At 45.9% G+C, this 72,089-nt stretch overlaps 1 protein-coding gene across 1 annotated transcript; it reads left to right on the top strand.

Moving 5' to 3' along the window:
* Positions 1–4,015: 4,015 nt before the first annotated feature.
* Positions 4,016–46,424, top strand: PLOD1 (procollagen-lysine,2-oxoglutarate 5-dioxygenase 1). The gene is made up of 19 exons (XM_069241258.1): positions 4,016–4,308; positions 6,968–7,059; positions 8,952–9,088; positions 9,528–9,691; positions 10,217–10,329; positions 12,466–12,529; positions 13,034–13,131; positions 13,650–13,751; positions 13,993–14,124; positions 17,202–17,323; positions 18,224–18,328; positions 22,359–22,484; positions 23,216–23,357; positions 24,770–24,883; positions 31,164–31,229; positions 34,493–34,597; positions 41,964–42,110; positions 43,702–43,827; positions 44,989–46,424. The coding sequence occupies exons 1-19, from the start codon at positions 4,236–4,238 to the stop codon at positions 45,142–45,144; spliced, it is 2,184 nt and encodes a 727-aa protein (XP_069097359.1). The 5' UTR covers positions 4,016–4,235; the 3' UTR covers positions 45,145–46,424.
* Positions 46,425–72,089: the final 25,665 nt, after the last annotated feature.

The raw sequence follows: 72,089 nt of genomic DNA on the forward strand, positions 1-72,089 counted from the left end.
AATGAGACAGGTGATGCAGTAAAAGCTGTACTTGTCCATGGATGTGGGAGAATCGGGAGCTGGGCCCCTGGTTTGAGTCATACTGTTTGGCAGTGCGGGTGCAGTGCTTAATTTGAGTGGGTGGTTTCCAGTGCTGGGCACCAGCACTTATGACATTCTGACAAATGGTGAGCCTGTTTGTCTAATTTTAAGAAGAGTACAACAATACTTGTTTAATAGTTTAATATACATTAAAAATAACTAATACCGTTTAGTTGTGAACACACTTGATCCAAGCACGATTACAGGTTACATTTCTAAACACTACACATACTTGTCCTAGAAGTAATTAGGGGGAAGCCACCTTCAGCCATATGATGTGGTCCTGGGTCATAATCAGACATTGGTGGACTGAGATCGCACAACAAATCACTGATTAGACTGGCAAGCCTAACAAAGTTAACCTTAAGGTGTGTCTGTTAGGGCTTATGCCACGACTGGGGGTGGACAAGTCCAACACTAATTTTATAGAACTGGCACTAATCCTTGTGAAGAGGTCGGGTGCAGTGAATTGGAGAAAGCCACTTCTGCCAAACCATAGCAGATGGTGACATGACTTGTGCAAACTTGCACACACCAAAACTAATGCCACAGTCATAAGACCGGAGACACGTTTTAGCAGTAAGAGATAGACTCTGCTAAATGGCTCGTAATTTGTGGTTGGATGTTAAGGCGTGTTACGTATTTTTAGTAATAACGATCTACCTGAGATAATGTGACTGGATTTGAAATGCGTATGACAAATAACAAAATGTCACAGAATGTATTTCAGATGTATGAATACGAAATGTTATTGTTGCTTTGTTATAACAGTGGCAGAACTTGAATTATGTCATTTGAAACTTCATAATGGTCAATTTGAAAATGAGTAACCTAGATATACCCTGCACTCTCAATTTGCTCTAAGTTCCGGTGTTACATTCATCTTGAATCTGGCTAAACCCTATATTTTGGTTCTTGTCACATGGGCGTGCGCTATGCAGCTAGCTCCATCACGTACGGATTTACTCTGTCACCTACCTCCAGGGTTCTGCGAGCCTCAGATCCGGGTTGTTCCTTCATTGTGTTTTATGCTTATTCACTCATACACATCCCATCATGAGTAAGCATCTCATTGCTGGTTTGTCTGCTGCTGCTCTCTTTGTACATCTCTCAAATATTAGGATTGTGTTGATGTTGTTTATGGTCATCATCCCTTTCATTCCCTTGCTTTACTCCTGCAGTCTACCCTCTCACTCCCAGCTCTCTCTTCTGTCTCCACATTTTTGGATTCTGGGCAAGTTCCTTTGAACCAACTTTTACCCTTTCCCCTCAAGGCTCCTCATTGGCTGCCTCGCCTATGTGAGTATCAAGGAACCCCAACTCCAGATCCTTCTTCTAGCTGTCCTTTCCTTACATGAAGAGGATGGTAACATACCATCTTATTTAGTAAATGGTTAATCTTGGTATGTGTTCTATTTACCCATGACTATAAGACATGTATTGTTTACATACCATGGTTCTCGCAAAACAACCCAACATTTAACTTGGCATGATAGGCAGGACATCTCTCACGAGGTTCCTAGCAACACCCTACTGTAGAGGTCAAGCTGTGTGGCTTGGCACCTTACCAGGGTGGGGGGTGGGCACAAGGATCTCAGTATAAATACCAATGTGCAGGATCTGCAGTTCTTGCTTTCTCAGCCGCTGCGTTAACGGTCGTGCCTCATGCTGTATACAAAGCAGAGCACATATTAGTGAAAGAGAGTAGGCCCCGCCTCTCCCACTCTTTAATTGCTGTCCATTAGTGTCTTGAGTGGGTGTCAGAAGTCGAAGACGGCAGAGCTGGACAGAGAGTCCTGGAAGCAAGACTCACCAAGCCAGCAGGGGAAACCAGGAACACTCTGCCTGGTGGCTTCAAAAGCTGGCCATGAGGCCTACATAGATAAGAAAATATTCCTTTCTTAAGGTCCAAAAACCAGAAAAAGGATTACAGAAAATGTGAAAAAGTGTGTGTAGTGATATGAAGAGAAAAAGCCAGAAGAAGGTAGCTTTGTTAAACAATATGTACACTCAATAATGTATTTTATCACGTATTGTACTGTATTGCGGTTGTATTTATATGGCGCTTCACCCTGACAAGGAGTTGAAGTGCTTTATGGTGGGTTACACACTACTCTGTAGCTCAAAGTTAGTGGTTAATCCAGTGCTTATTAGTGTTGGTTATGGGGTCAGCCTTGTCCTCTGAGAAAATTAGACAATTTCAACAATTTTCATGTAGTGAAGTATTAAATTAATGGAAGGAAGTTAGATGTCATTATTAGAATTAATTAATGTAAGCAGTAAAAGAGGGGCGAGGAAATAGGGTTGAGGTGGTTAAATATTGTGAAATAGCAAGGAGTGGTTAACCAGAATGAGACATTGTGATTTGTGGAAGCAAGAGGTGTAGGTAGGTTAGATGGGTTTTAGTGATGTAGGAAAGGTTACTCCAAAGGAAAGCTTATGCTTTCTAAGGAGGAATATGGTTATTTTACTGAGATTTAGTAGACAGTAACGCTGCAGGCATGTGCAAGGACAGGGTAACCTCGGAGGTACTAATGCATGGAGAGGATGGATTGTAACAAGAGTATTATTCAAATACGGAAGCAGAAGAAATAATAACCCCTAGCTATAACTAGGGTTATTTTCAAGCCCTTTTCTTGCACTTTGAGGTAGATGCTAACTGAGGAAGTAGAAAGAGTGGTTCCTGTATATAAAAAATTATAAAAAGGAAGACGGATGTGTAGGATAGGCATTAGAGTTTCGCCAAAGTAGGACAGGTACTTGTAGTTTTAGAATGTAGGCAGTAGTATGGGGGGATGGAGAGTCGGGTTCAGGCATATCCACCCTGAAGGGGGGCGGGTGGGGGCACTGCACAGGGTAAGGAAAGGCGACGTTTGAGGCCTTGGAGCAGGACAAGGATTTCACTTGGGGAGCTTGGTGGGGTGTGAGCAGTGCTTAATTTGTGCTTGTTGTTTCCGGTACTGAGCACCGGTACTTATTCTTGAGGGCCGGGGCTTATTCTTCTGCCTCAAGCATTTGCTGCGAGCAAAAGACACATATGGGAAAGACGGAAGAAGTAAAAACGAAAAAGCGTCATAAAGGGAGAAAGTTGCAGGATGAGCTGAAGGGGCAGGGGTGGGCGTAAAAGGATTGAAGAAGCCCGAGATGGCTTCAGGATTACGCTGCCTCAGTATTCAGTTCTGGCAGATTTAATTACAACAGCCTCGTGTTTAAGAGAAGGGCTTTGATCGCCGGCATCTCTTTATTTACAAATTATGCACTGGGTGTGAGAGAATGGGGAATGCAAGGGAAGGTCTGTGAATGGAAGACGAAGGAATGATGTTTTGGGCCATGGGGAGTTGGTTGGGGTAACGGTTTTTACACTTTGGGGGAGTTGTTTAAGGGAGGGATTTTTCAGGAATTTAGCGAGGTTGATGTTATGTTGTATTAGTATTTTAATGTATTTGTCCTAATACTAACCTGTTCTAATAAACTGCCCTTTACGAACTGGTTAGTTGTATAGTGATTACTGCGCAATCTCATTCACGTGGTTACATTTTCTCAGTAGCTGAGTCTGTCCCTGCTGCTGGGGGTGTTCTTGTGTGAGGAGTTCCTCCCGCAGGAGATGTTTACTCCTTCTGTAAAGGTCTTGCTTGGGGCGATTGGGTGGGGCGCTTATTTGGGGGCGGGGGAGAAGTTAAGTCGTGTGTACTGCTGTTACAGGGATATACCTATCCCCCGGAGTGGGTCACTGGGGGTCTTCCTCATCAGTGAGAGTTCTCAGTTTTATGGGCAGTGGGTTTGGTATGAGCGGTCTCTGCCGGTGTAGTGTTACTCTGCTGCAGATGCTGCGCTGCACATCAGTCACGCACCGCACGTCCATACCCACATCTGGAGCAAGAGAGAAGTGGGGGGGGGGAATCAAGTTGCTCTCGCGAGAGCGAACGGAAGGGGCGGGGCTTGTGCGTGGCAGAGTGAAGAGGAAGACCCTCAACCTCAGTGGCAATCCTGAAGGGAACTAGAACAGCCACAGAAGGACTGGACTCGGAACTCCACACTGTCCGGTGCTGCCTCCTTTCTGCTGCAGCCCGAGGAGTCACAACGAGGAGACACCTTACTACAACTTGTATTTATAGCAGACGTCCTCGAGACGCAGCCGTAGCACCCCCGGTCTCATGGCGCTACTGCCGCTGCTGGTCCCGGTCCTGGTGTTGCTGCAGCAGGTGGCCTGCGGGACCGCCAGTTCGAGTAAGAGGGAGTGGGTCGGGATCGGGGTGAGATTACGCGGTGCAGGGTGGGTCTGCTTGGCCGCAGCTCTTGTGTGCAATGACTGAAGCGCTTTTATTGCGCGGCCCCACGGAGTGGATAACTTGAACTTCAATGCGCTTCTTGAATGGCAGTTCGAGTGTGTGGTGGTTCAGAAAAGTTGCGCTGAAGGTAGTTGCCTTTTAATGCGAGGTTGTCTTTGGCTTGGATGCTCAACGAGGACGAGTTCCATAGCCGAGGTCTTGGCCTTCAAAGCGCCTGCGACGTTGAAATTCTGGTTCAGCGCGCACATTCCACTGGACGTGATTGGTACAGTGAGGGGTCTCTGCAGGAAACATATGTGTCATTCATGTGAAGGCTACATTACCGCTGTGCTCAGGGATGAGAGACATGAAGGGCTGCAAGAGTTAGCGATGCCAGCACTACGGGTATGGGTGGGGTGGGGGGGGGGGGGTCACATGTTTATTTTGAATTTCAGAGTTGGCTGAAGGTATGTGACCTAGGGCTGGTGAGTATTCAGGAGAGACGGGGCAGTGGTGCAGAACACCCGAGTCTGCATTGAAGGTGGGCAAATGGTCACCAGTGGAGAGTAAGCAGGGCTGGGAGGGCATGCGAGGCCGGAGGTACAACGCACAGGGGCATGCTTGCAGCAGGGCACTTTGGTGCTCGGGATCTGATGGATTCATGGAAAAGACAGATTTGTCCATTGAGTAGTGAGCTACAAGGAACATGCTGCGAGGCAGTGATGTCCTTTAGAGAGAATGGGTACTCTCGAGGGAGGTTTGGGATGTTGCAGTGATGGGTGAGGATAGTTACAGATGCCGTTGTAAACAGTAGACAACAGATATCAGAGATTAAGAGGAAGTGATGGTGTTTAGTTTTTTTCTTCCAGTTTACCTCTATAGGCGAACACTGTAACCTCTTCCCAACTATTGAAGGTCTCGTGAAGTCAGAAGACAATGCGCCTTTGGTTAAAACCGTGAGTCAGGGCCGCAGTGGGGGGTGGCAGACAGGTGAGGTGGGATTGCCTGGACCCTGATCATTCCATCCTAAGCTATAACCAACTTGCAAATCTGCAGAATTTGGGACACAATACTAAAGCTTCATCTACAACAGGAGCATTGAAGTTTATCAATCAAAAGATTGGCATTCCGACTTTAGTAGAACAGATACATTTTTAAAAATGTTGTGGACTTTAGTGGAAATGCAGTCCGTGGCACAGATCATATAATTCATTTCTATGTAGTTGGATGTTTGGAGTGATTGCTCAAATTTGCTTCAGGGCATAGGGTTAGTTCTCCTCCATTACATGGCACCCCATTCTTGTGAAAGGGTCAAAACACCTTAAAGTTGAAGTAGGCCTTGATTTGAGCCCATTGTAGTATTTGTACTAGTGGTGATCGGTTCCTATTGGTTACTCCACAGCCAGTCTTCCTGTAAAGTTTTGTGTTCTTTGTACTAGTAGAGCAAATTAGAGGGGAGATTAACCCACAGTGAGCTACCAAGAATTTGATGACTGTGCTACTGATCTGACAAACAGCTTCCAGTGTATATGTGGAATGAAAGGTGGTATGGTGTTGAGGAGTCTAATCTGGAATTTACGTGTTCGTGGCATGGCTCCTAACTTTGGGTTCACTCACTTTTGGACCCCTAATGTTTGATTATGATGATTTATTTTTTTGCACATCTTCACTTTTTGAGTCTCTGCTTTGCCACCATGTTGTGTAGATTTCTGTTTTGTTAACATACTCTTTCTTACTCTCATTACTCCACTTACTTAGAGCACTGAGATGGGGAGAAATGCAGTTTTAACACTTCCACGTGAAATAACATCACTAAACTAATGTACAAAGCCCAGAGAGTGGGTGATTTCACTCCTGATTACAGAAGTTCTGTCTAGGCCCCACTCCATTCCAACTTTATCCCATGCAAGTATGGAGATCCCAGAAGCATTCATTTGTCAGTAGGGTGATATCTTCACTGTGATTGTTTAGTCCCAGCCTTCAAACTCACGAATCATTGGTTGTTGGTGGTAGTCCAATTAATGCAATAGAAGTAAACTAAGACCACAACATGTAGAAGGTTTTAGGTTGCCACATTAAAGCACAGGCCTGGAAATGGTGTCCGGTGTGACATGGAGTGAGATGGCTGGCCTCTCTGAGACGGGCTTTCATTATGTGCTATTTTCTAGAATAAATGAATGGTGTTGGGTGGATCTGTAGAGTGGCCCTGAGATGTGGGTGTTATGCTAGTGCAGATGTGATGGGCACTGCTGGGGATGGCTGGAGCCTTGCGGTGCTCTTACAGGTGATGGTGAGCAGAAGAGGGGCATTGCATCGGCTTTGCCCTTTACTGTTTGATTTGTCTGGATAAATTCAGCATTACAGAATGTCCCGAGGACCACAGTCTAACAGGTCAGCCAGAGTAACAGTCGAAGCAGGATGGTGCGGTCTACATTTACAAATCTGAGGTCTTGATTCTTGTCTGCATCAGGACTGGTTGTCGCACCCTCTGATGGCACTGGTTCAGCACCAGCCTCACACCTCTCGGACAGAACTAATTGCTTTCCTTGTTAGCGTGAGTTTTCACAGGAAGAGATGAGGGTAAAGTGTGATGGTTTCCAATTTTCTTTTTGCTGCAGAGAATTTGCTGGTTCTTACAGTTGCCACGAAGGAGACAGAAGGATTCAAACGGTTTCAGAGGTCAGCGAAGGTCTTCAACTATGATGTCCAGGTAATGGGGCACATCTGTCTGACTGCTCCCAGCCCGTTCTGTGAGGGGAAACTCCTCAGGAGTCTGTCTTTAGTACTTGCTGCTGTAGTGCCGAGGGGAGTTTCTCAAACACAGCTCCTGCGGGATCTAAGAGGCTCGTTGTGTCTCGTGGCCACATTACTGTGCTGTAACAGTACTCTCAGCTTGAGATAGTAGCTCAGTGCTTAATTTGTAAATAACAACGTGCCGGTGCCCAAAGCTCTCATCTGAAACACGCGGCTGCTGCAAATACATGTATGAGCACAGACTACTGAGGCAGAGTAATCCTGAAGCCATTTCGGGCTTTAATCCATTTGTCACTTCCTGCCCCTTCAGCTCACTGTTGTAGCTTTCTGCTTTCTCCCTTCCTGACGCTTTTTCGTTTTTCTCTTCCTCCGTCTTTCCCATATGTGTCCTTTGCTCGCACTAAATGCGTGCCCCGCACCGGAAACTACTGGCTCAAATTAAGCACAAGAGTAGCTGCAGGTACATTTCATTCGAAGGGTCATTTTCAGTTGCGGTTTCTTTATCTGTGTCAGTGCGGGAGCTCTATTGGTGATATTCGTGTATGCCTTTCTCACATGGGTATCCATTCCCTACAATTCTAAGGATACTCAATAGATCTGTGAATAGCCATCAGTGATTAGAACATTACATCTCCTTAGTATTCCACTGTATAAATCAACGATGCTCTGCTCCTTGGGCCAGCTGCCAGTGCACTCACTAGGCAGTCATCGATATGAACCCCTAAATGGCCAGTCACAGAATGGGAGAGGCACTCAGTTGCTGCTGTGCCCTTCAATTCTTTGATAACCAACATGTTAAAATGTATTCCCAGTCACTGTAAAGCCCATTCTGAACAGGTACTTCATAAATCAGACTTTATGTGAAACAAATGTGAATCAAAGGTTGCAAATTTGCCACTCTTCGCGTGTGAGGACGACGTCCTACTGTCTTTGGGCAAATTGGAGCCTTGTGGACATTCTTTTGGAAACCCAGCCAACTGAATGCAGCTCGTGTTTAATGCATGGCAGATTAGACACAAACCTACTTGATTGTAATGTGTATTCAATATAAGGTTGGTTTACTTCCGGGAAATCTATTGAGGATATTCATGTATGTAAACGGTATAAGCATAACTAAATGCTTTGACTCGTTGTATATAATGTTTGACTACCAAGACCAGTACATGTGGTTACTCCTAGTCGCTGACACATAATTTGTTCCTATGAATCCCCTTATGGAAGGTCAATTGGCACTAAGGTAGGTGTGCTTATGTTAATGTCTCAATGTTCCAGTGAGCTTGTCCTTTTCTTCCCGTACCATGTGTCTGTATCTCAAGCTAAGCATGCTTTGTTCAGGATCCTCCTTTCCTTGCTTTAGTATAAGATGCTCTTTTCCTGGGCTTTGTGCAAGATGCATGCTTCCTGATCTCGGGTAGGGGGCTCGCTTCCTGATCCCAGGTCTCAGTATCGGATGCTCGCTTCCTGGTCTCAGTGTAGGATGCTCTCTGTCTGGTCTCGACGCCAGATGCATACTTCCTGGCCATGGTGTAGGATACTATCTTCCTGGTCTTAATGTAGGATGCTCACTTCCTGGTCTCGGTGTGAGATGCTCGATTCCTGGTCTTGATTAGGATTCCTGTTTCCTGGTCCCAGTATGAGATGCTCACTTTGTGGTCTCAGTGTGAGATGCACACTTCGGGGTATCAATGTGTGAAGCATGCCTCATGGTCTCAGTGCAGGATGCCCTCACCCCGATCTCAATTTAGGAGGATCTCTTCATCTCTTTGTAGGGTGTTTTTTTTTTTTTTCTGGTCTCAGCATAGGCTGCTTTTTTCGTCGGCTAATTTTTCTCTCTTTCTTCACCTGCAGGTCCTGGGTCTGGGAGAAGAATGGAACGGAGGAGATGAGTCGACAGCAGCAGGAGGAGGGCAGAAAGTCCGCCTGCTGAAGTCTGCTCTGGAGCTCATGCCAGAAAAGGAGAATTTAATTGTTCTTTTTACGGAGAGGTAACTGCCAGATTCCTGCAGATTGTGCTCTATATGACTAGTTTGCAGTGGATAGGGAAGGCTTGTCCATCTATTATTCATATAGCAAAACATGGCTCTTGGCCATCACATCCTCCTTAAAGTTTTCCTTTTTCTAGTTCTTCTTTCTATTTTTCCCCACAGTGTTCATTAATCCCTATTTTGTCTGTCAATGCATGGTATTTCTCTCCGTTTCCTGAGTGTCTGCTTTCCTTCTCATTCTTTCTCACCTCCCATGATACTGTTTCTTGCTGTATGTTCTTGAGTGCATGTCCTTTTTGCTCACTCTTGCCCTCTCCTTTTCGCTCTACCTGCCGTCCCTAGGGAGGTTGTACTTCCTGTCTGTTCTCTTTTCCATGTGGAGCCTTTTCTCGCGTTCTCTGTCGATCCCATAAGCCTTTTCCATCTCATCTTCTTGTAGCTATGATGTCATATTTGCTTCTGGCCCAGCAGAACTACTCAAGAAATTCAAGCAGGCCAAGTGTCGAGTGATGTTCTCAGCAGAGACATTAATCTATCCTGACCGCAAACTGGACGTCAAATACCCGCAAGTAGTGACTGGCAAGCGATATCTGGGATCTGGAGGTGAGGCTGGCGGCTTTGAGTCACATTTGAAGGTTACATACACCTCTTTCTGTCTGCTTGTCTTTCTCTACTCTCCCTTTGTTGTCTCTCTGTCCTTTGTAAATGTATATAATTTTGCCCTGCCCCGCCATTCTGCTTCCTCCTGACTCACCCACAACCTGCTGGGTCCACAGTTTCAGTTTCCATAGCATACAATGTTCCCTCTGCCTCTTCTGCATGCCTCCCTCACTGCTGTTCCTTTCTTTGATGAGCCCCTTAAGACTTGTGCTGCCCCTGTCTGCCCCTCACTTCTCCTTTTCCTGCACATGTATATCTCTCTCCAGCAACTGTCATTCTTGCCTGTTCTTTCCATCACAACCACCATGCTTGACTGACCCCTGCCTCATTTATCGCCTGCTCCATCTTCTCTCTCTTCATGTCTTTCTCTCCTCACCTTTCTTTCTCCTCTAGTCTGCCAGATACCTATCTTCTTGTCCTGGAATGGCGCCCTGCGCTGCTGTCAGTAATCCCTTTTTGCATCCCCAGGATTTATGGGATATGCAGACAACCTTTGGAAGCTTGTGGCTGATTGGGATGGACGTGACAACGACAGCGATCAGCTGTTTTATACCAAGGCCTTCCTCGATCCAGAAAAGCGGGTATGACAGCCAGAGGTGCCTATTCACACAGAAGAGTTTATAAGGATGTTGCTCCCAGAAAGCGAAAAAATGCCAGTGCTCAGTACAGCATGAAAGGACAGTGCCTGCAAGGGAGGGGCTTCTGGATATTAAAAAGATGTATGTAGATGGAGTGGAGAGCACTGCAATATGTTTATCTCAGAAGGGCTAGGAAAGGCCTGCCTGGATGCTTATTGGTGTGATTTATGGGACAGGGAGTGCAGTACAGGATGTAGAGAGAAGCAGGGTAGCAGTAATGAATGCTTGCAGTGGTAGAAATCTGCGCATCTCATTTTCCATATTTACACAGATCCTGAAAACGTTGATAGAGCAGACAAAGCAGCGCTGCGCCTGCAAGCGCTCTCTGTGGGTTTACAGCTGCTGGGTGTGCTGCTCTCTGTGTGGGTTTACAGCTGCTGGGTGTGCTGCTCTCTCTGGGTTTACAGCTGCTGGGTGGGCTGCTCTCTGTGTGGGTTTACAGCTGCTGGGTGTGCTGCACTCTCTGTGTGGGTAATCAGCTGCTGGGTGTGCTGCTCTCTGTTTGGGTAATCAGCTGCTGGGTGTGCTTCTCTGTGTGGGTTTACAGCTGTTGGGTGTGCTGCTCTCTGTGGGTTTACAGCTGCTGGGTGTGCTGCGCTCTCTGTGTGGGTAATCAGCTGCTGGGTGTGCTGCTCTCTGTGTGTGTAATCAGCTGCTGGGTGTGCTGCTCTGTGTGGGTTTACAGCTGCTGGGTGTGCTGCTCTCTGTTTGGGTAATCAGCTGCTGGGTGTGCTTCTCTGTGTGGGTTTACAGCTGTTGGGTGTGCTGCTCTCTGTGGGTTTACAGCTGCTGGGTGTGCTGCGCTCTCTGTGTGGGTAATCAGCTGCTGGGTGTGCTGCTCTCTGTGTGTGTAATCAGCTGCTGGGTGTGCTGCTCTGTGTGGGTTTACAGCTGCTGGGTGTGCTGCTCTCTGTGTGGGTTTACAGCTGCTGGGTGTGCTGCTCTCTGTGTGGGTTTACAGCTGCTGGGTGTGCTGCTCTCTGTGTGGGTTTATAGCTGCTGGGTGTGCTGCTCTCTGTGTGGGTTTATAGCTGCTGGGTGTGCTGCTCTCTGTGTGGGTTTACAGCTGTTGGGTGTGCTGCTCTCTGTGGGTTTACAGCTGTTGGGTGTGCTGCTCTCTGTGGGTTTACAGCTGCTGGGTGTGCTGCTCTCTGTTTGGGTAATCAGCTGCTGGGCGTGCTAAAGAGAATAGAATGTAATAGGAAAGAGGGTAGCACTAGCCCTGGGCAGACATGTTTAAGGAAAAACTCAAGTGATCATATATGGCCACAAAAGCTGCCAGGTGCTTTTTCTGGTGCTGAGCAAATGCGTCAACTTTAGATGGGTTGCTGGGAATCATGCAGGAACCAGTTGCACAGAAAAAGCCGACAGTAGTCTAAGAGGTGGTGTTAAGGGCCGCAAAGTTCAAGTGCCTGAAAGAGCATGGACTCTTCCTTCAGAAACAGAGCATCCAAAACGAGCTTGAAAGTTCATTAAAGCAGGGAACTGACCTGCAAAGCTCAATTAAATCAGATCCCTGGAAGAGCTAAAGCAGTTGCTGGCGCATGAGAGGTGCAGGGTGGGTGGGTTCAGGGAGATGGTTTTAGGGCTGCAATTGGTCATTCGGATTATATCCTAGGTCCCCCAAGTAGTGACTTCGAGGGGCTAACTACAATGATAACTGAACACCCAGCTGTGGGTGTGAACTGAGTAAGGATCTGAGTGCAGCAGATGAAGATTCATAGCTGTAGAGGGAAGAAAACCAGAAACTGAGGAATCCTCGACTTTACAAAAAGGAGGATGGCACAAGCTTATCAGAGAAAAAGATGCCTCAAAATAGAGAATACATACAATTATTCATAGGATAAGTGCTTGTAGTACACCTTCCTTCTAGTAATTCCACTGCTGCGATAGTGCAGAATGGGAAGAAATGCGTCTTCTTTCGAGGGTTGTGATAGTTCAGAGGTTGATGTTCTTTGTATGCATAGTAGTAATCGCTGCATGCGTGCGTGGGGCACTTGAGCCTGAATTTCAGCGACAGTTCATCTGAATATACTTTATAACTGTGTGAAAAAATCTTGGCTTTTTGTTTTATTAAAGGAGAAACTCAACATTACTTTAGACCACAGAAGTCGTGTGTTCCAGAATCTGTATGGCGGCGTAGGTGAGTTGGGGCATGCTGGGAGTGTTTGTGATTGTTTTAATATGTGCCTAATGAACAGAAAAACGTGGAATCATCCTAGTAATGTTATGAGGACGTGTGTTCTTTCCAAGTTGATGTTGTGGATCTTTATGGTGCTGACGCAGCCTTTCATCCTTCCACTATAAATAAATGAGTCCCATTTTACAGGGTGCTTACCATGATTGCAGTAACAGAGTTCAGCCTGTTGAGCGCAACCGTTTAACATTTACCATAAAATAAGAAGTCTGTGGTAGTGTCACAGAAAACGTTTCTGTGCAGAAGATGAACGATGTATTTGCTGTGCTGCTTCCAGTGACTTGTGTGGTACGTTGGTCACTATTGCAAATGATATATTGCAAGTGGCAAGTTCCATGATGATCTTGAATCTGTGACATACTTGAATCTCCAGCAGTCCAGAGCATTCGTGATTTATATAGGCACCTATACTTGTGCTGACATCTAACTATGCTCTCATGATGTTTCTAGATGACATAGTTCTGAAGTTCGAAAATGGGAAAGTGAGAGCCAGGAATGTCGTTCATGACACACTTCCCGTGGTAATTCATGGAAATGGACCAACAAAGGTAAGCCGGGTCTCTGTCAAGATCCTTTTCAAACGTTGTGATGCATTCAGCACATTCCCATTAGCAAGCGCAAAAGTTAAAAACACAGGTGAAGTTTAAAAGGGAAGGGGGGAACTGAATAAGGGAAATGGGGAAAAGATTGCCAGATAAAACAAATGGTCAGCTAGGAAAAGGTCACAGCCACACCCATCAGTACCAACAGGTTGCTGACAAGTGATTTCGTGGTGATTCTGAAAATCAAGAACTGTCCCTGGATTGAGACAGCATGATGTTAGTAAAGGAGATCACAGCGGTTCATCCGAGATGGTCCAGAGCAGGCTGAACTGAGGGTGGAGGGCATCCATCCTGTTGTCCTTCTATGGAAACTCTTGCTGGACTGCGTAGATCGCCAATTCTTCCTAAGTTGAAGTGCCCCCTTTGTTTCCTGTGACCTCCCACCCTTTAGTTGTTGGAACTGTACATGTATCCTTTGAACATAATGTTTATCTCAAACTGAGGACTTAGAGATTTTATTACAGTTGCAGCTGAACTACCTTGGAAACTACGTTCCACGTGTATGGACCTTTGAGACAGGCTGCACTGTGTGTGACGAGGGGCTGCGGAAACTCTCCGGACTGAAGGTAGGAAACCGTGAGTTTACTATCCCGTCATTGTGCCTCATCTACTAGGAAGATCTGCCCTCGAGGTAGGATTCCCTGCATTTAAATGCCTTCCCTGATCCTGTGTAGTTGTCTGCTGATCATCAGTTTATAGGCTGCTCCATGACCTGTGATGAATATTTATTGTTTTTCAATGGCATCTCTACCTCTTCTCTTTTTTGGTCCTTACCAGTTTCATTTTTCTCACTTTTGTGAATTTCAGGATGATGCCTTTCACCTGGTTCTGATTGGCATTTTCATTGAACAGCCAACTCCCTTCATCCCTCAATTCTTTAACCGGTTGCTGAACCTGCAATATCCAAAGGAACGAATCCAGTTGTTTATCCACAACCATGTAAGTCAACGTCTATGATGAGTTTGTGACACTCATGGGTTGCTTGTGAGGAGAGGCATGTACCTAAGCTTTGGGCACAGGCTTTCAGGAAGGTATTCAGAGTTGGAGGAAGCCAGATCGAACTATAGTAAAGTTCTACATCCTTCGCTGCTACCTGACTTTTGGTTAGACGTTTTAAACTCAAGCTCCCCTGTTCCGTGCAGTCAGTCAGCCAGTAGTCATGCATCATAGAACTAGTATGTGGTTCTATTGAGGAAGGAAGTGATGCTGTAAAAGTAGATGTTTGGTCTAATCTGAATCCAGGCAGTTAATTGCATGTAAGCAAACTGCTGTAGTTCTTTCATTGTTTTATACTGAACTGACTGTTCTGCACCCACATTAATCTAAATGTGGTACAGCTTCAAAAAGACCAGAAATACCTTTATTTTCATGACGGAGTATCACTTTCTTAGAATACATTTGCATCTCGCTTGCGAGACTCTGCTGTGTTCAGTACAGGGCTTGCAGCCTGCCTGCTGCTCACCTTGCGTGGCGTTCTTCTTTACATCCTCGTAATTAATCACTGCACGCCTTGCATCACTTCTGTTTTTCTGTGTGAAGCAGGGATCAAGCACTAATTAACGCAGCTTAATTAGTGCCCGCCCGCTGCTCCTGACGTGATCGAGGTACTATTTTTTGGTTTTAACTTCAAGTGCCCCGCAAACAGAATGGTTGTTACTGCCAAACATGCCAGAAGGCACAAAATTGCAAAGTTTTATATTTTAAAGCTAACTTCTATTTTATTTTGCCAAGTCCTTTTTTTCTGAGTTTCTTCTAATGTTTTAGCTCGTAGGCGCTATTGTCAAAAGATGACAATTAACTTGTTCGAAATATGCGAGACCTATTGCATTTTAAATGCTTGTTTATTTCAACAAGCTATTCCTCACTTAAAGACGGTGGTTTAATCAAAGCCTGCAGACAAAAGCAGGCTGGATGCTTAGTTCTGATTGCTTGTGTTCTACTAAATATATAGTAAGCCTTTCATGTGAAGAATCCACATGCGATATTTAAAAATGATTAATGCTACTTTTGTAGGTATATTGGATTATATTGTAGCATTTGTATAGCTCTTTTTTACCCCTCGCAAGGCTTAAAAGCACCTTCTAGGTATTAATTTACAACATGTTGTGCTGGAACCATGCATGCCTGAACAACGCGGTCGGAATAACGGCCACGTTGTTACCACTAATGCCTTTACCACGAATGCCGTAACAACGATTTCTCGTTGTGAAGGCATCCCCGGCAAAGGCATGAGTGGAACGGCATGCGTGGTTCCAGCATGCGAAGCCCCCCTGACCTCCCACCCATGCCCCTAAAACTACAGTGACCTCCCCGCCCCTAAAACCGAAAATTACCCCAACCCGCCCCTAAAACTACTGCAACCTCCCACCCTGCCCCCAAAACCTAAACTACCCCGAACCCTGCCCCTACAACTATTTTAGGCTTTAGGGGTGGGGTGGAGGGTCACCGTAGTTTTAGGGACGGGGGGTTGGGATCAAGGGGTCGCATGCTGGAACCACGCATGCTGTTCCACGCATGCCGTTCCAATGAAAAATCATTGTTAAGGCATTCGTGGTAAAGGTATTAGTGGTAACAATGCAGTTGTTGTTCCGACCGCGTTGTTCAGGCATGCGTGGTTCCAGCATGCATTGTTCTGACATATATTTGTTATATGAGCTATGCCAAGAGCAGCATTTGACATGGTGGTGCTATCACAGTCAAAAGATCCAAAACAAAAAATGGGTCTCTATGTTATGGCTCATTGGTGATCAGACAAAACAATGTTTTTAAAAGAGTAACTTGTGACCATATTCATAATTGTTAAATTTCAGTAACATAAGGACCCGCCTTGTCCTCAAACAGATCTATAAGAGATGAAAATGTTACCACTAAATCTTCATGGTGAGGCTTGCGGGACAGACTAGGTCATTATTTTACCCTGAGGGGAGGGGTGCTTTTTATGAGGCACCAGCTATTGTGGTTTAGTTTGATACCCAAGAACACAAGATTCATCCGTGTGAAAACACCATGGTAAGGTTCGGGTGACGAAGATCATTGTTGCTGTACTTTAGGAGGAAAAATTAGCTTAGAATGTCCTGAATGCTAAAGAATATTTTGATACGAAGAGCTCGAGACTCAACCATGTACTGTCCTGTATCCTACACCTATTGGCATTCCACATGCCGGCACCATTTTGATTTGTTTTTATAACCCCAGTCACATATTCGTATTGGTATATACATGTGGACACCATATTGTAACTACCATATTATCCAATGATTTAGTGACGGGGTTCCTCAGTATGAGGAAAGATAACCATAATTGTTTTAAAATACATTCTCTTGAACAATATACTTATATATTTAATAATGTGGAAGAGTAAACCCAATGACAACATTTTTGTCATTTTTGCACTTTCTAGGCAGTCGAGTAAGTATCTACTCAGTTTGTTGAGCATGGTTGTTAGAGTATATGTTTTATAGAATGGTTTATTGTGGAAGTATTTTGACATTGTGTTTCAGATTCGAAGGTGTGCTGCAATCCTCATGTGATGAAATTGTGTGCTGTGGCGGAGCGATGTAGAACAGACAGTCCAGTTTGTATTGAATTACCAGTGGGTTAATAGTGAGGGGAGAAGGGGCCTGCACACTATGAACTTTTTGGACTTGTCTGTGACATTCCTTTATACTTTGAAATTGACTACCATTAACCCCTAATTTGTTCAGTGTCTCATGCTTCTGCTCTTTGTAAGGGATTGTGATTCTGTCTTCCATTGACACCAGTTTGTCCAGTGTCTCTGGGCTCTGCTCCGTTTGTGGGAATGGGGTTCCGTCTTCCTCTTTATCCAGGGTATTACGGCTCGGCCGTGTACACAGGCTTCGGGTTTTAACGTCCATTGACACATTGATGTCGAATATTTTTAGGCTTTTCATGATTTGGACACTCAGGGGTCCTCCCTTCCTGTTGTTTCAGGGACCCCTTCCTGCCATTACCAGTTTCATCTGTGTTTGGTCATGACACATTCTGGTTTGTTTCAGGAGTCCCTTCACCAGTCAAAGGTAGATGCTTTCCTGACTGAGCACGGCAGCAAGTATAACACAGTCAAAGTGCTGGGACCAGAAGAAAATGCAGAGAACGCAGAAGCTCGCAACATAGCGGTGTAAGTGTGGAAGTGAAACCACTGGAGTATAAGGGAGGGCCTTCAAGCCCAAGGATCTGAGGGATGAAGTGGTGGGCTATTGTGGCGAAGAGGGGCTTAAAAGAAACTGGGTGTTCAAGTACCAAAGGCAGGGGCTGTATATGCACTTGTCAAAGGTATAGTCTGTGCATTTAGCAATATAAGGAAGAAAGTAGTATGCATCTTGGAATAATGGTAGGACCTGAGCGCACTGTGGGTTACAGGAACGTTTTGGGAATTTTTAAATCGAATGGAGATTTTGGGATGAAGGTATATCATTGTAGGAGAGGTGCAGAGATAATCTATCCTGCCGGCAGAGAAAGAGTGATCTTGTCGTGTTGAAGTTCAGACTGTGCATACAAAAGTCTATTGTGGGGTCTTTGTATGCTGCGGGTCAAGAGAGGGCGCTTGACCTAATCGTAGGGTCACACAGGGGTCAAGAGTCAGGTTTATGCAGATTAGGGTTTAAATGAGAGGTATGGCCCCTCTGTTCAGGAGCGGGCCCAGGCACATCAGTGGCAATGGCAGAATCTGGACAGACTGGTGTCCAGTGCAATATCTGGGCATGCTTTGTTCATTTTGTTTAATTGGTAATTTAGTAATTGCATTCTGTGAGTGAAAGACGCCTGATGCCCTTTCTCTTCTCCCATGGTCTGTTTTTCCCCGCCTGCTCCTTTTCTGCCCAAGATTCCTCTTTTCAGTTTCCATAGTCTTCTCTCCCTATCACCTATTTTTGCCCCCCTCCTCTCCTGTCTCACCCCGTTCTTCCCTAGAGCACCCCCTGCTTCGTTTGATTCTTGCTGTTATTTCGATTCACATTCCTTGTCATTGTTTCTTCTCCTCACTCATTCTCACCTTGTCCAACGTATTCCTTTCCCACAGAGACATGTGCCGGCAGTCTCCAGACTGTGAGTACTACTTCAGTCTTGACGCATCTGTGGTGCTGAAGAACCCGAACACTCTCAAGAGCCTTGTGGAACAAAATAAGTGAGTTCTTTGAAACCACCCCGTCCCGCTCAGGTTGTTCCTACTTTTAAGTTGTGAGATCACTTACCTCATGGAAATGCCACTGAAAAAAGTCAGTGGAAAACAAAGTGAAGATGCTCGGAGGACGAAATAGTTTGACCACTGTATCATCACGATGATGCAATTGGACTGCTTTATGATCCTCCCATGAACAACTGGGGTCAGTATATATATGTTCTGGAAACATTTTGAAATATACTGTACAGAGATTTGGGAGACCATAAACCAGGTGATTTTCTCCTCTTTTACTGACCCATTCCTCCCCTCTTCGTGGATCCCCTTCCATCAGCCTGTCAGGTAAATCTCAAACCATAAGATATTGTTTACTTACTGGAGGTCATGTCAAAGGGGCCGTGGTTAGAGCGTCTTCACAATGTGCACCTAATAAACAGAATCATCAGTTTGCTGACCTCTATCCACACCAAATCAAATTGATCCTTGCAGTAGTGACCAATAGAATGCACTGTTGCAATGCTATTTACACCAGGCTGACAAGCAAAATGTGTGCAAACTGAAAAGCCAACAAAGCCACACAGTTTTGAAAGTAGGGTTTTGGTTCCCAACAGGGCAATGAACCATGGCACAGCCAGGCCACTAGCCAAACCCAAACCAGGTTGTGTCTGCCAAGCTCTCCCTTTATGGGAAAGGAACCCAAATTTAATTCAATATTCCTGCAATTTCACTTGGCTTCTTGGCAAAAAGGACCAATTTGCCATTGAATGCAGTCCTTTTTTGCGATCGATGGGTAGGTGAAGAGAGAGACTGGTGAGTTGTTTTTCCCTCAGGGCACAGTATGATGCAGCTTCAACTGATAGACATATATGCTGGCAGCTGTTTATTTGTAATGCTCTGTCCACATTTGAGGGACAGTGCTCTCTCCATAAACTAACAAAGATAGATGATTATATGTCACCTTTACTCCCCACTGGTTCACGCTTAGAGGAAAGTAACATTTGGGATGTGGGAGGAGAACCACTATTGACCACTTTGTTGGCTGCTGGCCAGGGTTTCATTTTGGTTTTATCTGCTACACGCCAGATGGCAGCTGAGTGAGGTGTCCCAGGTTAATGGGGATTTTTCAGAGAGGTATTCTCTGAATATTGACAATGTGTGTTTGTTATCCCAATAGGAATTGAACTGAATTGAATTTGAGTTTATAAAATGTGATGTTACCTGAGGGGCATCCTGGCACTGCAAGGGGGCTGATGGTGCTCAAGAAGATTACTGTTGAAACAGCCATATCTGTAGCCTGTTCCTGAATAGTATATATGTAGGAGTGTTCATGAGATCTGAGTGAAGAGTTTTGTAATGTTTGGCCACTAGATAAAAGAAGGAACATCCCACTGTACAGATATGCTAGACCCCACAGGCCCAAAATACCTACCAGAAGACAAAGATTGGCATATGAGACCTGATGAAAGAGCGAGCTTTTAGTTGTAAATTGCACAAACTGCTGCAAATTGCAATGATATGGGAAGCAACCCAAGAAGGATCTGGGAGACGATGTCTAATACTGAAACTAAATTGTGCACAAACTCACACAAACAAAAGGGAAACATGAATCTGAATTAGCCTTGAGGCTTGCACCTGGAGGCAGTAAGCAGAGAGAAACTTCAGGCCTGCATGGATGAATACAAGAAGACTCGAGTGGCAGTGGACAAAGCCGAGTGTAATGATTGCCCCACTTCCCAACATAAAGGTGGTGATAAATCAGGCACAATGCGGTCATTGTAGCTGAAAAAGGAACAGGCTGCATTCCCTTTGTCACTGTAAAGAAAGGGTATTTCTGCAAGTTACCACCCCCCTGTAATTGCAGAGTCCAGGATTGGTTTAAATATACCAATTTACACCCTAGAAAACTGGGTGCAATCTAGTCATTCACCCAACTCTTGCAATATCCTGAGGAGCGACAGCTCACCCACAGAGTTTTCTAAAGCACAGACAGATCGGAGGGCACCAGTTCAGGTAGATAAATAGAACAAGATTGACTGAGAGCGTGGTTTGCCGATTGTGAATTCATGAGCGTGTCCTTCCTAAAAATATGAAAAAATAAGAAACTACCATCATAATACACATCTCTGACTTTAATAAACACAGATAACATGTATTGAGGACTATTCTAACTGGGTGCGCCTGATGTAATGCTACTTACCCTATTACTCTTGAATAAAAATGGGTTCATAATGACTCACATCATTACAATAGATCTCTGCAAAACTGACATAGCAAGACAGCTATGTATACAGAGCATGATGAAGCATGCCACCAACTGTGGGCGAGAGCTATTTTTACAACCATCTCTTGTGACTTGAATATGCTCTAAGAAGACTCACCCTGGAGCTCGCTACCCTTAGCTATACAGTTGTGTGAGTTTTGTATTGTAGAGAGGAAGTATTAGCAAGCTTGATTCTCCTATCCTTATGTGTATGTAATACATCTCTGCAGCCTGTTAGCAGTGTTTGAAGATATCGGCGAAAGGAAGACTATGTGGTCATAGCTTGTTGTGTCACTAAAGTAGCATCTGCTGTGCTTAAGGTTTAGAAACAAGTTTGGACCTTGGTTTCTGCAAAAATGTTGAGTGTATTTGACTTCTCCTGCTTAATAGTAGGGTGGTATTTGTGGTTCCAAAGGCTGGTCTAGTGATGTCTTGCCGTGTCACTAAACAAGCTTCTCCTGTGTTTAAGATTTAGAAAACAGTTTGGACCTTGGTTTCTGCAATAGATATATGTATCTTCTAGGCCGTTGTTAGAATGAACTGAGAGCAGAAGTATACTTGTGGTTGTTATTATAGAGCGAATAATTTGACCTTCTGTACCATTCTTATTTGTACCATCTATACAACTGGTGGCCTCCATACTCAGGCAATTTTCAATGAATAATACATTGCAAGCTGCAAAGCAGACTATCTGTTACTGTGTATATGAGACACATTGTTGTGCTGCTGGACATGCTCAACACTGAACAAAACGTTCACTATTGCGTTTTGCATCAGCAGGATGATTGAGTTGTGCATCAGCTGGGTGATTTGTAATTGATGGGAGTGTGTAAAAGTAGCCAGAGTAGGGTCTCGTGCTGCAATGCTCATCTATCTCATAAAAAAATTTGGAGATAAAAGTGTATTGTGATTGGGCTGAGATCCTCTGACACAAGGTACCTGATAAGTTCAAGGGAACTGAGAGCATGAAACACCTTTGTTGTACATTTCCAAGTTTCCCTCATTGGGTGAATAGCAATAAAAAACAAGCATTTACAATGCAATGGTTTTCGCGATTGCTCGAGTTAGAGCTATTAGCGCTGTAAATTCCTAACTGTACTTTTCTTGCCACATAAAGTGAAAATGACAAGTAAAACAGTTGACATATACAAGCCGATTCAAAGTGCCACTGCCGCCACTAGCATGAGCGCGAAGGAGAGACACAAAAGGAAAAAGAAGTTTGTTCGGAGTCACACATATCGGGAAACGTGCAATTATCCATGTAACAGGGTCGAGGGCCAAGGCGGTAACAAAACTGCCCCAAAAGAGGGACAAACAAAGCGTTTACCAATGATAATAAAAGATTTTTGAAAGGCAAGCCCATGAATGAGTGAAAGTGATGGGGGTACGGTGGGCGTGGTTAAAAGCCCACAGATCAATTACAACACGTCAGAGCGCTTGCGTGGTTGACCTAACAGTGTACTAACTCCCCATCTCCTGTACGATGTTTTTCACTAGATCAGTAGGCCTCCTTACCAAAAGGCCATGGACTGCTGTATAACCTCCCGCTACCTGTGTGCCCTATGCCATCTGTGCCCCTTATGCACAGTTCCATATTTCCTCATTGTACTTCTCTGAAGTTGGTGCAGGTGATATATGCAGTGTGCAAAATACAAGTTGCTTGTGGTTTCACACGCTGCTGATTATTTGTGTCTTCAGTTGGTACATTACATGTGGTGTCTGTTGGCTTTCAGGTCCTTGTTTTTTTTTTAACTTCTGCCTCTTCTTTTTCCATAGGTCTATCATCGCCCCTCTGGTGGGTCTTCTTGGGAAGCTGTGGTCTAATTTTTGGGGAGCCCTGAGTTCAGATGGCTTCTACGCCCGATCCGAGGATTATGTGGACATAGTTCAGGGGCAGAGAATGTAAGTGGAAGTGACTCAAAATCAGTATTTTCAAAATATACAGTTTCAAAAATACAGGTCATTGTTTTGCTTACAGTACACAACTGCAACGGTGTGGTCAGTAGAAAAATAAATAATATAGATTTGAGCAATGTATTGGATCTGCAGCTCTGTAATAGTTTAATCTGAGTGGGCCTCTGAGCTGCCCAGTTACCAAACCTAACAAGTGAATATGCTGGGCAGTACACAGTGTTCTTTCAGCAACAGAATGCTCTTTCTGGTGTACAGCCTGTTCACCAAAACGTTTTCTGCTTCTGCCCTTCTTGATGCCATCCCTCTTTGATCTTTCAGGCACTGTGCATTCTTTGGCCCTAGTACTCTTTTCAAGCGCTCCCTGTACCACGTGAAGCGTCCGGGGGACCAGAGTACATGTGCTATTTCATGGCAGTACTTCCATGATTTGTGGGGCAGATATGTCAGTGACTGGAGTAACTGGCTTCAATAAGTTTCTTTCTAAAGTATTGGCAGGATGTGTTATTGGAAATATGTAGCCTTTTGCGGGGGAGTTGGATTTTTCGGGGCATTTTTGAAGGAGTTGTGGGAGTCCAGTATAGTGGAAATTTTAAAGGTCCTTTTATTCTCTGTGCATGGACTATTTTCCTCTGTGCTAATTTCGTCTTACTACTGCAGACCTTATTTTTGTCATTGTGTACGATGATCCCAAATTTTAATTTCCTCTTTTCCCATTGCAGTGGAGTTTGGAATGTTCCATATATATCCAGTGTTTACCTGATGAAAGGTAGCACATTGCGTTCTGAGCTCAAGGAGCGAGATCTATACCACAATGATAGGCTGGACCCTGACATGGCCTTCTGTCACAACGTGCGGGAACGGGTGAGTATAGTAGAGTGTCTACAAAGATGCAGAGGGAAGCCCAGCCTTGGGGTCTGCACAGGAGGGCCCCATATTGTGGCCTGCAAAGAAGAGGTGGCCCTTGAGGACTACAGAGGAGAGGCAATCTTAGAGTCTGTTGAGGAAAGGCAGAGGTTAGATCTGCAGAGGTGAGGTTGGATCTGGGCTGTGTGGAGTAGAGCCAGGATTGTGGCTTGCAAAGTGATAATAGATACTAAGTAATTAAGATGTGTGTTGAATCTTGGTGCATGCAGAGAAGAGATGGGCCTTAGGGTCTTCAGTGGGGAGACGGGCATTGGGTTCTGCATAGGAGAAAATAACCTTGAGAACTGGGGTCAGCTAAAGAAGGATGTGTCCTGTAGTACACTGAGGAGGTTGTGCCCTAGAGTACACTTATGCAGAATATTACTTGGAGTGCAGTGATGGACGTGTCTTGGTATGCACTGAAGAGGCACAGATCTTGGTGCCTGCTAAGGAGGAACATGCCTTGGCATGTGTGCCATGAGGAGGGATGTGCTTTGTCGCACCCTGTTGAAAGACGTGCTTTGGCATATTCTAGAGTAGGGGTATGGCTTTGTGTCTACTGAAGAGGGACTTGTCTTAGTTTCCACTGCGTAGGAGAAGGGTTTCGGTGTCCGTTTGAAGATACAGGAGGTTATTCTAACTTTGGAGGAGGTGTTAATCCGTCCCAAAAGTGACGGAAAAGTGACGGATTTACCACCAGCCGTATTACGAGTCCATTATATCCTATGGAACTCGTAATATGGCTGGTGGTATATCCGTCACTTTACCGTCACTTTTGGGACGGATTAACACTCCTCCAAAGTTAGAATAACCCCCACAGACCTTTGTGTCACTTGGGAATCATGAGAAAAAGGTTGTAAGGAGGAAAAGAGATATGTGGCTTCAGTCACTGTAGGATATAGTTGACTAATGGCACATTATGTGAGGAGGTGAGGTGGCTAATTGTGCTCTGTATCTGGAGAGTAGCTTTCATCGCCTACTTTGCTTTAATGGCAAAAGGCCCTAAATTAAAGCTGTAAATAATAAAAACATTCACGAGTAAAAGGTGAAAATGCCACGCAGAAAAAGTAAGGCTTGCAGCTAAACTGAAATATTGAGTGATCACGGTTCCTATCACCTGGTGGGGTTCCCTCGTTCTGATTAGCCATGCCCCTCTCAGCACCTACACCTGTAATTATCCGTTCTATACTCATTTCGAGGTTCTTTTTACAGAGGTCCTGATATGTCTTTGATTGAATAAACCACAAAGTTCCCCTTTATGAGGCTACCATGAAGTCCCTCCTTGTAACGGCCCATCAGCTGGTACTTTATTTCCACTCTTGGGTTCCTCTTAAGATATTAATGCACCTACTCTTCCTTTATTTTTGCAGGGTGTCTTCATGTTTGTGACGAATAGAGAAGATTTTGGCCACATTCTCTCCTTGGAGAATTATCAGACAAATCACTTGCACAACGACCTTTGGCAGATCTTCAGCAATCCAGCGGTAATGTACACACAGAACTTTAATCACAAACCGTGAAGTTGGGGCTATTGCATTTCTTTAGTGATTAGGCAGTAGCTGTGAAAGGAAATATTTGTTTATCTAACGTTTCTGGACGTTGTCCAGACGGTTCTCACTGTTGTTTCAGTAGTAGTCGAAATCCCAACCCACTTGCAAACAAGTACATTCTGTGGAGTGTTTTGCCCAAAATAACACAATTGAGAGCCAAGATTGCACAGAAGTTACCTTATCTTAAGAGGCCATGAATTTTCAATAATGCTTTTTCTGTTACACCTTATTGCATTATAGGCTTTAGTTTTGTGAAAGTGGTGATCTATGGTTCACAAAAAATTGCTGCCAATAACATACATGTTTTTATAGAATGCAGGTTTATCTTTCAATACACTGGCGGCATTTGTGCTTTGTATGGTGCTTGATGTATAGTTTTTTCTGTAGCATGTTTCTGCAGCAGAGCATGCACTGTTTTCGCTCTTTGGAGTTCATCACCTAGCCAATGGGGATCTGGGCTCAGGACTGTAGGGGCTCGTACTACTATTTCCATTGTGCTTTCTGAGGTGGTTCGTGATTGTCACTGTAACTTCAGCACTTACTATCACTCTCCTTTCGATTTAGGCTTTGCTAGTGGCTGTGGGATGTTGCTATCATTTTTGTTTTGCCCCTTTCTCTGACTCCTAGATTCTAGTTGTGAGCTAACTCTTCAAAATCTCCGGGTTTATGTTAGGGGGTCTTGACTTCTAGCCTGGGCAAGTGTGCAGAGATTGGAATTACTTGGATTGTCACTGGTATGTGCTGTACTTATTGGTGTCTTCAAATTCCATGATGGCCGTCTTAACAATCTTGCAAGGTGTTGATGTTGAGTGTGTTTGTCCTCTCCTCTCAATAGTAGGGTAGTATTTGTGGTTCCAAAGGCTGGTCTAGTGATGTCTTCCACTGCGGGGCTCAAGCACTGCAGTGAGACATGCCCATTGCACTTATTATCTTTTCACCTACACTGTGACCTCGCCCCCTGCATGTTATTGACTGAGTGACCAATCAGTGCGACCTTGCAGCACGTGTGTACCTCTGCATTACCAGCTGTCTGGAAAAGCGCAGTCTCACTTGAAGTAAATGGTACTTATTTAATCACTGTGTCCCCAAATGATTAATGCCCACAACAGCTAATGTGTACGTTCTTTGTGGAGGAATGGGATCACATCCATTGGTATTGTCGCATGCTGCAGTGCTCTGCAGTATGGTCGGAAGTAGACTGTGGTGTACTATAGTATTTTATATGATGACCAGTATGATTTGAGTTAGGTTAGTTTTCGGTGATGTTGCTGGGTAAAATAGAGTGCCATGGGGATCCTTTGCAATGTGGAGTGGCTAGATATGATACTCTGGGGTACTTTTTGAAGTGGATCGGACTTGTGAAGGGGCCTCACTTAATTTGTAAAAAGAAAAAAAGAGCAGGTGCCTAAATGTTTTCCTAGGATGTCGCTGCACACACCCTCCCTCTCCTGTTGTGGCCTAGAGTGACAGTGCCAAAGACTAAATAGCAGCAAGGAACTCTGCAAGGTCACCTTCTTGAAGATGGTGCTGAGGGAGACGGCCTGTGCATTGCACAGTCCAGTTTCAACTTGAAATGATTTACTTGCAGATTAAAAAGAAACGCAAGAGAATTGAAAGGAAACTCTGAAGACTGATGTAAGACAATGCCATCAGTAATCAGAGGTAGTAGCTCGATGCAGAGACCTTCATTCATGGTAGAAAAACCCTGGAGAGCAGTACAAAATGGGGTAGAGAGAATTACATAGGAGACTGGTCTAAGAGATAGCCTAACCAAGTACCTAATTGTTACCAAACAAGTGATATGGCGATGCAAAGAGTTAGTGAATTTTGGTGCATATGGGCATGTTTAACCAGCAGAAAAAAGACAGTTGTGCTAGCACTCTATGAATTGCTGATGAGCCTTCTCCTAGAGTACTGTGGAGGTCTTGTCTCCAAAAGGGTACGTTTTGAGTCTTGAGGGAGGTTATTCGAGAATGAAACATGAACATGTCAGGTAGAGGATGATATATTCTTTATTTACATGTTACACCCTTGGGCACACCATCTGGTACATGGCTGCAGTCAGAACGTCATCCTCTCAGCACCTGTAATTACCTACAGTTTTCCACTCAAACCACACCCATGTTTTCTCATCTTTCACGCTCAGCATTTCAGACACCTTCTCAAACAGAGAATGGGGACACAATACTGCAGCAAGATAGATATGAGTAAGTACAGCAGTGCTACCAAGATGGTATAATGTCTGATTCATAGATCTTATGATTAAGTGCACAAAGACCTCAGTCTGCATGTATGAAAACAGTGGATAGATGTAATGGAAACCTGTAACATGATACATGATAGCTCAGCATAATCCCTCAGAGGTGTTTTCGAAAACACATGTAGATGCCAATGGTCTACAAGGGCCAAATCCAGTTATGTGTTCAAGATTTCAATAATGAATATTCATGAGATAGGTACTATTCTATTCTTGGTCTGTGCCAGTGTTCTCCTGAGGGTATGCCCACCAGAGAATGACTGGAGCAAAAACTGCTTCTGTACGCACTTAAAAAATATATCTTATTCACGCCAGAACCATATTCCAAGTAGAACTTGCAAATCAATAAGACCATCATTCAGGCTAATACGTCGACAAAATTTCAAGCACCTCCGGTTTTTAACAAATACTCCTTAATTGCATTTGCCTACATTCTCCGACTGTCCCAGTTATCAATTACAATACATATTCTTCCAGTTCATTACTCACCTGGGTATGAAGAATCCCTAATTGGCTTTCTCAAATGTTTACTTACAAGTGGGGGGATTTTAATCTGAAAATAATGGGAAACTGCTGCTCCCATTTAGACACATTATTCGTTATTCTGCTCGGTTTATCACTTCTGTTATCTGAGAACAGTTCCCTGTCACTTAATCAAAATCATTTTGTGCCACCGTTCTCAAATCACCTTGACCTGAAAGATTGATCTCAGTAGCAAGTACACAATAAATAAAGAACAGACAGGATTTATCTTTTCTGTCATACGACATGGAAGAGTCCAACAGGTAACAACACTTTTCCACACATGCTTATCCAAACAGGAAATCCCTTTCCATGCCACCTTCTGTTCATGTAAAGGCTTCTGATAATGCTACAGTACTGTAATGAGAAAAGCAAGACACGCTTCGTTCAGCATGGTGTATCTCATCAGTGAGGCAAAAATGTTCTACCTCTTCCGATAAAGATACTGTCCATTCATAGCTGTTCATTTCATCACCACAAGTTGTATGTAGCAGCACACCTTGCCATTTTTACTGCAGTAATGCTGTTCTGTGTTTGTTTTTTTACTCCCAGTTGGGCTAACAAATTGTTGGTGACTGGTTCCAAATCAAGAGGGTGATGTTTAGCTATTCTTTTTGTTTTTAACTGACAGCACCAGGCATGCTGGGACTTGTAGCTTGTCTTTTGGCATTATAAATATGGTCGTGCATGTCCCAGTATGCTTGGATGTTAGCCACAAAACAAAGGTGCAACTTAACCATCACAGCATAAGGCGAGTTGCGATGCTAAGTAGGGCAAACAAGGAAGTCCAGTGACACCAGGCCCAGAAAACAGAGGTGACAAATGACACAGGCTGCTCCCACATGCCCACAAACACATCATGAAATGACTACAGCCATGCAGAGTATCAGGCTGGAGAGCTGATGCTTGCAGGGGTGCTGGGATAATGGTGCACAAACAATATGCACATAAGAAAGATTGGACCAAACTGGCTTCATAATAACCTCAAGTCTGTCCAGCTTCGCTGCATGTGTTTCTTGGCGAATACTAAGCCGAGCCAACTTGCCAGTGACTCTTCAGCATCCTGCTCAACCTCTCCAGGCGTCTGCTGAGTGCTTCTCTTCGAAGTGGCCTAGGTAAAAGCTTTTTCTCTTTAATTCCATGGGCCTTAAACTCCTCAAAGAGTTGACTGTGTAGTCAGGCCACCGTCTCAGTGACAAGGCTGCTTGTGAGAAATGTTGGGTAGTGGAAGATGGAGTGCAGAGAGGGGGTCATGTGTAGAGATGGGGTTAGTTGCTGTGCTTGCATTAATGGCATGGGCAGTCACTGACGTTAACAAGGAGATCACCTTCCATCGATTTTACTCTACTTCCAAGAATATGTTTAGACTTGCATGGCTGGTGTTTGGCTTATGGTTCTAGGTGGGACGGATCTAGGGCTCTCAGTCTCAAAATTCTAAAGTTCAACGGTGATGGTCTGAGCCAGAAAGGAGAAGCCGGGTGCTGAGGTTGGGTGCGAGCAGGCATTTGGATGGCTGTATAATACTGGTGGTTGGCTGTCAGTCACTGAATGGGCTCCATGGCATTTGTTGTACTGAAACTGTAGCGCGCTTGTCCTCAACATGACCCAGGTGAGCCGTCCCAGCAGCAGCCAAACTAACCATTGTGATGTTGGCTGCAGAAAGTATGGCCCACACTATTTGCCTCCAAGAAAGAAATAGGAAGTAGTCACTGGGCCGGTTTCTTGTCACTCCTGTGTCACCAGCCATCCCTGACAGAGTGAGCTAGCATTGTACTGTGAATGCCTGGGGTATTGGCAGGGACTTGCAGCCAGGCGGGGTCCTGGAAAGTTTTCTGCAGTGTGCACAGGTGAGACTATAGAGACCTGGATCTCTAAAATAAGTGCCAGTGCCCACCACAAACTGACTACTTTGTAAGGCTATTTTATAAAGGATCCAACTCTTGCCATAACTGGCGGCTTCTCCTCCAAGCAACTCTTTATGGAATGTGCTGTTAGAGTTGCCTCACCATCACCCTGGAAGCACTTTCAGCCTCAGAAGAAATTCATTCTGTTACTTGACAGACACAACCTCTAGTTGTTGTTGAGTTACTGCAGGCAGCTCATCCATCAGCAAATGTACACATCACTTTCTCTCACACTAATTACAATGTTATTGCCCTTAGTGCACCATGAATCACATACAGAACCACCTGAAGGATTACATCTAATGATTTACAAGCTTGCTCTTTTTCTCTGGGAACCCATTTCTGCCCAAGCTTCCATCTAATATAAGCTGACACGTGTGAAGCATGGTGAGTCCCAGTCAGCTTTTCTGCCTAAACCCAATTGGCTCACCAGGTGATGTCCAAAAACTCAACGAAGCAGCCATGTCTTGTTGCAAAACCAGGGGCCTGACTTAAAGTTTTGCAGATGGGCACTCCATCACAAACTTGACGGAAATCCAATCCGCCCTATCACAAGTGACCTAGGATGCCATGCACTTCTAATATGGCAGATGGGACATGCATGCATTTTGTGACTGACTAACTAGTTCACCATACTGTTACTGGGCACTGAGTCTGCTCACACAGCAAACTGATTCTTTACCAGAGAAATCCCCATGCAGACATAGTGTACATACAGTGAACCAAACGAGGGCAGACTTAGCGATAATATATTGCAATGAGGATGGGTGTTCACTGTGATGAAATTAAGCAAAAACAAATATATGTTACCCCATTTATATTTTTACTATATATTGAGTTCTCCAGCTCACCATTTCAACACATTGGTTCTAGTACCCGCATGAAACCTTTGATCCTTTTATTAGTTGTGATTTTCACAAGGTTTTAAAATTTTGCAGTCATCCTTCAGTTTTCCAAAGTGATGAAGGCCTCCAGATGCTACACAGAGCCGGGGGAAGAGGGCTGGGTGCTGCATTCATTAGGAGTGAGTGTGTCCTTTGAGGAACTACATGCATGTTGCACTAGGACCAAGATTTGTGTCTAGGTCTGTGTTAGCATGACAAGAGAACAATCAGTAGGTTTTTATAAGGGCCCATGCTTCTGAAGGTCCATGAGACTTCAGGTATCTGGTATGTCATTGAGTCGCCATCAGCCCCAGTTTCTTTCTGTATAACCAGTGTATTGGGAAATCTGATATGTCTGTGTTTCTGTGTATGTTTTTGTAGGGAAATTCCTGGGAGGAGTTATAAATCATATTGTATTACATATAGCATTTTTACATCACGTTCTCTAAAACTGAGTGATCTGAGGGACCGTAGACGCCTGAGGTGGAATCACCGCAAGAGGGGGATGTTCCACTTATTATTATTTTCATTATTATTATTATTGTTGCTGTTGTTATTGTTATTATTATAAGTTGAAGTATTTTCAACAGACTCCAGTTATAGGGAACTTATTAACAATGTTATCTGTCCCCTTTCCCCAAATGCAGGACTGGAAAGAGAAATACATCCATGAAAACTATACTGCAGCCCTGAAAGGAAAGCTCGTGGAAATGGTAATTTTACTCCAATCACTGCTTCAAACATATTTATCTTTTTTGTAGTGGTATTCGGTAAAATAAATGTATACAATGATCAGATCAAGAAGGGACTAGGAACTTGCTGACAGTGCCTGAGACTCAGAGCTGAGCTCTTGTTTCCACCCACCCACTCCCATAGCTCCTATGTTCTTCTATTTAATATAATCATCTCCAGTGTACACAGCTCCGGCTTTCATGCCACACTGCTCTCCTTACCCTTCTTCTTTCCAATTTTGCCTCCCTTTCCTTTCTACCTTGCACCCCATGTTGGACTTGTTTTTCTGTTATAGCTGACTTCCTTTCTTTCATATACATCCTTAATAGACCCTACCGTTCTCTTCATGTCCTACTCTTTACTTTGCTCATTACCCTCTAATGGACCGTGTCCACCATAGCCTATTTTTCCTTGTGAGATTTAAAGTCTGTCTTGAAGGAGAGAGGAGTTGTGACTGGTCATGCGCAAGCTCCCAGTAAGATCCCGAAATCTGTCTAATGTGATCCAGAAAACTCCTTCCTCTCCATTTTGTAGAATGTCAAGGACAATAAAAAGCAAATCCTCTAGGGCCACATCAGTGCCAGTAGTTCAATATACAACTTCTGCTAACCTAACTTTGTAATGTACTTGACCAAATTCAAATAAGAAGAATTAAAGTCGAGGCTTATCAGTTTTAAAATATTTCAATAATTCTAAGTATTAATAAACCTCCACCCTAACAGTTTTGAAAAAGTCAAACAATATTAATCTTGTTGATCTCAGCCTACCAGAAGTGTTCAAAAGTTGACAAAAAGGCCATAATTTCCTAAAATACTCTGCTCCCATAAGTTTGAACATAACCTGTTAACACACATTTTAGAGACGGCTTCCATAGTTAAGACAAATGTTAGTTAGAATGTAAAAAGGATCGGGATAAATTGTAAAATCCCACTAAGATCATCTAGGACCAAGTGAGAAAACATGTTTCATTGGTAGAGGAAATGATGAGGGGATGTAGGGATGCAAGAGCTAGATGATGGGAGTGCAGGTTGTCTGGGTTCTTGCAGCTGGGTTCCCATGCACACACTGGGAGGCTACGGCTGTCAGTTTCTCCTGAAGAACAGTCCTAAGGGCTCATTATGAACATGGTGGGAAACCCCGCCATGTTCATGCTGGCGATCTTTTCATAGACTGCCAGCCCCCTTGAGACACCGCAGGCCGCATTACGAACATTCTGCTGGGCAGAATGCAGGGCCGGGACATTGCTGACGGCTGACAGCAGCACCTGTTCCGCAGAACACTGCCCGTAAATCAGGCAGTGACCTGCGCAACGGGACACTGCACGGGGGCCCCTGCACTGCCCATGCCAAGTGCAGGGGGCCCCAGAGGGGCCCCGGAGAACCCCTTCCGCCAGCCTTTCCCTGGGGCAGTAGCCTGGCGGTGGCAGAGGGCCGCCACAGGCACGGCCCTCCCTGTGTTTATAATATGGTGGTTCAGACCGCCATGCATGTGGCGGTCTTTTCCACCACCGCCGGCATGGCGGTCTGAACCGCCGAGTTCATAATGAGCCCCTTAGTGTCTCTATGGGAAAAATTGCCACTGGCTGTTGAGCGCTAATGTGCATGTACTTTTTGTTCCTCAGCCAGTGGTATGTTTTGGAGTTCACCGCATTAGAAATTATTGTTTGGAAAAGAACACAAAGTAAGGGAAAATGTTGCCAAAAGAGCCACATTTTTCTTCTCTTTGAAAATTCACAGTGTTTTCCCTCCTAGCTGCCTTACACAAATGGGATGGGGCAGCAGATACTTAACCTAGACACTTGACCTAGCTCCTAAAATGAAGAGCACAGAGACATATCTCTAGAGCCCTTGAAGTCTTTGTCTCCAGAACCACCTTGGTTTTCAGTGCACTGTTGTCATCAAATAGGGGACTTCTGTGGCCCTGGCCAGACATTTTGATCGACACATAGCGAACTCAGGAACATCATTTACAGTTTCACAATGAGATTCTGTCTGATTTTCCTGACATGCAGTACGTAATTCTTTGTTTGTAGCCACTGCTTTCTGGGGCTTTGACCTGTGAATATCTGTCGAGCATGAATTAAAACAAAAACACTGCTGATTAAGAATTGGAAGATTTGTTGATCTAAAAATAATTCAGTTCATTAAAAAATGGTGATGTTATAGGAAGACTCAATTTTCCCTACTTTGGTCCGATACCCAAGAGGATAAAAAGGCAAAAGTAGTGACAATTTCTGGACCTAACCACTAAATGGAAGAATAATGCACAGCATGTGGATCCAGAAGAGATTCATGCTGCTCAACAGTGAAATGCCAGTGAAATACAAGTTCCACAGGTTGATGTCCTGAACTCCTTTCAACTCCTCCACCATGATTAAACTTCGCTATTCTGATGGTCTGCATTCTTTGAAACATTTTATTAGCATTTGTTGTAAACTGTAGGCCCAGACTATGAAACACCACGAGGAGATCAAGAATAGGCAAGTATTCCTAACAAAACAGTAAAAAGTATAATCATATCACGGACAATAGAGTCAAAGAGAGAAAAATCACCAGCACACATTAATCCAGGGACTGCTCAAATAGAACTATTGAATTGAACCAAAGGGCCCAGATTTGGACATGTTTATGCGGGCATCCCCTTGCTCGATAGACGGCCTCCTCCAATGAGGTGCATCTATCCATTGCCCTCAACCATTTATGCAGATGTGAGCCAGTAGCAGACCACCATTACATAGCAATAGCACTCTTGGCAAGTAGATAACCCAGACCAGTTAGAGAGCAAATGCCTCTATTATAACCCCTGTAATACTCAATGGAGTGAGCTTGATAGCTTGACGAACAGTTCAACCTGCACACCCTTTCCCCTGCCCTCTGCTGGCTCGTTTGCACTTTGATCACTTACCTTTCCCGTCCTGATAGTCTGTGTGTTCCTTATCATATTCCCCCCATTTATGTTGCTTCGATCCCTGATATTGATATACTTTGTACCTGGTTTAGTGTTTACCAGAGGGATTACTCCGTCACAGGCGTGACATATATCCTGTCCGCTGTAGTTCAAGTTTCATAGGCTATAATGGAATTGTAATACAGAGGACGGGATGTCTGTCATGTTGGTGATGGAGCAACCCACTCTGCCAAACTCTAAATCAGGCCCTTTGTCTTTCCCCCCTTGCCCTCATTGAAGGACTGTGTCCTGCCTTTTAACCTTCTTTCATCCTTAATGAACTGTCTTCCTTTTCTAGCCTTGTCCAGATGTGTACTGGTTCCCTGTCTTCAAGGACGTTGCATGCGATGAGATAGTGGAAGAAATGGAACATTTCGGCCAGTGGTCCACTGGCACCAACTCGGTAAGGAAACTTGTACCTACTGTGCTGTAATTGATCTGTACACCGTCTTTCCATTGTCAATAATGAATATGTATGGCTGTTCACAGCATCCTGTATTCTCACACTCCCCAGTGTATCCTGTCATTCCCCATCTATTAGCCTAGGGAATGACTGAAACAAGGTCTGGAAATGCAGTTGTTGAAAATAATGTATGGAATATATTGCCATTGATTGTAAGAAGAACACATGTAATCTATAAAGTCTTTGGTGACCCAATGACGCATTGCAGTGTTTGCTACAGTGTTATTTTGCACAGCCGTATGCCATGACATTTCCTTTACTTGTTCACCCCCAACCTCTTGGCTACAGCAGTGCATGGCAAAGAACAGGAAGGGTTCACTCTCTTAATGTTAACCCATTTAATGTGTTCTTAGGTTGTGTCATGTCTGTCTAAAAAAGCATGGAAGAAGCAGTGTTTTTTTTTTTTTTTTTTTTTGCCAAGCTTCACTAACACACACAAGGCATAGCTTTGGCAGCAGCAATACTGTAAGCTTCCAAGGCACACACACCATACACTGAGTAAACCAGGTACTGCACACAGATACATCTTAGGGATTTTGGGACCCTGGGGCAAATGTATTTTGAGGAGCCCTGTTTGGAACAGCTGTGAATTTATGATCCAATTTCAGATCTTTCATGCCCTCTTTGGCCAGGTCACTGACGGTGCACATGCACACTCGTCTACATTCTAAATGTGCTTACATCTAGTATTCAGGGATAGTGACTTAGCTTTTCAGTGTTGTAACACAGCAGCAGCTCACTAATTTTACAACAAATAATTTTGGTGACACGCTCCCATTTCCCATATGGGAGGTTGTGTTTTGATCTAAAAGAAACTTTTTTATAAATGTTGTGTGAGACATTTCTCTGCAAAATGTCTGTTATAGACTCTCACACATCACCCACATTAAAGGAAAACTGTATTTAAAACAATCCAAGAATTATTCAAGGCCATCAGGATAGGATTCTCTGCAGAACAGAGCTGGCACTATCAAGTCCCCCCAATAGGCTAAGGCCAGTGTCCACTTTCCAGTGATACGCCCTTTGTATCACTGGTGTTTGGCAGAAACGAATGTCAACTTGGACATTAAATTTCCTGCTACGTTTCCACCAAACAAAATGGTAACAAACCCTTCAGTCAAAAACCAACCCACCAAACAAGAGTTATACCCAAGTTATTTTAATGGAGAAGTCTTAGAGTGCCAGGAGCCTAGAGTCAAGTTCAAAGACCTCAGATCATCTTCAGAAACCAGAGGAGGGCATAAGTGGTCACAAAGTTTTTTGCAGGGGGTAGATGTAATAGTGGGTTGGCACCCAAGGTGACACCATCTCATCTACCAGACATCAGGCAACTGTTATCCCAAGTGTCCAGTTGTGATTATGATTTTCCAGTTGCAAAGGCACTCACTGGACCACAAGGCTCCGCCATTTGTAATTGCATGTTAGGGGAAGGGACAAACCTTGATGCAGTGGAGTAACGAAAATTGATGGGTGCCCCTGCAGAATGTCATGAGGGCCACAAAATCTCCCAGATCGCACAGATATTTAATAGTCTTTGGCTCAATGGGCCCCCCTGAAGAGTTGTGCCCCCCCCCCAAACTGCAGGGGCCTGTATTACACACTTACCATGGACATAGGGACATTAGGTACCTCTTGCCAACAATGTTAAATTAACAGTGTCGCTTTTCTGTTTGTTTCTGCTTGGGAAAGAAAAGTGGCTTTCCCAAGTGTTTTAATGTTACTTATTCCATGCCAGTGTATGCATTCTGTTAGGCATACAGTGGCATGACCTAAGGTCTGAGGGAGCCCCCTCCAAAAAAAAAAAGAACCCGGGGGGGGGGGGGGGGGGGAAGCCACGGGGACTGTGGCAGCTTACGTTAAGCATCTGCTCAGATGATAATATCTTTTTAAGTGTAAGTACTAAAATGATGGATAAGAAATTAAGACCACTGGTTCCAGTAAATGGAGCCCGATTGCAAGTGAATGGGGGGGGCGTGGGGTGAACACTCGACTTCCAGGTCCATTCTGAGCAGAAGCAACATGTGTGGGTGGATATTGGTGTGTTGGGAATGGTTAAGGCTCACCAGTAATGATGCAGGAAAGCATCTTTGCAGTTACACCACATAGTAAATGGTTGCCTGTGTTTAATTGTTTCACCCCTTCTGAATCTGGGCTGCTGGGATCTGCTGGTTTTGGGACATTCATGGTTCCTTGAGGCAGATCAGATAGAGATTTTAAAGGGCTTCTGGTGATCAGAGGTAGCTCCTTTTCTTGCAGAGAAGTCCAGGTCCTCCTCATGCATAGGCCACTGTTTTTACAGGAACCCAAGATTGTCCTCAGTCTCAGAAAGAATAGCTTCCAGCAGAGGTTCTATCTCTTGCAATGTGTTTCTCAGCACTGAAGAGTGGAGCGCATCCAGATGATGTACAAGTTTATAATTAGGGCTCCTGGTTTTCCGTTCTTATTGATTTTTACAGATCAATACAGACAGAAAACTATTTATTATCCTGTCTATTTTTAAATACAGAAAAAATATGGAAAATAGGCTTTCTTTGGATGATTGTCTCTACTGTCAATCATGAATGCTAGGTCGGTGGGGATACAGAATGGGAGGTGATGAAAAACAAAGACAATAGATTTCCTAATTAAGCTTAATTAAGTGCGGATCTACAGGTATTTATGCTATTCTATAATGCAAGAGTATTTAAATAACTGTCTTGCACTGTATACTGCTGAAACCTTTTAGACATTCCAGAGCGACGATTCATGTATCAGTTAAATAAGTGTGGACAAATACCAATTGCAGCTTCATTTATACAGTAAATACAAAATAAAAGTGGATAAATATAGAAAAATTAGCAAAAAAATAAATCTGGATAAATACAGACCGAAATGCCGCAAAAAGAAATACCATAAAATCGGATGCCCTAATTATAATTCAGATGATGGGGGTTGAGTATTTCTCCAACTGTGAAGTCCAGGACGAGCAGCTGGAACCAACAAACGTTATGATTTATTCAGAAATAAAGTGCAATCAGGGAACAGTGTATCTTCAAGGGTGTGGAATTTATTAAAATATCTACTTGTCCAGGGGACAGGTTGCTTCTCAAATCTACTTGTCCTGTAAAAAGATCTACTTGTCCCTTTGGTGCCATGTAGTGTGGCGACAAATTATGGCAGCAATCTCATTATGTAAGAGCTCTGATAATAGCCTCTATGATTATGCCAGGGCTACTACCATAGTAGGGCTTGAATACTTGCAGTTTCAATCCCTACTGTAGCAATTTCTTTATTTTGCCACCTTTCTGCAGATCTGCATACTGGGGTTGGAGGAAGCAGTAAGCAATAGTTCCAGGGCTGGAATGCCTTTGAGTCTGCAAACCTACTAACCTGCATGTTTTAAAGATTTTCACCAGCTTCTCTCTAATATTTCCCATAGTAAGAAAGGTTGGACATTTACTCCTGACAGTGGCAGAATTAGAGCTTCTTCCAGGGTTGGGAAGAAAGTGGCCGGAGGGAAAATGAACTTGCAAATGCTCAATAGATTTTCACATGAGCAAATCTACACATGCGTATTTACCCATGCTAAAATACAGTTCACAAATATTTTATAGGGGTACGACATATACCATGGGTGCACTTTTGTGACTTTCTTTAAGAATTTGGGGCCACATGTAGGTAGGTTCAGATTTGCGAGTCGCAAATCCGAATGTAGGATGGTGTCCCTGGCACCATCTGTGATTCGCAAGGGCTTCGCAAATACCCACCTAGTGAATAATCATGAGGTGGGTCGCAATTTGCGACCCCCTTGTGAATAGCGGCCCTCACAGGGATGGTGGCCTGCTGGAGACAGCAGACCACCATGTCTGTGACTGCTTCCTTAAAGGAAAACGAGATGCATTACAAAAACGAAAAATGAAACGTTTTTGTTTCATTTTTTCAGAGCAGGCAGTGGTCCGCAGGACCACTGCCTGCTCTGAAAAAATGTTTACAGTGACATTCACAATGGGGAAGGGGTCCCCTGGGGACCCCTTCCCTTTTGCGAAAGTGTTAGCACCCATTTGAAATGGGTGCAAACTGCGATTGGTTTGCGCCCGCGTTTGCTGTCACAAAACAATCCTACATTGTACTGCGAGTCGCAATTAAGAAGGGAACACCCCTTCCTAATTGCGAGTCGCAAACCCGTTTTGCGATTCAGTAACCAGGTTACTGAATTGCAAAACTGGGTTTGTGCATCACAATGTGCTTTTTGCACGTCGCAAACAGCGATAGTCGCTGTTTGCGACATGCAAAAAGCTGCCTACATGTGTGTCTTGGTCCCTAATTAGGTCTGATGTTAACAAAGACATTTTGTTTTTATTAAACTTCTATTTCTCTCTCTTTCGGCTGGCTTTACTGTGAGTGATCGCATTCTGCTCTTCCACAAGGAGCATATTGGCACACAAAGTAGTTTTGTTCAATGTCAGGAACTACAGTGGCAATCAGTGACGTAACGAAACTGGAGGGTGCCCCTTTGCAAAAAACATGGAGGAGCCCCCTCTCCAGACTCACTCAGGGCAGGTGCTGTGCTGAAGGGGCCCCCTGGAGGGCGGCTGCGGGGCCTTTGTTATGCCACTGGTGGCAACGTGTGCTTTTAGAGTTCAAAAACGTTTTGGGGGGTTTTTGCCAGTGTTTGTTACAATGTTGAGGGCCTGGTAGCTCCCACAACAATAAAGTGTTACAAAAGCCATGTCAAAACAAGACATGCATTGATGAAACTAAAAGACTTATAAAAATATGTCAGACCAGTTGGCTTTGTCAGTGTTTGTTTATTTTCATGCTTCCCATATTCGTGTTGAAAATGGTTCCACTGATTTTCCAATCAAAATATTTTTGGGAAATACTAGCATGCATCAACACATTTTACTAAATGACACTTCATTTGCATCTAATCAGAGAGCATTCTGGGAGCTTTATACTTAGCCTCATAGCCTAAACTTTTCAAACATGTGTATACACTTTTTTTTTTTTTTTGTACTGGAACCAACGTCAGTAGTGAAGTGTGACCTTAAAACATTTATATTACAGCACTCACCCTAATAATGAAGGCTTTCAAATAATGAACCATAAATACAAGTTAGAACAGCATTATCTTTTGGAAACACATTACCTCAACTGCAGAGAGTTCCACTCTCTGTAAATAGGCAGCCAAAGGGTTTGTGCTGCAGAGGGTTGGGCCTACTTGTCCCAAGGACAAAGTAAACATAAAAACTTGTTGCCCTTGACCCCAATCGGGCCATAGGAATTCCACATCCCTGAAGTTTTCACAGAATGTTTGTGGAAGGTGATCACGTTCAGACAAGTTTGAAGTTATCATGGTAGTGATAGCTATTGGCTCCAGAGAATTTTCCAGAGAAGCCAACCATTGCATTGAAGAAGACCAAGAAGGAAGGGGTGGATTGAGAGAAGGATGGCTGAAGAGTCGGCTGTAGTGATGCAGGGGTGAATAGATGAAGGGATGGATGGGTGATAGGAGGGGTAATAATGGAGAGATGGAAGGATGAAGGGTAGGATAAACATGGACAGATGATGGAGAGAAGTAAATATAATGGATGGGTGGGGAGAAGCATGAGTTGGGTGGATGGATGGAGTCAAAGAAGGATGAAGAAAGGATGGATGGAGAAAAGTGGGTTCAATGGATTGATGGATGGGAGAAGAATGATGGGTGGATGAAGGAAGGAGAATCCGAGCGAAAGAAGGGTGGATGGTTCATCAAATGTGCCTGCGTAAAAAGCACAATTTGTCCACATTGTTTCAGGATTTCCTCAGGCAAGCAACCAAATAAGTGCAGGGCTTGCTCGTCTCACTCATGCAGTGTCATTTGGAATGGGATTCGGAGTGAGGGGTATTTTATTTTTCTGGCTACTCCCATGTTCAGCCTGCACCCACAAAACTGATAGGGAAGGTTTTGTGGTGGGGTTGCAGAGTACGGGAACATGCATGCTGCCACGTCCACCCAGCACTAAGGACAAACCTCCAGGGAGACCGTAGTCTTGTTCAACCACCATGCACACACTGTCAGATGTTTGCGTGCTGGGTTCAGTGTGTTGGGGTAACATGCAATGCTGCTGCTATTGTTGTGCCCGTTCTGTGTGCATTAGTGAAGCTTGGTAAACATCCAGAACTACTTGCTGTGTCAGTGTTGATTTTGGTATGTATGGCACACTATATTGGGTATTGTTCCAGTGATCTTTAACAACTTTATGTCAGCAGCACTTATTTTGCCTGTTGGATTTCCCAATGGCCACTTAATTGATTTGTCGCTGCAGGTAGTTTTTTTGTGCACTGAAATGTAGTTTAGTTTCAAATTAAAGAAATACTGAAAAATATGATTCATGAATCCTTTGCTTGCGCTACATGGTTGATCAAATGTTGGGCTTTTTTGAGGCAGGATGCAATCTTTGGGCTGCAAATGTTTCTTTTTCTGTTTGTGACATTTGATTGTTAGTTGGAGAAATGGAAGTGAAGGGATGTCTCCTTTAAATGTCCCCTTAGACGCAGTGTGCTCGCCCCCCTCCCCCACATGCCATTTCATTTTATTGGGTTCCTTTGCGAGAAAGGAATGGATATGCCATTATTTTACCAAAATGTTGTGGAACAATGTTTACCTTCGATATAAGCAGGACTCAACTTCTTCCAGCCTGTTCTACCCGCCCTCACTACCACGGCTATAATTCGATTTCAGTTCAGTGGCACCACAGCTCAAATCATGGCAAATATAAAAATATATATTCAAGCTCCCTCATTGTTTCACGAGAAAGGCGTTCTGCTTGTGTTTGTGGTTCTAGAGCCTGGAAGCTTGAGCGCTATTACAGAACCACATATTTTTGTCTTCTCCGATCTCCTACTGGCTGGACCTGTAGCCTATCTGGATTCACGAGCTTTGTAACCAGATGTGCTGTGACGTAATGAGGATTAAGGCAAGCAGCAGCTCAACGGCATGTGCGCAGAAAGGCAGCCTTATGTACCTTTGCCACTCTTTCATCAAATGTAGGTGCAAAAGGCTGACAGTAGTTTGTACCCGTGTTCTAAACTTTGATTGGCTGAGTCTTTCTCAGTATTCCCCACAAGATACTTATGCTTGGTCTACTCCTGCCCTCTAGTGGCAGGACTAGATCTTGCCTAGATTTGTGAGTTTAGGACTCTGATAATTTGTTGCACTAATCCGTGCAGTTTTATAAATGCACGTGTTTAACCTAGTCCCTCCATTTAGAGACGGAACCAGAAAACAGTCCGATTTTGTGAGTGTTTGAGCTCTTCTATTCACGGTCTTTGTTTTTTATTTCAGGACCAACGACTTCAGGGTGGATATGAGAATGTCCCGACCATCGACATCCACATGAACCAGGTTGGGTTTGAGCGTGAGTGGCAGAAGTTCCTCTTGGATTACATTGCACCAGTGACCGAAGCACGATACCCGGGATATTACACCAAGGTGAGATTTGTCCTCAGGTAACATAGGTGGCTTGGACTCAAGGCCCCCAAAGAATAGAATGTTAAGTCACCTGTGTGACTTTAGCGGAGGACCCTAAAACGTATGCGGGACAAAGACTTGGCACATTGGTCTCTAGAGAGGCTACGCCAAGTGCACTCAAATATTTTGTCGTCTTCGTCCCAACTGGTCCACAATGGTTTCAACTGGTTGCCAATAATTAGACCAACAAATCCAGAGTGCCTATCATAAGGTGAAATGAGACTCCGAATTACACACGAAACGACCAGCACTCAACTGCTTTAGTGCAAATAATGAATTGTTTAAAACACAAACCTGCCTTTTCAGAAATGTAATACCGACTTTTAGAATGATCTTTTGTGCAGCTGTGGTATATCATGAAATCCCGACTAATCTCAAATTGCTTTCAAAGTCTGAAACCCCCGATTCGTCTTTGTGCATTTCCAATAGATAAGTGTTTCTTCTGGACATTCATGTATGATGTGAATTCTGCAATGCACAGTCCGTAGCCAATAATGCAGTTGTTCTCACAAACATGGAGTAGAACCTGAGATGCTGTGCGGGGACTATTTGCTGGCATTTAGTGGGTCTGCAGCATCTCTGCAGGGGGTAGCGTCGAAGGAAAGTTATGAAGTGCCTCACCATAAAATGTCTAGAGACAATTCTGGATATGTCAGGGGTGACCTCCAGTACATGCAAAGGTCACATCCTGGATTATACATTTAGCATATAAAACAGCTCCTCACGGTAGATAAGTAGGTAGAGGCAAGCAGGAATGTAAAGTCAATGACAGGCAAGTGAGGCTCAGAACTGGAACACTGGCAGGGCAGGGTTAAATGTAGGAAAGTGGCAGACAGGATAAATACCCTTCTCTAATTCTCCCACCAGCTGACCTCTAAACGCCTATTAGTCTGCATAAATTCATGCATAAGCCGTGGGAGGAGGGAATCCGCATTAACACCGACTGGGACAGTCCTATCCTGCTTAAGTTGATATACTGAAACCTGTCCCAGGATGACTGTTTCCTGTCCAGGGAGGACCTGGCCTGGCAGTTCGGGCTGGACTGTTCCCGCGGGGAACAGGGTCAAGACTGATTTGCATATGGCTGGATCCAAACTGTGGTGGCATGGTGAGCAAAAGAATTGATGGATTAATCCCAGATCTATGACTGGGGTGAATGTTTGATTGGTTTGGCATTCCGTCCATCATTTTTGTTTGTTCGCCTAAGTTTATACACATAGCTTTGAAAACCAGAGCCAACACACCTCTGAGTATGTCAGGCCAGGGTAGCTGTCCTCTTGGGACCATGGCAGATCACCACAGCTCATCCATACAAAGAGGTACTTATCTGTATGCTACTTGTATAGCATAAACCTAGCTGGGATGCAAGTGAGCGCTAGGGATAGTAGCCCAACACCGTATGGTAAAGCTTAGATAACTCGGGGTCACAGTTTAGGTGATTGTGCATAGCGTAGTCATATAGATTAGTTTTTATGAAGCATTGCACACAGGCAGATCTTCACCTGCTCTTTACGCTTACCTTACAGTTCTTGTTCTGCTTGATTCTCCACAGTGTTTGTTTGATTTGGCCTTTGTTGTCCGCTACAGACCAGATGAACAGCCATCTCTCATGCCTCACCACGATGCCTCCACCTTTACCATCAACATTGCTCTGAACAGCGTTGGTATTGACTTTGAGGTAAGTGTCTGTTCTTGCTCTTGGGGGGTCTAGTCTCAGCCCTGTACTCATTTATCCAACACTTTAGAGAGCTATAGGCATCTGCCACCGCTTGAGCATCAAAGGTTTTGGAGAGAGTTGCCACTCTCAGGTATGATAGGGCCTCTAGATGATGAGACACACTGGTTCCAGCTTTGCTCCTTCCGGAGAAGATAGGCACGACAAATCTGGTGCACTGGTCCTCCTCTCTGTTGAGACACTGCTGATGTGATAGGACACACTGGTGCGAGCTGTGTCCTGTGGAGGGCGATATGTGAGATCTGGCACACCTCTCTCAGCAATAAAGGGGGACGTGCAAAGCTGATCACATAGCTTTCATCTCAGCCTTTTCAGGTAGAATGGGGACAAACGAGTGCCCGGCCGCACGTGTCTCTACAGTGCTTTCTGCTACGGTAGAGCATGACCCATCTCTGTCCCATCTTTAATCAAAAGGATATAGAGTTCTGACCAGGCTCTCTTCGCTAGTGGGGATAGGAACATATGTGACAAAACCCATTCGCCCCAGTGTTTCATGCTGGTCCCAGCCCTTACTAGCACAGTGGAAGGGGACGTGATTCATGGGGTGTGCTGCTCCTAAGTCTGCTCCACAATGTGAAAGGGCGCAGGAGAGACATGGCACCCCGGTACCTGGGCTTTTCTGTCTCGGGGGAGATGGGCATCCTTGTCTCTTGAACTCATGTCTCTAGGGTGACTGAGCACATGAGACCGAGTACACCGATTCCTAGAGTTTCTCTTTGTTGGGTTGAGGAGCATACGAGAGACTAGGCACACTGATTCTGCAATATCTACCGGTTAGGGGTGGTGGGGACCCAAAGTCTAAATTAGTGGAGTTCATCTATTCCTGGGTGGAGGGGCACATGAGAGAATGCACACATTGGCACCACGATGTCTGTCTTTGGGCTGCTGGGTCAGAAGACCAAATTCACCGATTGTCAAAGTCCCTCTGTCGTGGGTGGAAGGGCACATTAATGGCTGAGCACAGTGGCACTTTGATATCTGCCCTCTCGGGTTGGAAGGCACAAGACTAAATGCACTGCGTCCTAGAGTCCCTCTCTCCCGAGGAGAGGGGCACATGAGATGCTGGACATATTTGGTTAAGGCTTCTCTGTTTTGTTTTTGCAGGGAGGAGGCTGTAGATTCCTGCGTTATAACTGCTCTGTCAAAGCTCCACGGAAGGGGTGGGCATTCCTGCATCCAGGACGCCTGACCCACTATCACGAAGGCCTTCCCACCACCAAAGGCACCCGTTACATCCACGTCTCCTTTGTTGACCCATAAAAGGCTTTGCAAGGCTACCTCAGTTCCTAAACACTGTTGGACAGAGTCTTGCGTGTTTCATCTGGCTTTGCGTATGACTTCTGTCAATGGATTCATCTTGACCATGCTTCATTATTCAACCACAAGTTTTTAGGTTTAGAATTTTTTTGGGAAATGGTTCTGTTTCCAGAGAGATTTTTCCTACTGTTCCATGGAAGCCGCTTGCTATGACATGACACTTGGGAGACTGGGCCGGTTGTGGTCTTGTGCGGAGGAGTCAGACAAGATAAAGAACCAGCTGGTAGAAATCTGCCTACAGACGTCAGAGATCAGGGGGACAATGATGTGTGTGCGCTTCTAAACATCTCAATTTACAGAGGACAATATTGTGTGCATCTTTTTCAGCATTTTTAAGTAAACAAACTCCACAAGAGAAGGCTTGAGTGTTCGGACAGCAAGGGAATTGGGGGGCCATGCTACGAATATCACGCCAAGTTCCACATCTAATAAAAGCTCAGTTACAGGGCCACATGTTTCCTATGGGCAACATATTACCATCATGCTTGGACCATGTATTTTGTTCGGTATTTATAGTAGCATTTCAGCTGGTCACACGCCAGTGGAATGTCAGCTTGCACTGCTCGCTTCTTCACATGAGCAGGAATACGTGGAGTCAAAGGTCAGGTGCCAGCTCTCCTAAACTGAGAGAACTGGGTGCTGTAATGGAGCTAAGGGGTGCCATGAGATAGCACCAGCATGTAATTGTGCAGTGGTATTGCAGTATACTCCGCCCGCCCCCGGGCCATGGTTTTTGTAGTGTAATTGACACACCCCATCCCATTGCACATCCGTCTAACAGACTGTTGCTCACAAGTCAATCAACTTAAAGACAAAAAGTGGAAAAAGTCAGAGTTCAAAAGTAACATTTAACTTATATTTCCAACGTTTCGAGAAACAAAATCACAAGTGCCTTAAGCATCCCATGTGTGGATAGAGTGTTTCCTTTCGATTAGGCTAGGTAGATAGACTGGCTGTTACCAGGGCATGAGAAGAGTTGTATTTTTGTAGGTGGGACTTTTGTGAATTCCCGTACATTCACTGTGAATATACACCCCTGGCAATTATTGAAAGCCTTCTCCTGCTCGACAGACATAGACATCAACTATAAGCCTTATGGTGGAAACCGGTCCTTTGAGCATTCTATGGCAGATGCAGAATATGTGACTGGACGTTTTACATTAAAACTTCAGGGAAACTGTGTAATGATGTTGATAAAAAAATAAAACATTGTTTCAATGTAATCCCTTTCGTTCTTGTTTTCTTTTTTTGTGAGTGGTAGAACCTATCTTGTGGAAATTGGGCCAGAGGTACAGTTAGAGTCGTTATGATTTTTATGGTCACGGATTCTCTGTAAAAATGTATGGGAGATGGCAGAAGCATTTCAAGGACAGCCATGCCCAGGGTCTGAGATGATCCCACTGGACAGATACTCTTTTGTCAAAGCCTGGACAAAAGATGACTTGAAGATTCTCTCGAAAGTACTTTGAACATTTTAGATACTATTGTACTACTATGACAATGGCACTGTGGAGGAGGCTTGAATTGAATCTGGCATGTATCAAATCCGGAGGAGGGTCCCGCTCAGGGCTACAATGTTGACTTTCTGGACAAAACGAACACAAACTTCAAGCCCTACTCAGTAAAGCCTTGACCACATGCCAAAGCAACCACCTATCGTGCAGTCATTCAAAGAGCGATTGATAACCACAAGGTGAAACTGCGGGCCATGGAGGAGGACTTTTTATTACAAATCTTATCTAAAACTGAAAGGTCTGCGCAATTCACGATGAGGCTCAGGAGCATGACCAAGAGCATGGCAGACGACTTTAAAGAAATAGTTAGGGTCAAGATGGTGATACCCAGAGTTTAGGAATAGGGTGACCCTATCTACATCAGAAGTCATGTACCTCCAATCTCATTAGTTGTCCATACAGCTCACAAGAAAGCATTCACACAAGGCATGGGAGATGTATCTTATCCCAACAAAGAAATCCACAAAAATGTTGCAGCCAGAAAGTGTGGTACAGTGTGGGTGGCAAAGCAGTGGGTTATAGACAATTTGATATGACATTTCTCAAGGTATGACCGGTGCAACTGGGAGACGGAGTAGACAGTCAGGCATCTGAGGCGTATCACAAACATAGCAGGGAGCAAGTGCAGAAAGTTAAGGTAATCGTGAAAGCAAATAGCCGTTCAATGCTAGATGTAGCTGACACTCCATACATGGAAGTAAATTATAGCAGCAGTCTCCATAGACTTGCTTAGCTGAGTGTTTCTGGGCTCCTTCCAGCTGTCCAATAACATCTAATAAATGTCCCCTTTGGTGGCAAGCATTTCTGCAGCCCGCAGGTGGGCACAATGCTGGAAAAGATCAAGAAAAGACACTGCAAAGGCATCAGAGCACACCGAACGCAGCCTGCCAAGTCTGGTTTTCTCCACTAACTGGCACGAGGGAATGTGAAAGCTGCAACATCACTATAGTGTTCCGGGATTGAGCAGCATCAAACCTTTCAGGAGCAGCAGAAGCATCAGTCCTATTTCCTAAGGAGAACTCCGGTTTTACTTTCCCTAGTAGGAAGAAATTAATTCAGAGAAGCGGGTTCTATCTATAGTATAGCAGTGATACTGCTTGAAATTTCATGCCACCAAACATCCCACCATTCCATCATGTAATCAGTCAGGAATATCGACTGCTGCTAGAGGAAGCGAAAATACTTCTCTACAAAGGTGCCGTTGCCAGTGAACCAGTGCCCCCACATCAGTGAAGTTAAGGGGTGCACCCCCTGTAGCTCCTGATCCCAAAAAAGGATGGTACCTTGCTGCCTGTTCTCCACCTCAGTCAAGGAAACCATTGCATCCTTTCGAAGCATTTTAAAAGGGCATCTCTCTCGGACGTGATTCCACTGCTATGCACAGATGATTGACAATGGATCTCAAGGACACCTAATTTCCATTCATGTGTTTCTGTATATGGACTACTGGCTGTAAAGACCAGCAGCCAACTGAGTGTGTTTATCACACACTCATACTGTAGTATGCTTTTCAAGGGCCTAGAAGTTACACTCAACCTCATATGTCCCGCCACTGCCCTCATCAAAAACATTTATTTTTATGAGCAGTTCACCAACCTATTACATTCTGTTGGAGCATTTCAAAAGGGCATCTCTCTAGGACGTGATTCCACTGCTATGCACAGAAGATCACATGACGACCCTTGATCTCAAGGACACCTCATTTCCATTCATATGTTTCTGTATATGGACTATTGGCTGATAAAGAGCAGCAGCCAACAATATTTTTTAGCACTCACTCAGAATGCAGTCTGCTTCTCCATTGGCTGTGGTAATGTCCACCTGCTGCTGAGAAATGGTCTGTCCAGAAACAATTTTTTGTTCTAATATTTGAGATTAACTTGAACTCAGGACCCTACCAACACAGGATCGCTAGTGACCCTTGCACGGACAGATAATCCTGTAGTGAATGCATGTGTAGCTGTAGGTGTGGTACTATGACAATGAAGGAGGCCATCACCCCTACACTTTCATGATCACTTTCACCATTGGAGGCTATGATGTCTGAAAAAGAAGAAAGAGGAGGAAGCTTTTGAAATGCTCTCTCTTACTTGCATTAGGCTGTTATAAGCCACTCCACTCCAGTGACGAGATCATATGCTGCTAATTTCCCAAATCACCTGCTTCAATCGGGATCAAATCCCCTCTAATATAAACAATAGCCGTCTCTCTTCCCTTCCCAGCCAAAATCCTGATCATTTGTCATGGAGTGTATTATTTGCTTTTACATTTTCTTCCAGTGAACCCATCTGCATTTTTAATGATAAAGGAAAGGTGCTTTGACATTTTGCTCAAGGTTCATTGATGTGAAAGTTGAAAAAGAGTTTGGCTAACAGGGTTCTCCAATGTGTTTTTGAGCAGAAAGCCGACTGTGCAGAGATGTTTGTCTGTATCTATGGGATGTTATAACCTATCAGTATTATGCCCTTCCTCTGTTGACCCACAATGATCTGCTTCTCGTTTAATGCATCTGGCGCCATCACTTACCTCCACCTTGACTTGCATTTAGTGCCATCATCAGATTTACTTTTTCCGCCATCTGGTTTGGTAGCAGTCGCCCAGAAAACATTCAGTGACAATAATTGGTGCATGAGGAATTACTGAATGGTGCAAGAATGATGTAATACAGCAATGGACACACCAAGAGGACAACAACAGGCTCGTGTTTTGTAGAAAAACTAAAGTGAGCCACGCAAGACTGTCATTTATTTTCCCAAACTGGGAGTTCTCAAATTTGTTTTGGGCGTTGCAAAACAAGCTATTTGAGTTTTACACTCGTAACCAAAACTTTAATTGAGAGGGGCAAGTAGATTTAATATATCTTCACTAATGGAGATCTCCTTCAGCCGACACTAAGAAGAGCCATGGCAGATAGTAAAATGCAGCAAATTCTTACCATATTTGATACACCTTTACAGCGTCCATTAAGTAGTAACGTTAATGCTATTTCAGCTTCTGGTCTGTCTTTCCACCTAATTTTGAATGTGCACCCTGTTGCCCTCCCTCACTTAAAAAAAGTTGTGTTATGCAAGGAAGGGCAGTCGGGTGACCGTGCTTGCTAGCCCTTGCAAAGGTTTTTACTTGGTTCTTGCCTGCGTCAAAGGTTTCCAGAGACCAGGATTCTCTTGATCCCTGATGTATCACATTCCAAAATCTGTAATCGCTTTTTCAGTCATTTAATTTTAGTATCACAACCTGGACTGAATGCCTACTGGGAAACTGCTTACACTCCTGGTGATATACTTTAGGAATGCCTGCACCGGGACTCCCACTGTGCCCTAGTGTGAAATGTGTGTGTTACGCAGCCGTGGCGTACTCTACTTCCAATCTGTAACACAGTGGAACGGACCTCTGAGAGAATGCAATGATTGTTAGTTGATGCAGTTGAAACTGTTGCAGTTGCAGATTGACCCACCGCAGATACTGACTAGCAGGCGTTGGTAAAGTATAGTTTTGGGAGTCGAGCAAGAGCCATGTAGTCATGGGGTTGGGAAGCTAATACCAAAAGTCCAGTCCAGTGGAGAGAACCCCTGTGTCTTCTCGGTGATATAAGATGCTTTAACTTTCTCAGAATGAAAACAAACAGGTAGGCAAGCCTGAGAATTTCTGCAACTGTCCTCCTACCCTCCACCAAACATCTGCATTAAGGATATTAAGTTATGGTGCAACATTGAGCTCTTGGGACTATACATTTGTCACAAACAGCTTTGGGGGGAAGAAAAGTGTGGTAGGCCACCGGTCACAAGATTTGTCTTTAAATGACCCAGGGAGCCTAAGAAAAACCTTCATGTTTGAGTAGGCTCTAGCTGACAGCAGCATCAGCATATGAGGGTGTGAACGGTGTGGACATCGAAGAGGCAATGGAAGTCACTCAAGACTCTACACCAAGCTAGAAGTAGGAGAAAGGTGCAGGAACATGGAGAGATGCCCTGACCTGATAGTAAATAGGAGAGCAGGCAGGCCTAAGATAATAAGGGCGAAATCCTTTTGAAACGGGGCTAACAAGAGATGAAGGTTAGAAAGGCTGCAAGGTTGTCTTAAAGGACATGCAAAGGGGGAAAAATACATTCAATCTTCAGCTTGAGGCCGAGGGGCACACATGTCAATCTCCTTCATGAAAAGGCAAAAGGGTAGTGTTGAAAACACAAAAAGAACAAACGCTTAGGCTGCCACAAACTCAAAATAGAACAATGAAATTATAATCTGAACCCAGGTAGGCAGGAGCAAGGAGATGACGAGGATTGATAAGGGAAAAGAAGAGGCTATATAGTATCGGTCAAATCGCTTTCAGCATAAGCTGAGGCACTCTAAACAGCACTCAATAGATCTTTAATCAAAAGGCTGATAAAGCACTAGACAGATAGAGCACTGTCCTCAGTAAAGCAAGGGATACAAGAAGGGAGAAGCAGGAAGAACATTTTGTAGAAGTGAGTAAATCAATAATATGACCAAGCGTTGATCCTTACCAGATGAGGCAATTACAGTACACACCTTTTGGGGAAAAGGCCAAAGGAATACAAATGGCGGGAAAAGGACAATTGAAGGGGTAATTAGAAATCAATCCTGCTTAGGCTTTCTGGATTTCTTAGGCTTTGATCTCACAATGCACTGTAATGGATATAAAGACCTGATGTACTAATAGTCTGGTTGCAAAGGTGTTGCACGCCTACTGATGTACGACCCGACTTTCATTTTACACTGCAACAAATCTATTAATCTTTTGCAATGTAAAATGGCCATTCAGTAAGGATTGCAGAATCCTGTTTGCGAATCCCACTTAACAGGTTGCGGATGCAGTGACAGAGACTTGCAAGAGAGAGCAGACCTCTAATCCTGGATTGGCAGAATGCTAACTGTTTTTTAAGCCTCTCTTCCTTGAAGGGGTAGGTGTTGCAGTCAAAAAGCCAGACATTCTGTGAATGGCTGTGGTGCGTTTCCTGTGGGCTGCTGTTTGCTTCTTACCAATACTGATAACTGACAGAGACAAAGCGGAATCTGTCCTTCAGGAGCAGCTTACACTTTGTTTATGAATAGAAGGCACTTTCAGGTGTCCGTATCCAATCAACGGTGTGCAACTGTAATTACAGTTGCAAACCACTGATGCATTGCACTATGAGTTGGATGGAGTAAGTAACTCCTCCTCCCTTACACTCGCCCCCCTCTTGTTTAATAAGGAGGCCCTAGATATAGGGCCAGGTATGAAGCCACACTACAGCACACACCGGGGTGAACAGACCAATGGCTTGGGGGGAGAAAGAAGTATGTTATATGACTGAAACTGCCCCATGAGTTGAAGGCCTTATGGTGGGGATTCCCAGGAAGACCACTTGCGCTGCAGGACAAGAAATTCGAATGAATATTGGGGAAAATAAATGCTGCACAGCCAATACATTTTTTAGAGTCACTCAGAGTAGAAGTGAATATTTGGAGATAACCATAACCCAAGGGGCATTTGTAACCCCATTCATTAACCTGACAACCAGCATTATCGCGGGGATTATACTAGGCACAAGAAAATGCTAAAAGATACAAAAAATTTATTATTAATACTGCATTCTCAGAAGAATGGCAAACCAAGAAAACATCGTAGAATGTAGTATGATACTAGCTGACTAAAGGCCTATAAAAATGGCACAATCAAAAAAAATCCTGTAGTATGATCAAGAAAGGATCTACCAAGGAATGGCAGCTATATAATTATAGACACAGGCAGACCATGTGCATTCCAAATTGGCATAAGTGCAAATGATGGCACAGGTACACACAGAACTATGATTTGCATCACACTCCCTCATAAGGAAGGCATGTGGGGAGAGGGAGAAGCCCAGTACAGCTGGCAATAGCTGAGAATTAAAAGGATGGGGATGTTGGGCAGCCCCCAAAGCCATCTGAACGAGCAAGTCATGAGCTTGAAGCGCCAATACAACAAGAGACCAAAATGCCAGAGACCTATTTAGACAAGCAGATGGAGGATAAATAGGAAGTACAGAAAGGAGAACAACAGAGCAATGCACATCACAGGAAAAAGAGAAACTCAAAAGCCAGTAGAGAGAAATAAAAATAACAAGTGGCACCAACGCAACTGGCCAACAGACTAAATAACAATTTGTTAGAAACCAAGAGATCAATAATCAAAAATTGTGATAAAATATAGTGGAGCTCAGCCAGCTTGAGTAGTTTACAGTGGCTCATGGTTCACAAAACCACTGTTAAACACCTGTTTAGAAAGTGACTGGAAAAGAGGCTGGATAGAAAAACAATTAAGTTGATATGGTAAAATATTGTGAGTGTCCACACCAATATGGAAGATGCAGAACTGGTGGAATACCTGAAGAATTTTGCCACATGTTTTTTCCAGGAAACCTGTCCCAAAAAATGCAGAAGTACAAATTGGAAGAACAAAACAAGTTTATTGTAAAACACAAACAGAGCCACAGTTAAATTTGAGAAGTCCAAGTCATTAAATTCCTCACATACAATTTTGGAAGGCAGGCAGGTTGCTCCCCGCTCCGCCATCCATGCCACCTCCTCTCCGGATTTTCTATTCTATTTACCCGCCGCTGCGCCCCCTGCGGCCCCTCCCGCCACCCCCCTCCTCCTCACCGTCTCTTTCTTTCAGCTTTACCCGCCGCTGCGGCCCCTCCCGCCACCCCCCTCCTCCACACCGTCTCTTTCTTTCAGCTTTACCCACCGCTGCGTCCCCTGCGGCCCCTCCTGCCTCACCCCTTCTCCTCACCGTCTCTTTCTTTCAGCTTTACCCGCCGCTGCACCCCCTGCAGCACCTCCCGCCACCCCCCTCCTCCTCACCGCCTCTTTCTTTCAGCTTTACCCGCTGCTGCATCCCCAGCGGCCCCTCCCGCCTGCCCCCTCCTCCTCACCGTCTCTTTCTTTCAGCTTTACCCACCGCTGCGGCCCCTCCCGCCTCCCCCTCCTCCTCACCCTCTCTTTCTTTCATCTTTACCTGCCGCTGCGCCCCCGCGGCCCCTCCCCCCTCCTCCTCACCACCTCTTTCTTTCAGCTTTACCCGCTGCGCCCCTTGCGGCCCCTCCTGCCACCCCCCTCCTCCTCACCGTCTCTTTCTTTCAGCTTTACCCGCCGCTGCGCCCCCTGCGGCCCCTCCCGCCACCCCCCTACTCCTCACTGTCTCTTTCTTTCAGCTTTACCCGCTGCTGCACCCCCTGCGGCCCCTCCCGCCTCCCCCTCCTCCTCACTGTCTCTTTCTTTCAGCTTTACCCGCTGCTGCGTCCCCTGCGGCCCCTCCCGCCTCCCCCTCCTCCTCACCGTCTCTTTCTTTCAGCTTTACCTGCCGCCGCCCCCCCTGCGGCCCCTCCGCCACCCCCCTCCTCCTCACCGTCTCTTTCATTCAGCTTTACCCGCCGCTGCGTCCCCTGCACCCCCTCCCGCCTCCCCCTCCTCCTCACCGTCTCTTTCAGCTTTACCTGCTGCTGCGCCCCCCTCCTCCTCACCGTCTTTGTCTTTTCCTTTTTCCCACCGCTGCCTTCCCCTGCGGCCCCACCCTCCCAGCCTTCCCATTCGACAAGCCCTCCCTCCTTCCAGCTGCCACTCCCACCCTCCCCTCCTTTTATGGCACTTGCGGTGCGGCCGCGCTGCTGCCGCGCCAAAGGCAAGCCCGTCAGCGCCCGTCCGCGCCAAGACCGCCCCCAGTGCCAGTCCCCCTGGCCCTCTCAGACACACCTACTCCCCCCTCACCCTCCACTCTCTCAACCCAGGCTCCCGCCCCACGTGCACCCTATCTAGCCCCACACACATTCATGGCCCCTTCACCTGCCACACCTGTCATTTCTCCTGCTCCTCATCCCTCACACCACACACCAACCATAGCGACCCCACCTTCAACAAACACAACACCCCCAACGCAATACTCACCCGCTCTTCCCCACCAACCAACCCCGCCGCACACCAGCCCACAACCAGAACACACCCCACAACAACACCCTCATGCACCACACCAACACCACCCACCACAACCACCTCAACTGCCTGCTCCTCAACACCCGCTCCCTTCACAAACATGCCATAGAACTCTGGGACCTCATCACATCACACTCACCTGACATCGCCTTCCTCACGGAAACCTGGACCAACCCCTCCTCGGAACCCGACATAGCCATCGCCACCCCGAAGGGATACAAACTCCAGCGCAAACACCGCCTCAACAGGCCAGGTGGTGGCATCGCCATCCTACACAGGGACACCATCAAAGTCACCACCAGCTCCCAAGACACTATCGACAACACAGAACACATGCACTTCCTGATCCACATCAACAACAACTCCACCCTCAGAGGTACATTAATCTACAGACCACCAGGACCACGCCCCGCCTTCTGCGACACAATCGCCGACACCATCAGCTCGCACACCCTCACCTCCACAGACTACATCCTCCTCGGTGATTTCAACTTTCACTTGGAAAACCTACAAGATCACAACCCTACCTCCCTCATAGACAAACTCTCCAACCTCGGACTCAAACAACTGGTCACCACACCCACCCACTCAGCAGGACACACGCTCAACGCAATTTTTACCTCAAGCCAACACATAGCCTACACCCACACCACCGAACTCCTCTGGACTGACCACCACTGTGTCCACTTCTCCTTCACCAAACCCCCCACACACTACAATCAACACACCACACCCTACCGCATGTGGAACAAGATCCCCACAGAACAACTAAACTCCCAACTGGCCCACAACCCCCACCCCCCTCCCCCACGCCAACGACCCCAACACAGGAGCACACAACCTCTCCAAATGGATCACCACCTGCGCAGACACACTAGCCCCCCTCAGAAAACACATCGCCACCAGCAACATCAAGAACGCCCCATGGTTCACCCCTGAACTCCAAGACTCCAAGTGCAAATGCCGCCAAGCTGAGAAAATATGGTGTAAGGAAATGCCTCCTTGGAATGGTTACCCCCTGACTTTTTGCCTTTGCTGATGCTATGTTTTGAATTGAAAGTGTGCTGAGGCCTGCTAACCAGGCCCCAGCACCAGTGTTCTTTCCCTAACCTGTACTTTTGATTCCACAATTGACACACCCTGGCATCCAGATAAGTCCCTTGTAAGTGGTACCCCTGGTACCAAGGGCCCTGATGCCAAGGAAGGTCTCTAAGGGCTGCAGCATGTCTTATGCCACCCTGGAGACCCCTCACTCAGCACAGACACACTGCTTGCCAGCTTGTGTGTGCTGGTGAGAACAAAATGAGTAAGTCGACATGGCACTCCCCTCAGGGTGCCATGCCAGCCTCTCACTGCCTATGCAGGGATAGATAAGTCACCCCTCTAGTAGGCCTTACAGCCCTAAGGCAGGGTGCACTATACCATAGGTGAGGGCACCAGTGCATGAGCACTGTGCCCCTACAGTGTCTAAGCAATACCTTAGACATTGTAAGTGCGGGGTAGCCATAAGAGTATATGGTCTGGGAGTCTGTTTTACACGAACTCCACAGCACCATAATGGCTACACTGAAAACTGGGAAGTTTGGTATCAAACTTCTCAGCACAATAAATGCACACTGATGCCAGTGTACATTTTATTGTAAAATACACCACAGAGGGCACCTTAGAGGTGCCCCCTGAAACCTTAACTGACTATCTGTGTAGGCTGACTGGTCCCAGCAGCCTGCCACAACCGAGACATGTTGCTGGCCCCATGGGGAGAGTGCCTTTGTCACTCTGAGGCCAGTAACAAAGCCTGCACTGGGTGGAGATGCTAACACCTCCCCCAGGCAGGAGCTGTAACACCTGGCGGTGAGCCTCAAAGGCTCACCCCTTTGTCACAGCACCGCAGGACACTCCAGCTAGTGGAGTTGCCCGCCCCCTCCGGCCACGGCCCCCACTTTTGGCGGCAAGACCGGAAGAAACAAAGAAAACAACAAGGAGGAGTCACTGGCCAGTCAGGACAGCCCCTAAGGTGTCCTGAGCTGAAGTGACTCTAACTTTTAGAAATCCTCCATCTTGCAGATGGAGGATTCCCCCAATAGGATTAGGGATGTGACCCCCCTCCCCTTGGGAGGAGGCACAAAGAGGGTGTACCTACCCTCAGGGCTAGTAGCCATTGGCTACTAACCCCCCAGACCTAAACACGCCCTTAAATTTAGTATTTAAGGGCTTCCCTGAACCTAAGAATTTAGATTCCTGCAACTTACCTGAAGAAGAAGACTGCTGAGCTGAAAAACCCCTGCAGAGGAAGAACAGAAGACACCAACTGCTTTGGCCCCAGTCCTACCGGCCTGTCTCCTGCCTTCCAAAAGAAACCTGCTCCAGCGACGCTCTCCAAGGGACCAGCGACCTCTGAATCCTCTGAGGACTGCCCTGCTTCAAGAAAGACTAGAAACTCCTGAGGACAGCGGCACTGCTCCAAAAGAACTGCAACTTTGTTTCAAGTAGCAGATTTAAAGACCCCTGCAACTCCCCGCAAGAAGCGTGAGACTTGCAACACTGCACCCGGCGACCCCGACTCGACTGGTGGAGAAACAACGCTTCAGGGAGGACCCTCCGGCGACTCTACGACTGTGAGTAACCAAAGTTGTCCCCCCTGAGCCCCCACAGCGACGCCTGCAGAGGGAATCCCCAGGCTCCCCCTGACCGCGACTGTCTGAACTCCATTTCCTGACGGCTGGAAAAGACCCTGCACCCGCAGCCCCCAGCACCTGAAGGACCGGAACTTCTGTGCAGGAGTGACCCCCAGGAGGCCCTCTCCCTTGCCCAGGTGGTGGCTACCCCGAGGAGCCCCCCCTTGCCTGCCTGCGACACTGAAGAGATCCCTTGATCTCTCTTTGAAAACCATTACAAACCCGACGCGTGTTTGCACACTGCACCCGGCCGCCCCCGCGCTGCTGAGGGTGTACTTTCTGTGTGGACTTGTGTCCCCCCCCGGTGCCCTACAAAACCCCCCTGGTCTGCCCTCCGAAGACGCGGGTACCTACCTGCTGGCAGACTGGAACCGGGGCACCCCCTTCTCTCCATTGAAGCCTATGTGTTTTGGGCACCTCTTTGACCTTTGCACCTGACCGGCCCTGAGCTGCTGGTGTGATAACTTTGGGGTTGCTCTGAACCCCCAACGGTGGGCTACCTTGGACCAAAAACTGAAACCTGTAAGTGACTTACTTACCTGTTAAAACTAACATTACTTTACCTCCCCGAGGAACTGTGAAAATTGCACTGTGTCCACTTTTAAAACAGCTTATTGTGTTTTATGTAAAAAGTATACATGCTAATGAAATGATTCAAAGTTCCTAAAGTACTTACCTGCAATACCTTTCAAATGAGATATTACATGTAGAATTTGAACCTGTGGTTCTTAAAATAAACTAAGAAAAGATATTTTTCTATAACAAAACCTATTGGCTGGATTTGTCTTTGAGTGTGTGTTCCTCATTTATTGCCTGTGTGTATGTACAACAAATGCTTAACACTACTCCTTTGATAAGCCTACTGCTCGACCACACTACCACAAAATAGAGCATTAGTATTATCTCTTTTTGCCACTATCTTACCTCTAAGGGGAACCCTTGGACTCTGTGCATACTATTCCTTATTTTGAAATAGTGCATACAGAGCCAACTTCCTACATTGGTGGATCAGCGGTGGGGTACAAGACTTTGCATTTGCTGGACTACTCAGCCAATACCTGATCACACGACAAATTCCAAAAATTGTCATTAGAAATTGATTTTTTGCAATTTGAAATTTTTCTAAATTCTTTAAAGTCCTGCTAGGGCCTTGTGTTAGTCCCTGTTAGCATTTCTTTTAGAGTTTAAAAGTTTGGTAAAAGTTTGAATTAGATTCTAGAACCAGTTTTAGTTTCTTAAAAAGTATTCCAACTTTTAGAAGCATAATGTCTAGTACAGATATGAATGTGGTGGAACTAGACACCACACCTTACCTCCATCTTAAGATGAGGGAGCTAAGGTCACTCTGTAAAATAAAGAAAATAGCAATGGGCTCCAGACCTTCCAAACTACAGCTCCAGGAGCTGTTGGCAGAGTTTGAAAGAGCCAACCCCTCTGAGGATGGCAACACAGAGGATGATGATAGTGACTTGGAGGGTGATTCCCCCCCACCAGTCCTATCTAGGGAGAACAGGGCCTCTCAAGCCCTGACTCCACAAATAATAGTCAGAGATGCTGGTTCCCTCACAGGAGGGACCAACCTCTCTGAAATCACTGAGGATAACTCCAGTGAAGAGGACATCCAGTTATCCAGGATGGCCAAAAGATTGGCTTTGTAAAGACAGATCCTAGCCATAGAAAGGGAAAGACAAGAGATGGGCCTAGGACCCATCAATGGTGGCAGCAACATAAATAGGGTCAGAGATTCTCCTGACATGTTGAAAATCCCTAAAGGGATTGTAACTAAATATGAAGATGGTGATGACATCACCAAATGGTTCACAGCTTTTGAGAGGGCTTGTGTAACCAGAAAAGTGAACAAATCTCACTGGGGTGCTCTCCTTTGGGAAATGTTCACAGGAAAGTGTAGGGATAGACTCCTCACACTCTCTGGAAAAGATGCAGAATCTTATGACCTCATGAAGGGTACCCTGATTGAGGGCTTTGGATTCTCCACTGAGGAGTATAGGATTAGATTCAGGGGGCTCAAAAATCCTCGAGCCAGACCTGGGTTGACTTTGTAGACTACTCAGTAAAAACACTAGATGGTTGGATTCAAGGCAGTGGTGTAAGTAATTATGATGGGCTGTACAATTTATTTGTGAAAGAACACCTGTTAAGTAATTGTTTCAATGACAAACTGCATCAGCATCTGGTAGACCTAGGACCAATTTCTCCCCAAGAATTGGGAAAGAAGGCGGACCATTGGGTCAAGACTAGGGTGTCCAAAACTTCCACAGGGGGTGACCAAAAGAAAGGGGTCACAAAACCTCCCCAGGGGAAAGGTGGTGAGACAGCCAAAAACAAAAATAGTAAAGAGTCTTCTACAGGCCCCCAAAAACCTGCACAGGAGGGTGGGCCCAGAGCCTCTTCACAAAACAATTCTGGGTACAAGGGTAAAAACTTTGATCCCAAAAAGGCCTGGTGTCGTAGCTGTAGTCAGTCTGGACACCAAACTGGAGACAAGGCCTGTCCCAAGAAAGATACCACTTCTAACTCCCATCCAGCTAAAACTGGAATGGCCAGTCTCCAAGTGGGATCAACAGTGTGCCCAGAGCAAATCAGGTGTCACACTGAAGCTACACTAGTCTCTGAGGGTGGGGTGGATTTAGCCACACTAGCTGCCTGGCCCCCTAACATGCAAAAAATACAGGCAGCAGCTCTTAATTAATGGGACAAGTGTAGAGGGCCTGAGGGATACAGGTGCCAGTGTCACTATGGTGACAGAGAAACTGGTTTCCCCTGGCCAATACCTGACTGGACAAACCTATCCAGTCACCAATGCTGACAATCAAACTAAAGTACATCCCATGGCAATGGTAACTTTAGAGTGGGGGGGGGTCAAGGGCCTGAAACAGGTGGTGGTCTCCTCAAATATCCCAGTAGACTGTTTGCTTGGAAATGACCTGGAGTCCTCAGCATGGGCTGAGGTAGAACTAAAAACCCATGCAGCCATGCTGGGTATCCCTGAACTGGTGTGTGTCAAGACAAGGGCACAGTGCAAGGCACAGGGTGAAAAAGTAGAGCTGGAGTCTGGAAGAAAGGCCCAGCCTAACAAGAGAAAAGGAAAGTCAGCTGGGAAACCAGCTGCAACACAGCAAGAAAAAGAGAACCTCTCTTCTCAGGAAGAAGTTCTGCCCTCTGAGGGAAATGAGCCTATGGAGCTAGAACCTTATCAGGTCGAACTCTTAGGCCCAGGGGGACCCTCAAGGGAAGAGCTGTGTAAGGGACAAGAAACCTGTCCCTCTCTTGAAGGCCTTAGGCAGCAAGCTGCTGAAGAGTCCAAAGGCAAGAAAAATGGAACACATAGGGTCTATTGGGAAGATGGACTCCTGTACACTGAGGCAAGAGATCCCAAACCTGGTGCCACTAGAAGAGTGGTAGTGCCTCAGGGTTTCAGAGAGTTTATTCTGACCTTAGCCCATGATATTCCCCTTGCTGGGCATTTGGGACAAACCAAGACGTGGGAGAGGTTAGTCAACCACTTCTACTGGCCCAATATGTCCCAGAAGGTTAAGGAGTTTTGCTTCTCCTGCCCCACCTGTCAAGCCAGTGGTAAGACAGGTGGGCACCCAAAGGCCCCCCTCATTCCACTTCCAGTGGTGGGGGTCCCCTTTGAAAGAGTGGGTGTGGACATAGTGGGTCCACTTGAACCTCCCACAGCCTCAGGAAATATGTACATCCTAGTAGTAGTGGATCATGCTACTAGGTATCCTGAAGCTATTCCCCTTAGGTCGACTACTGCCCCTGCAGTAGCCAAGGCCCTCATTGGTATCTTTACCAGAGTGGGCTTCCCTAAGGAGGTGGTGTCTGACAGAGGTACCAACTTCATGTCAGCATACCTAAAACACATGTGGAATGAGTGTGGAGTGACTTATAAATTCACTACACCATATCATCCACAAACTAATGGCCTTGTTGAGAGATTCAACAAGACATTAAAGGGCATGATCATGGGGCTCCCAGAAAAACTCAAAAGGAGATGGGATGTCCTCTTGCCATGTCTGCTTTTCGCTTACAGAGAGGTGCCTCAGAAGGGAGTAGGATTCTCACCCTTTGAACTTCTGTTTGGCCACCCTGTAAGGGGACCACTTGCTCTTGTTAAAGAAGGCTGGGAGAGACCTCTTCATGAGCCTAAACAAGACATAGTGGACTATGTACTTGGCCTTCGCTCAAGGATGGCAGAGTACATGGAAAAGGCAAGTAAAAACCTTGAGGCCAACCAACAACTCCAGACGTTGTGGTATGACCAAAAGGCTGCACTGGTTGAATTTCAACCATGGCAGAAAGTCTGGGTTCTGGAGCCTGTGGCTCCCAGGGCACTTCAGGACAAATGGAGTGGCCCTTACCCAGTACTAGAAAGGAAGAGTCAGGTCACCTACCTGGTGGACCTGGGCACAAGCAGGAGCCCCAAGAGGGTGATCCATGTGAACCGCCTTAAGCTCTTCCATGACAGGGCTGATGTAAATCTGTTGATGGTAACAGATGAGGACCAGGAAGCTGAGAGTGAGCCTCTCCCTGATCTCCTCTCATCAGACCCTAAAGATGGCTCAGTAGATGGAGTGATCTATTCAGACACCCTCTCTAGCCAACAGCAGTCTGACTGTAGGAAGGTCCTACAGCAGTTTGCTGAACTCTTTTCCCTAACCCCTGGTCAGACACACCTGTGTACCCATGATGTGGACACAGGAGACAGCATGCCTGTCAAAAACAAAATATTCAGACAGTCTGACCAAGTTAAGGAAAGCATCAAGGTGGAAGTCCACAAGATGCTGAAATTGGGAGTAATTGAGTACTCTGACAGCCCCTGGGCTAGCCCAGTGGTCTTAGTCCCCAAACCTCACACCAAAGAAGGAAAGAGAGAGATGAGGTTTTGTGTGGACTACAGAGGTCTCAATTCTGTCACCAAGACAGATGCCCACCCCATTCCTAGAGCTGATGAGCTGATAGACAAATTAGGGGCTGCCAAATTCTTAAGTACCTTTGACTTAACAGCTGGGTACTGGCAAATCAAAATGGCCCCTGGAGCAAAAGAAAAGACAGCATTCTCCACACCTGATGGGCATTATCAGTTCACTGTTATGCCCTTTGGTTTAAAGAATGCCCTTGCCACCTTCCAAAGGTTGGTGAATCAAGTCCTTGCTGGGTTGGAATCCTTTAGTGCAGCTTATCTTGATGATATTGCTGTCTTCAGCTCCACCTGAAGAAGGTTTTGAAGGCTCTGCAATCTGCAGGCCTCTCTATCAAGGCATCCAAATGCCAGATAGGGCAGGGAACTGTGGTTTACTTGGGACACCTTGTAGGTGGAGGCCAAGTTCAGCCACTCCAGCCTAAGATCCAGATTATTCTGGACTGGGCAGCTCCAAAAACCCAGACTCAAGTCAGGGCATTCCTTGGCTTGACTGGGTACTATAGGAGGTTTGTGAAGGGATATGGATCAATAGTGACAGCCCTCATAGAACTTACCTCCAAGAAAATGCCCAAGAAAGTAAACTGGACTGTGGAATGCCAACAGGCCTTTGACACCCTGAAGCAAGCTATGTGCACAGCACCAGTTCTAAAAGCTCCAGATTTCTCCAAGCAATTAATTGTGCAAACAGATGCCTCTGAACATGGGATAGGGCCAGTTTTGTCCCAAACAAATGATGATGGCCTTGACCAGCCTGTTGCTTTCATTAGCAGGAGGTTACTCCCCAGGGAGCAGCGTTGGAGTGCCATTGAGAGGGAGGCCTTTGCTGTGGTTTGGTCCCTGAAGAAGTTGAGACCATACCTTTTTGGTACTCACTTCCTAGTTCAAACTGACCACAGACCTCTCAGATGGCTGATGCAAATGAAAGGTGAAAATCCAAAACTGTTGAGGTGGTCCATCTCTCTACAGGGAATGGACTTTATAGTGGAACACAGACCTGGGACTGCCCATGCCAATGCAGATGGCCTTTCCAGGTTCTTCCACTTAGAAAATGAAGACTCTCTTGGGAAAGGTTAGTCTCATCCTCTTTCGTTTGGGGGGGGGTTGTGTAAGGAAATGCCTCCTTGGCATGGTTACCCCCTGACTTTTTGCCTTTGCTGATGCTATGTTTTGAATTGAAAGTGTGCTGAGGCCTGCTAACCAGGCCCCAGCACCAGTGTTCTTTCCCTAACCTGTACTTTTGATTCCACAATTGGCACACCCTGGCATCCAGATAAGTCCCTTGTAAGTGGTACCCCTGGTACCAAGGGCCCTGATGCCAAGGAAGGTCTCTAAGGGCTGCAGCATGTCTTATGCCACCCTGGAGACCCCTCACTCAGCACAGACACACTGCTTGCCAGCTTGTGTGTGCTGGTGAGAACAAAATGAGTAAGTCGACATGGCACTCCCCTCAGGGTGCCATGCCAGCCTCTCACTGCCTATGCAGGGATAGATAAGTCACCACTCTAGTAGGCCTTACAGCCCTAAGGCAGGGTGCACTATACCATAGGTGAGGGCACCAGTGCATGAGCACTGTGCCCCTACAGTGTCTAAGCAATACCTTAGACATTGTAAGTGCAGGGTAGCCATAAGAGTATATGGTCTGGGAGTCTGTTTTACACGAACTCCACAGCACCATAATGGCTACACTGAAAACTGGGAAGTTTGGTATCAAACTTCTCAGCACAATAAATGCACACTGATGCCGGTGTACATTTTATTGTAAAATACACCACAGAGGGCACCTTAGAGGTGCCCCCTGAAACCTTAACCGACTATCTGTGTAGGCTGACTGGTCCCAGCAGCCTGCCACAACCGAGACATGTTGCTGGCCCCATGGGGAGAGTGCCTTTGTCACTCTGAGGCCAGTAACAAAGCCTGCACTGGGTGGAGATGCTAACACCTCCCCCAGGCAGGAGCTGTAACACCTGGCGGTGAGCCTCAAAGGCTCACCCCTTTGTCACAGCACCGCAGGACACTCCAGCTAGTGGAGTTGCCCGCCCCCTCCGGCCACGGCCCCCACTTTTGGTGGCAAGACCGGAGGAAACAAAGAAAACAACAAGGAGGAGTCACTGGCCAGTCAGGACAGCCCCTAAGGTGTCCTGAGCTGAAGTGACTCTAACTTTTAGAAATCCTCCATCTTGCAGATGGAGGATTCCCCCAATAGGATTAGGGATGTGACCCCCTCCCCTTGGGAGGAGGCACAAAGAGGGTGTACCCACCCTCAGGGCTAGTAGCCATTGGCTACTAACCCCCGAGACTAAACACGCCCTTAAATTTAGTATTTAAGGGCTCCCCTGAACCTAAGAATTTAGATTCCTGCAACTTACCTGAAGAAGAAGACTGCTGAGCTGAAAAACCCCTGCAGAGGAAGAACAGAAGACACCAACTGCTTTGGCCCCAGTCCTACCGGCCTGTCTCCTGCCTTCCAAAAGAAACCTGCTCCAGCGACGCTCTCCAAGGGACCAGCGACCTCTGAATCCTCTGAGGACTGCCCTGCTTCAAGAAAGACTAGAAACGCCCGAGGACAGCGGCACTGCTCCAAAAGAACTGCAACTTTGTTTCAAGTAGCAGATTTAAAGACCCCTGCAACTCCCCGCAAGAAGCATGAGACTTGCAACACTGCACCCGGCGACCCCGACTCGACTGGTGGAGAAACAACGCTTCAGGGATGACCCTCCGGCGACTCTACGACTGTGAGTAACCAAAGTTGTCCCCCCTGAGCCCCCACAGCGACGCCTGCAGAGGGAATCCCCAGGCTCCCCCTGACCGCGACTGTCTGAACTCCATTTCCCGACGGCTGGAAAAGACCCTGCACCCGCAGCCCCCAGCACCTGAAGGACCGGAACTTCTGTGCAGGAGTGACCCCCAGGAGGCCCTCTCCCTTGCCCAGGTGGTGGCTACCCCGAGGAGCCCCCCCCTTGCCTGCCTGCGACACTGAAGCGATCCCTTGATCTCTCATTGAAAACCATTACAAACCCGACGCGTGTTTGCACACTGCACCCGGCCACCCCCGCGCTGCTGAGGGTGTACTTTCTGTGTGGACTTGTGTCCCCCCCCGGTGCCCTACAAAACCCCCCTGGTCTGCCCTCCGAAGACGCGGGTACCTACCTGCTGGCAGACTGGAACCGGGGCACCCCCTTCTCTCCATTGAAGCCTATGTGTTTTGGGCACCTCTTTGACCTTTGCACCTGACCGGCCCTGAGCTGCTGGTGTGATAACTTTGGGGTTGCTCTGAACCCCCAAAGGTGGGCTACCTTGGACCAAAAACTGAAACCTGTAAGTGACTTACTTACCTGTTAAAACTAACATTACTTTACCTCCCCCAGGAACTGTGAAAATTGCACTGTGTCCACTTTTAAAACAGCTTATTGTGTTTTATGTAAAAAGTATACATGCTAATGAAATGATTCAAAGTTCCTAAAGTACTTACCTGCAATACCTTTCAAATGAGATATTACATGTAGAATTTGAACCTGTGGTTCTTAAAATAAACTAAGAAAATATATTTTTCTATAACAAAACCTATTGGCTGGATTTGTCTCTGAGTGTGTGTTCCTCATTTATTGCCTGTGTGTATGTACAACAAATGCTTAACACTACTCCTTTGATAAGCCTACTGCTCGACCACACTACCACAAAATAGAGCATTAGTATTATCTCTTTTTGCCACTATCTTACCTCTAAGGGGAACCCTTGGACTCTGTGCATGCTATTCCTTACTTTGAAATAGCACATACAGAGCCAACTTCCTACATTGGTGGATCAGCGGTGGGGTACAAGACTTTGCATTTGCTGGACTACTCAGCCAATACCTGATCACACGACAAATTCCAAAATTGTCATTAGAAATTGATTTTTGCAATTTGAAAAGTTTTCTAAATTCTTAAAAGACCTGCTAGGGCCTTGTGTTAGATCCTGTTTAGCATTTCTTTTAGAGTTTAAAAGTTTGTAAAAGTTTGAATTAGATTCTAGAACCAGTTGTAGATTCTTAAAAAGGGGAACCCTTGGACTCTGTGCATACTATTCCTTACTTTGAAATAGTGCATACAGAGCCAACTTCCTACACATGGCGACTAGAACCCTCTACAAACAACTTCTCCACCCTCAAAACCACCATTCGCACCCATCACCAACTCATACGCACCGCCAAAAGAGATCACTACAAGACACGCCTTGACAACAACTCTCAAAACAGCAAAGAACTCTTCACCATCATTAATTAACTTGCCAAATCCAAAGCCAGCAACATAGACCCCTCACACACACAGCCCCTATGTGACGCCCTTTCCAACCAATTCCTCCACAAAATCCTGGACTTCCACAACAGCTTCATACCACACACACCCACCCCTCACTCACCCAACCCAACCCCCACTCTTGACCCCCCACCACACTCTCCACCTGGACCCCCACCACACATGAAGAAACCGAAAAAACCATGAACTCCATCCACTCCGGATCCCCCTCCGACCCCTGCCCACATCACATCTACAACAAAGCCAGCCCAACCATCGCCCCCATACTCCGCAACATAATCAACTCCTCTTTCGACTCTGCCACCTACCCACACCCCTGGAAGCACGCGGAAATCCCCACTCTCCTAAAAAAAAAAACAAGCCGACCCGGAGATCCTCTCCAACTACCGCCCCATCTCCCTCCTCCCTCTGCCTGCCAAGGTTGCCGAGAAACTAGTCAACGCCCGCCTATCCCACTACCTTGAAGCAAACAACACTCTTGACCCCTCACAATCCGGGTTCCGCAAGAACCACAGCTCGGAAACCGCCCTCATCGCATGCACTGATGACATCAGGACCAAAGTCGACAAAGGCGAGACCGTCGCACTCATCCTCCTAGACCTCTCTGCAGCCTTTGACACCGTCTGCCACCACACTCTCCGCACACGCCTCCACAACATAGGAATTCGCCACAAAGCCTTAGACTGGCTCACCTCCTTCCTCACCGACTGGACCCAGAGAGTCCGTCTTCCACCCTTCCACTCCAACACTACCAAGATCACCTCCGGAGTCCCCCAAGGGTCCTCCCTCAGCCCCACACTCTTCAACATCTACATGATCCCCCTAGCCAACATCCTCCAAGCACACAAAATCACTATCCTCTCCTATGCAGATGACACCCAACTCATCCTCTCCCTCACCTGCAACCCCACCACCGCCAAAACCAACCTACACGCTGCTCTCCTCGACACTGCCAACTGGATGACCACTAACCACCTCAAGCTCAACTCCAACAAAACCGAGATCATCATCTTCATCCCCAACAAAACCACATGGGACGACTCCTGGTGGACCACTGCCCTAGGCCACGCACCCACCCCCGCAAACCACGCACACAACCTCGGCATCATCCTGGACCCCTCCCTCTCCATGACACAGCAAATCAATGCAGTAACCTCCTCCTGCTTCCACACACTCCGCACTCTAAAAAAAAATCCTTCAAATGGATTCCCCCAGAGACCAGGAAGACAGTCACCCACGCACTCATCAGCAGCAGACTTGACTACGGTAACGCCCTCTACGCTGGCACCACACTCAAACTCAAACGCAAACTCCAGAGAATCCAGAACACAGCCGCACGCCTCGTCCTTGGCCTCCCCCGCCACAAACGAATCCCACCATACCTCAAATCCCTTCACTGGCTCCCCATAGACAAGAGAATCACATTCAAGATCCTCATCCACGCACACAAATCCCTCCACAACACCGGCCCAACCTACCTCAACGAAAGAGTGAACTTCCACACTCCCACACGCAACCTCCGATCAGCCGACCTCACCCTAGCCACAGTCCCCCACATCCAACGCACCACCACAGGAGGCAGGTCCTTCTCCTACCTCGCCCCCAAAACCTGGAACTCCCTCCCCACCAACCTTCGCAAAACCAAAGACCTCCTTCTCTTCAGAAAGAACCTCAAGACATGGTTGTTCGATCAGTGTCCCTCCCTGCCCCCCCTCCTTTGATTTCCCCCCTCTCCACCCTCCCCCAGCGCCTTGAGACCCTCAGGGGTGAGTAGCACGCTCTATAAAGTTTTTGATTGATTGATTGATTGATTGGAAGCAGGTCCTTCGTGACAGCTTACACCTTGCTGCTTCGCCTCCTTCTTGATTACTGAATTGTTCACTTTTGTTATTGTGCTCAACCTTGTTTACCTCATCTCTGTTTAATCTTTTTTAGTTTTATACAGCCTTTTTTAGTTTCTATTGTTTCTCTGCCTGCTCCCTTTCCCACCATTTTTGCTGCTTTTTCCCACCACATCTCCTTCCTGCTTCCCACCCTTGCAGGCTCTGCCCACCACCTCTCACTCCTCCCAGGACCTACTTAATGGAGGCTGCAGCCTGGCCGCGTACCTAACGCATACAGCCGGTGCACCAAAGGCAAGCCTATCTGCACCTGTCCATGACTGTACCACACCCAGCACCAGGAACCCTGGTTCTCCTGCCACACGCCAATAACCACCACCGAGCTCCGAGCCCTGGACCTTTAGACTCCACAACAACAACTGCTGCCGCACTTCTCCACAATTAACGGTAAGACCTTTTACCTGCCAGCACTGTTGCTCCTCTTGCAACACTAGAGCACTTGCACGCACAATGACCGCCACCACGCCGACCACACCAAGGGTGGGAGCAAAAAAATAAAATAAAATAATTTATATATATATATGTTCGATGGCATGTGTAGCTGCAGATACACATGCTGTGCACATCCCGCCATCTGGTGTTGGGCTCGGAGTGTTACAAGTTGTTTTTCTTCGAAGAAGTCTTTTCGAGTCACGAGACCGAGGGACTCCTCCCATTTCGACTCCATTGCGCATGGGCGTCAACTCCATCTTAGATTGTTTTTTTTCCACCATCGGGTTCGGACGTGTTCCTTTTCGCTCCGTGTTTCGGGTCGGAAAGTTAGTTAGAATCTCGGAAACAACGTCGGTATTGTTTGCGTTCGGTATCGGGTTAGTTACAACAGATCGACACCAAATTTAGAAGAGTTCCGGTGGCCCTTCGGGGTTTTTTCGATCCCCCGTCAGGGCCTGGTCGGCCCGGCCACGTGTGAATTCAAGGCTGATGGAACGGACCCCATTCCGCTTCTGTCCAAAATGCTATAACAAGTATCCATATACAGATCAGCATCTGGTCTGTAACTTGTGCTTGTCCCCAGAGCACAAGGAAGATACTTGTGAGGCCTGTCGAGCGTTTCGGTCCAGAAAGACGTTAAGAGACCGAAGAGCCAGAAGACTGCAGATGGCGTCGACGCCGACAGAACAAGAGCGTTTCGAGGAAGAAGAGGAAGCTTTCTCTATCCAAGAGTCGGACTCGGAAGAGCTCGAGGCCGAAGAAACGCCAAAAACCGTGAGTAAGACGTCGAAACATAAGACTCACGAGAAGTCAACAAAAGCCCAGGGGACGCCACCGCCAACAGGCCATGGCTTAACCCAAACAAGCGGTGACCGAGCCAAGGCACCGAAAAAGGGCACGCTGGTGTCGAAGTCATCCGACTCCGGTCGAGATACCGCCACACAGCAATCTCGGACCCGAGACATCGGCTCCGAGAAATTTCGGCACCGTCACAGCGGCACCGAACAAATTCGGCATCGAGACACCACCACGCCGAAAATTACAAAGGTTTCTTCGGAGCCTAAAAAGACCTCCAAAAAAGTTTTGGTTCTGAAACATCCAGCCTCGGAGCTGAAAACAGGTTCCTATACAGAGGAACAAGGATTGGCCTCCCAAATGAAAAAACATAGATTTGGAGAGGAACTTCAAGCTGTAGAGCCAGACTATACTCAAAAGAGGCTCCACATTCATCAAGACACAGGGAAGATAACCACTCTTCCTCCAATTAAGATAAAAAGAAAACTTGCCTTTCACGAAAAGGACAAGGAGCCACAGGCAAAGGTGGCAAAGAAAACAACTCCACCACCTTCTCCACCACCATCAGTGCACACATCACCAGTAGCAACTCCTCCACTGATGCACTCCCCGACTCATACTGCCATGAGTCAAGATGATCCCGATGCATGGGACCTTTACGATGCTCCAGTATCGAACAACAGCCCAGACTCGTACCCTACCAGGCCGTCCCCTCCTGAGGACAGTACATCTTACACACAAGTGATCGCAAGGGCAGCTGCTTTCCATAACGTCACCTTGCATTCAGAACCAATTGAGGATGACTTCTTGTTTAACACGCTAACCTCCACTCATAGCCAGTACCAAAGACTACCTATGCTCCCAGGAATGCTAAAACATTCAAAACAAATCTTTCAAGATCCTGTTAAAGGCCGAGCCATAACTCCAAGAGTGGAGAAAAAATACAAGCCACCGCCAACAGATCCTGTTTATATTACAACGCAGTTAACTCCAGACTCAGTAGTTGTCGGGGCAGCTCATAAGAGAGCAAACTCTCATACCTCGGGAGACGCACCACCTCCAGACAAAGAGAGTCGCAAATTTGATGCTGCAGGCAAAAGGGTTGCAGCACAAGCAGCAAACCAATGGCGCATTGCCAATTCACAAGCGCTTTTGGCAAGATATGACAGAGCGCACTGGGATGAGATGCAACATTTGATAGAACACTTACCCAAGGAGTTCCAAAAAAGAGCACAACAAGTGGTGGAAGAAGGGCAAAGTATCTCTTATAATCAGATAAGGTATTCAATGGATGCAGCAGATACGGCTGCAAGGACAGTAAATACTGCAATAACAATAAGAAGGCACGCATGGCTCCGCACGTCAGGTTTCAAACCAGAAATACAACAAGCCGTGCTAAATATGCCATTTAATGAACAGCAGTTGTTTGGGCCGGAAGTCGACACTGCTATTGAGAAACTCAAGAAGGACACTGATACGGAAAAAGCCATGGGCGCACTCTACTCCCCGCAGAGCAGAGGCACCTTTCTCAAAACACCATTTAGGGGAGGGTTTCGAGGTCAACCTACAGAGGCCACAACCTCACAAGCAAGGCCCACTTATCAAAGCCCATACCAGCGGGGAAGTTTTCGGGGGCAATATAGAGGGGCACAATTCCAAAAAAATAGAGGGAAGTTCCAAAGCCCCAAAACCCCTCAAAACAAACAGTGACTTCCAAGTCACACATCCCCAACACATAACACCTGTGGGGGGAAGACTAATACAATTTTACAAACATTGGGAGGAGATAACAACAGACACTTGGGTACTGGCAATTATCCAGCATGGTTATTGCATAGAATTTCTCAAATTCCCTCCAAACGTGCCACCGAAAACACACAATATGTCAAAACAACATATAGATCTTCTAGGACTAGAAGTTCAGGCATTACTACTAAAAGAAGCAATAGAATTAGTACCAGAACACCAGAAAGGAACAGGAGTTTACTCTCTGTACTTTCTCATACCCCAAAAAGACAAGACTCTGAGACCTATATTAGATCTCCGAACATTAAATACCTACATCAAATCAGATCACTTTCACATGGTGACATTACAAGACGTAATCCCACTACTCAAACAACAAGACTACATGACAACACTAGACCTAAAGGATGCATATTTTCATATACCGATACATCCTTCACACAGAAAGTACTTAAGGTTTGTATTCCAAGGAACACATTACCAATTCAAGGTGTTGCCATTCGGAATAACAACTGCGCCAAGAGTTTTTACAAAGTGCCTAGCAGTCGTAGCTGCACATATCAGAAGGCAGCAAATACATGTGTTCCCGTACCTAGACGATTGGTTAA

This window comes from Pleurodeles waltl, chromosome 6, assembly GCF_031143425.1.
Source record: "Pleurodeles waltl isolate 20211129_DDA chromosome 6, aPleWal1.hap1.20221129, whole genome shotgun sequence".
Taxonomy (NCBI): Eukaryota; Metazoa; Chordata; class Amphibia; order Caudata; family Salamandridae; genus Pleurodeles; species Pleurodeles waltl.

What these genes read in the sequence shown, in the direction of transcription:
- PLOD1 (XM_069241258.1), top strand. Translation starts at nt 4,236, where the DNA reads ATGGCGCTACTGCCGCTGCTGGTCCCGGTCCTGGTGTTGCTGCAGCAG. An exon ending in TCCTCGATCCAGAAAAGCGG is followed by an intron (nt 10,330 to 12,465) that starts GTATGACAGCCA and finishes GTTTTATTAAAG; the next exon opens with GAGAAACTCAACATTACTTT. An exon ending in GAATCTGTATGGCGGCGTAG is followed by an intron (nt 12,530 to 13,033) that starts GTGAGTTGGGGC and finishes TGATGTTTCTAG; the next exon opens with ATGACATAGTTCTGAAGTTC.